The following is a 55,878-nucleotide window of genomic DNA, read 5'->3' as shown; positions in this document are numbered from 1 at the left end:
TTACAGTTTGAAACAAACGTGTGGTGGTTTGAAATGTGAAAATGTATATACAAAAGTCAAGCCAACACAAAGCATGTATAGAGTGTTGCTGAATTGAAATCACATCTTTTAATAGAATAATGTATCAAACAAGATGTGATGACGGAAAAATACTTTGATAGTTTGTTGCATCGGTCATGCTTTTTACTCATGGAGGTGGATACCATTGATCCTGTCTGGGATACCATTTAATACACTGAAAACACATTCCTGTTCCCTTCTGCAGAGTGATGAACATAGAGTGAGAGGAACACATATTTTTTATGCCTCTGTGCTCAACAGCTATAATGTGTTTCAATGTTCTAAACAGGACTACTATTGAGCCTTGCTGTTATAACAATAAAACACACACACACACACACACACACACACACACACACACACACACACACACACACACACACACACACACACACACACACACACACACACACACACACACACACAGTATGCCTGTACTCTTCTCCTCTACTAACTCTGAGGAACTACCTGCTGATTCCCATCACATCTCTGTTAGCTGATATTGCTGTTCTCTATATTTCTTTCAGTCTCCATCCAACAGTCAACATAAAGTTGTTAATATGAATGAGAATAAATAAAATTGGGGTACAACCTCTTGTTGTTTGGCTTGTGTATGTTTTGTCTGTCGTTCTATTGTGTGTCTGATTCCCTTCAATTCCCTATTGTTTATTCTCTTTCAGGCAAGACAAGTGTAAAACGTATCACATCTCAAATCTAATGCATAGGCATAATAGCACATAAAAAGTGTCAGTATTCATGTATTCATTCTCAATGTTTTTCTTTGTTGGTTTCAAAAGAAGCTGCAATTCATGTTAAGCCTCATTCTTTTTTCTATCCACAGATGAACTGTACAATGTCAGGAAAATAAAACACCAATCTTAACTGAGCAAGCAATGCAGGTTTTCAACAGGCTCTTACTATTGATCTGAGAGCTGTACTTTTGTAAAAGCACAAATTAGATGGAACTGTTTTCTTTGTTTCAGATGACGTATCATTGTACATTGCTGGGGAATGATCAGTAATATACAGTAAATATGAACATAAAATAGAGCATTATGAAGCCTGCAGGCTTATCTGATATTCTGCTGAATGGAAAAAAAGCTACCTCTCTGGTTTGATTGCACTCCATTTAGCAATCTACAATTCAGGTCGCTCTGAGATCTAGTGCTCTCTACCTTGTAGACAACCTCACACCACTGGTTCTTCTGGACTTAAGTGACTTTGAATACCTCATAGGGTGGAATTAAAACCTCACTCTCATTTGCATAGGCAGAGTAATATGTCAGGTTAGCCCCGAAACATGTTTTGATCTCAAAGCAGGAAACGTTACAGAAAGTGTATAAGGTTTTGAGTTGAGAGCTTGAGGTGAAAGAACCGAAACGGATCTCTTTGTCAACAACACTCTGATCAAAACACAGTTCTGCAGTAGGTGGTCCTACAAGTTGTTTGACTTAGTTTAAGGATGTGAATGGCATCAGTCAGATAGAAGTGCAGGAAAAGGTACTGGAATGTTTTTCCAAACAGTGATTTGCCATTTCTAACTGCTTTGTTGAAGTCAAAGTAGAAGGATTGTGATTTAGATTTGGTTTTGGGTTTGTTATTTGTGTACAAATACATAGCAATGGAATGCTCTCTGTTCAGACCACTTTTAGGTGACTTTGCTTTTTGTTTGGCTATCTTCCAGGCTTCATTGAACTTTGAGTTTGAATTTCTCTCTTCCTGGAGATACTTGGCCGCCTTAGTGTACATTTCCGTTGTGCAACCATCATATTTGTCATCAACAGAATCTGGGGCCATGTCCAGTGTGAACGGCTTGAACTGTAAAAACAACATTTCATAGTGTCAAATAAAGACATGCCAGGTCCCTACATCCCAGAGGATTATTTAATGGAAACAGTCCAGTGCTTGAAATCACATTTGCATACAGCAGTAGTGGTGAGGATGGATTGTATGATGGAGCCTTGGCTTGCCTACCCCACGATGAAGGTGCTTGTAATAGAGTTTGGTAAACACTGATCGAGGGCAATCAATGACAGTTAAATATGTATAATATAATAAATGAACAGTGAATAAATAACTCATCACTGTATAGTAAAGACAGACGATCAACGAGATGATCAACACCAAAGATACAAAAACACCAACCAGCCATCTTTTCTTATTCTCACAATCACACCCCATATCTAAAAACGAGACAGAAATCAGTCAAATATGATACAAGAGATTTCAACAAGAACCCAGGACTAACTGTTCCTGCTCCAATAACAGTAATACAGAAGCGCAATGACATCATTCAGCTCTGTCCTAATGTTCTAAATGTGACTTTCTATTTCTCCATTCGTCTTACGGTGGCAAAGGTTCACCTCACACATTTAAGATTAGAAGTAACTTAGTCAAGAAAGGTCTTATTTCAACAAGGATCCAGGTCTTACTAAGCCTGGTCCAAAGACAGTCATACAAATGCACAGCCTGTTAAATAGTGAATCACTGACCTGTACTGAAGGTTGACACGAGATGTTTGAATCTCTGCAGTGAAACTCTTTCTATTCTATATTCCAGTAAATGGTCAATCATTTGTATGTTTTAATTACCTTGACAAGGACGTTATGGACATGAAAAGGTAAGATAAGATAATATAAGATAAGAAATCTTTCTTCCACACGCTGACCTAACACTCGTCACTTGTCCTGGCTCAGTGCGGTATAACGACTCTTTATGATTGTTGTTTCAGTATGTAACTTCCAGATTTTTTCCCTCCAGATTTCACATAAATGTAACATTCTTTCATAAAGAGCACATGTTCAACTTAATAAAAAAATGTTTCCCATCTCAAGAGGTTAAATAAAATAAGTGTTTCTAGCCTGTCTTTCAATGGGTAACAGGGATGTCGTGTTATGCTCGACCCGCTCAGTTTCCCACCACAAAACAGCAGATAATGGCCAAGTAAATAGCAATGGCAGTTTTAACAAGACTTTATATATATATAAAAAACTGATTTATTGAATGTTCCATTTGGTCTTTATTGAAGGGCACTTCATTTAATATAGCAGGCTTTAAAAATTAAATATTTGTGCACAAAATCTAATTAAAAAAAAACCATATTTGGCAATGACATGCAGTACAAGTAGTGGAATGTTAGATAAACAGACTGGTACCCAGGCTACACTGATAGTGAAGCATATTTCAAACTAGATACAGTTTTGCTTCGAGGCTGAAGGTAATATTTGTTTACATGTAACGTGTAGTTGCTTTAGATGAGGTGGAATATATCCTTCTTAGAACAGAAGCAGTGGATAAAAAGGACTGTCATAATGCTTTCTTTTTCTGTTTTTACTTATTGCTTTCAATACAAGCAGCAGTGCACATGCTAACAAAATGTCTATCAATCACATTGCTTTCAATACAAGCAGCAGTGCACATGCTAACAAAATGTCCATCAATCACATTGCTTTCAAAACAAGCAGCAGTGCACATGCTAACAAAATGTCTATCAATCACATTGCTTTCAATACAAGCAGCAGTGCACATGCTAACAAAATGTCCATCAATCACACTGCTTTCAAGACAAGCAACAGTGCACATGCTAACAAAATGTCTATCAATCACATTGCTTTCAATACAAGCAGCAGTGGACATGCTAACAAAATGTCTATCAATCACATTGCTTTCAATACAAGCAGCAGTGGACATGCTAACAAAATGTCCATCAATCACATTGCTTTCAATACAAGCAGCAGTGCACATGCTAACAAAATGTCCATCAATCACACTGCTTTCAATACAAGCAGCAGTGGACATGGTAACAAAATGTCCATGAATCACATTGCTTTCAATACAATCACACTGTCAGGGGAAATATAATCAATCCATGAAAATAATGCAGGTATAACGTTTTTAACAGAATAGATGTAATGGAGCTGATAGATTCCACAAGAAAGACATGTCTGCTCTTCACAGTATATGTCTTCCAGAAGGATCCGTAACTGAAGACGACACGGAACTGTGCTCGTTGAAGAATCTGAAGTGCCCCTTTAACTCTTCTTCATGTGATTGTTGGGTTCTAACTTGAATTATAAACTGGGTGGTTCAAGCCCTAAATGCTGATTGGCTGACAGCTATGGTATTTCAGACCATATACCACGGGTATGACAAAACATGTATTTTTACTGCTATAATTACGTTGGTAACCAGTTTATAATAACAATAAATCTCCTCAGGTGGTTGTGGTATATTGGCCATATACTACACCCCCTTGTGCCTTATTGCTTAAATATACTTCTTCCTGTCACCACATTAGAACTAATTGATTATGTTAAATGAACAATAAACAAACATGTTAGGGGTCAATGAAGGGTGAAGCGGAACTTTGTGAATGGAAAGTTACTGTGAGAGAAAAGGGTAACAGAGTACATGACCCAGGTCTGTTGAGTAAGGTGAACAGGAGGTCACTGATAAACATCATGGAGAAGTGACTAGAGAAAGAGCAACTGCTACCAGACTGCTCGACCCCGAAGGCAACAGCACAACAGTTAGGCAATATTGGGCAACAGATGAGAAGTTCCAAGAAGTTGTACCCTTCTCTTGCCCTGACATATAAATGGTTTTTTGATCATGTGCAGAGTGCTTGTAGCTGAGGCACCAAGTGGGGTTAAGACACTTTTTATAGTCTTTTTACTCAGTTTGTTCAGAACCGAACTCTGTCATTTTAGAGTGAAATATGACTCACTTTGGCCTCTGCTCTGAGACTCAGCATTGTTTGCAGAGGTAGATCGATATACCTGTTTTTAAGGAATGACACTGCTCTTAGATCAAAATGTTAAAACACAGTCACCTTGGCCCACAGACAGGAACTAACAGAGAGAGTGGCTCCATTTGTTTCAACCTCCACCAATCAACTGATTGGTTTCAGATCAGTCACCCACTGGGCATAGACGTCAATTCAATGTCTAGTTTTGATTTACATTTCAACTAATGTGAATTCAATGTGAAATCAACAAAATATTTCATGATGTCATTAGATTTAGGTTAAATGTTTGGTGAAAAAAATATGAAATTCCTTACGTTGATAGCTTTTTGCAAATTCAATCAGTTTCCCACATTGGTTCAATGTCATCACATTGATTTTGTTTTTAAATGATGTGGAAACAATGTTGATTCAACATTTGGCTCTGCGGGCAGAGTCACACGGAGGAAGTGATGCTGTGGTCGGGCAGCGTCACACGGAGGAAAGTGATGCTGTGGTTGGGCAGTGTCACACGGACGAAAGTGATGCTGTGGTCGGGCAGCGTCACACGGAGGAAAGTGATGCTGTGGTCGGGCAGTGTCACACGGAGGAAAGTGATGCTGTGGTCGGGCAGTGTCACATGGAGGAAAGTGATGCTGTGGTCGGGCAGCGTCACACGGAGGAAAGTGATGCCGTGGTCGGGCAGTGTCACACGGAGGAAAGTGATGCTGTGGTCGGGCAGTGTCACACGGAGTAAAGTGATGCCGTGGTCGGGCAGCGTCACACGGAGGAAAGTGATGCTGTGGTCGGGCAGTGTCACACGGAGGAAAGTGATGCTGTGGTCGGGCAGCGTCACACGGAGGAAAGTGATGCCGTGGTCGGGCAGTGTCACACGGAGGAAAGTGATGCTGTGGTCGGGCAGCGTCACACGGAGGAAAGTGATGCTGTGGTCGGGCAGTGTCACACGGAGGAAAGTGATGCCGTGGTCGGGCAGTGTCACACGGAGGAAAGTGATGCCGTGGTCGGGCAGCGTCACACGGAGGAAAGTGATGCCGTGGTCGGGCAGTGTCACACGGAGGAAAGTGATGCTGTGGTCGGGCAGCGTCACACGGAGTAAAGTGATGCCGTGGTCGGGCAGCGTCACACGGAGGAAAGTGATGCTGTGGTCGGGCAGCGTCACACGGAGGAAAGTGATGCTGTGGTCGGGCAGTGTCACACGGAGGAAAGTGATGCTGTGGTCGGGCAGCGTCACACGGAGGAAAGTGATGCCGTGGTCGGGCAGTGTCACACGGAGGAAAGTGATGCTGTGGTCGGGCAGCGTCACACGGAGGAAAGTGATGCTGTGGTCGGGCAGTGTCACACGGAGGAAAGTGATGCCGTGGTCGGGCAGTGTCACACGGAGGAAAGTGATGCCGTGGTCGGGCAGCGTCACACGGAGGAAAGTGATGCCGTGGTCGGGCAGTGTCACACGGAGGAAAGTGATGCTGTGGTCGGGAAGCGTCACACGGAGGAAAGTGATGCTGTGGTCGGGCAGCGTCACACGGAGGAAAGTGATGCTGTGGTCGGGCAGCGTCACACTGAGGAAAGTGATGCTGTGGTTGGGCAGTGTCACACGGAGGAAAGTGATGCTGTGGTCGGGCAGCGTCACACTGAGGAAAGTGATGCTGTGGTCGGGCAGCGTCACACGGAGGAAAGTGATGCCGTGGTCGGGCAGCGTCACACTGAGGAAAGTGATGCCGTGGTCGGGCAGCGTCACACTGAGGAAAGTGATGCCGTGGTCGGGCAGCGTCACACTGAGGAAAGTGATGCCGTGGTCGGGCAGCGTCACACGGAGGAAAGTGATGCTGTGGTCGGGCAGTGTCACACGGAGGAAAGTGATGCTGTGGTCGGGCAGCGTCACACGGAGGAAAGTGATGCCGTGGTCGGGCAGCGTCACACGGAGGAAAGTGATGCTGTGGTCGGGCAGTGTCACACGGAGGAAAGTGATGCCGTGGTCGGGCAGTGTCACACGGAGGAAAGTGATGCTGTGGTCGGGCAGTGTCACACGGAGGAAAGTGATGCTGTGGTCGGGCAGTGTCACACTGAGGAAAGTGATGCCGTGGTCGGGCAGTGTCACACGGAGGAAAGTGATGCCGTGGTCGGGCAGTGTCACACGGAGGAAAGTGATGCTGTGGTCGGGCAGCGTCACACTGAGGAAAGTGATGCTGTGGTCGGGCAGCGTCACACGGAGGAAAGTGATGCTGTGGTCGGGCAGCGTCACACTGAGGAAAGTGATGCCGTGGTCGGGCAGCGTCACACTGAGGAAAGTGATGCCGTGGTCGGGCAGCGTCACACGGAGGAAAGTGATGCTGTGGTCGGGCAGTGTCACACGGAGGAAAGTGATGCTGTGGTCGGGCAGCGTCACACGGAGGAAAGTGATGCCGTGGTCGGGCAGCGTCACACGGAGGAAAGTGATGCTGTGGTCGGGCAGTGTCACACGGAGGAAAGTGATGCTGTGGTCGGGCAGTGTCACACTGAGGAAAGTGATGCCGTGGTTGGGCAGTGTCACACGGAGGAAAGTGATGCTGTGGTCGGGCAGTGTCACACGGAGGAAAGTGATGCTGTGGTCGGGCAGAGTCACACTGAGGAAAGTGATGCCGTGGTTGGGCAGTGTCACACGGAGGAAAGTGATGCTGTGGTCGGGCAGTGTCACACTGAGGAAAGTGATGCCGTGGTCGGGCAGTGTCACACGGAGGAAAGTGATGCTGTGGTTGGGCAGAGTCACACGGAGGAAAGTGATGCCGTGGTCGGGCAGTGTCACACGGAGGAAAGTGATGCCGTGGTCGGGCAGCGTCACACGGAGGAAAGTGATGCCGTGGTCGGGCAGCGTCACACGGAGGAAAGTGATGCCGTGGTCGGGCAGCGTCACACGGAGGAAAGTGATGCTGTGGTCGGGCAGCGTCACATGGAGGAAAGTGATGCCGTGGTCGGGCAGTGTCACACTGAGGAAAGTGATGCTGTGGTCGGGCAGCGTCACATGGAGGAAAGTGATGCCGTGGTCGGGCAGTGTCACACTGAGGAAAGTGATGCTGTGGTCGGGCAGCCTCACACTGAGGAAAGTGATGCCATGGTCGGGCAGTGTCACACTGAGGAAAGTGATGCTGTGGTCGGGCAGTGTCACACGGAGGAAAGTGATGCTGTGGTTGGACTCACTCGATCAACATACCAACCACATTGGACCAATCAATCAATTCAACCATTTCCCCTCCTGTCCTTCCCTCCCTTGCTCTATAAAACCATGAATAAAATAACAGAGTGGTAGAATGAAAGGAGAGGTTGAAGAATGAGAGGAGAGTTTGAAGAATGAGAGGAGAGGTTGAAGAATGAGAGGAGAGGTTGAAGAATGAGAGGAGAGGTTGAAGAATGAGAGGAGAGGTTGAAGAATGAGAGGAGAGGTTGAAGAATGAGAGGAGAGGTTGAATCAAATCAAATGTATTTATAAAGCCCTTCGTACATCAGCTGATATCTCAAAGTGCTGTACAGAAACCCAGCCTAAAACCCCAAACAGCAAGCAATGCAGGTGTAGAAGCACGGTAGCTAGGAAAAACTCCCTAGAAAGGCCAAAACCTAGGAAGAAACCTAGAGAGGAACCAGGCTATGAGGGGTGGCCAGTCCTCTTCTGGCTGTGCCGGGTGGAGATTATAACAGAACATCCCCAAGATGTTCAAATGTTCATAAATGACCAGCATGGTCAAATAATAATAACCACAGTAGTTGTCGAGATTGCAGCAAGTCAGCACCTCAGAAGTAAATGTCAATTGGCTTTTCATAGCCGATCATTGAGAGTATCTCTACCACTCCTGCTGTCTCTAGAGAGTTGAAAACAGCAGGTCTGGGACAGGTAGCACGTCCGGTGAACAGGTCAGGGTTCCATAGCCGCAGGCAGAACAGTTGAAACTGGAGCAGCAGCACGGCCAGGTGGACTGGGGACAGCAAGGAGTCATCATGCCAGGTAGTCCTGACGCATGGTCCTAGGGCTCAGGTCCTCCGAGAGAGAAAAAGAAAGAGAGAAAGAGAGAATTAGAGAGAGCATACTTAAATTCACACAGGACACCGGATAAGACAGGAAAAGTACTCCAGATATAACAAACTGACCCTAGCCCCCTGACACATAAACTACTGCAGCATAAATACTGGAGGCTGAGACAGGAGGGGTCAGGAGACACTGTGGCCCCATCCGATGATTCCCCGGACAGGGCCAAACAGGAAGGATATAACCCCACCCACTTTGCCAAAGCACAGCCCCCACACCACTAGAGGGATAACTTCAACCACCAACTTACCATCCTAAGACGGTCCAACTTACCATCCTTGAAGAATGAGAGAAGTCACAGGCTGCAGATGGAGACAGAGGCAGTGGGTTTAGATGACCCCAGTTGTGACGACAGTCCTGCCTCTGAAACTAGCCAATCGCCAGTGGCCGAAAAAGCAGCGTGTCGAATGACCAACTTCTGTTGGGAGGCCATTCATACCACATGATGATGCAATCTCAAACAAATGATGTTCTCTCTCTTTTCCTCTCTCTTTTCTTTGTCATCATGCACCAAACCTTCATGTTGGCCCATCACTTTGTAATTATAGAAGGAGACGTTCAGAGGCGTGATGTGGTCTTTGAAATGCCTATTCATACGTAAAGTGAAGGATCTGTGCATCAAATCTATAGCCCATCAGTCAACTAAAAATAATTTATTTGGAGAAAAATGCTTACAGTCCCATTACTTCAGTGGAAAAATACTATTATCTAAGATTCTAATCAACCTTTAACTGTTATAAAACGGTAAATACAGATAAACGTAGAAACTGTATGAACACGATAGTGTATTGACACTCACTGCAAAGGCGACATCTTCCTCACTGTCTAGGTTGTACTGAGGTTGTAGAATGTTATTTATAATAAAGAGGCATCAGCGCAATTGATCTAGCAGGGGAAATTATCCTTGGATATGAATATCTGATACCAGACTACAAAGGCGATGCGAGCCCTTGAACATTTACATTTAATTGAGTTTTGTATGATATTACACTCATTAACTGCCAGCCCTCATGATTGCATAATTGCACCTCATAATGTTCCTGTTTTGAATTCTGTTCTGATCCGTGGTCGAAGCTAGCGCAACGGTAGCATAACAACAGGCACATTAGCGTAAACTAGCACTAATGCTAAACGCTTGTTGATTCATTGTGTGATAGCTAAGTATTAACATGACCCTACTAGAAATGGCCTGGGGCCGGGCTAATCTCATTTAGCTTGAGTAATGTTGTCTGTCATTAGCAAAGGAATACAATCGGTCCCTCAGAAGGCCCTAAAATGATGATCTGCGCCCGGTAAAATTAGCCACCAATTAAGGCTGTTTTTCTAAAGAAAAAAAGAATAACTCAGAAACGATTAAGGGAGAACATTAAGGAGATACGGTATTAAAGGAAAATCACCTCGGAGTTCACTGAATAACACTCCCAGGTGAGAGACAGAGACAGACAGTCTCCTGCCGTACGGTGTTGAGCCTATTCACTGTTTCTCATCCTTCACAGGTTGACAGAGGTTCCGTGGTGTGATGATGTTGACCATCATTGCCAGGGACTCTAGGGACATGTGTTGTCGCTGTTGGCTGTTGCTTGGCGACACCGCAGGTGGATGGTGTTTGATTCTACACCGGCACAGATAGGAGGTTAGCTGGGGAGACGGAAATATACCATTATTACAAATATAGAAAGGTCTCCCAACTGACATGTCATCAGAGATAGAGAGAGAGAGAGGGAGGAAGAGAAAGGGAGAGAAAGAGAGTGAAAGTGAGAGAAGGAGAGGGAGAGAGCTCAAAAGAGAGAGAAATTGCTAATCTTTCTCTCAAGAAGGGTGGGAGGAGGGTTGGGTTGAGAAAGAGAGAGAGAGAAATTGCTAATCTTTCTCTCAAGAAGTGTGGGAGGAGGGTTGGGTTGAGAAAGAGAGAGGTTTCACAGAGAATGAATCCAGGTGAACAAAAGTGCTAATGAACACAAAGGTCTTGATTCAACTCCATGGGCCTTAGTTTGTCTTCCAGTGTTGCTGATTACTGTCCATCTGCTGGTTCAGTAGGCTTCTGATTGTGTTTCTGAAGAGCACGTTAGTTCTATCAGAGTGCATTCTGTTTCTGTAAGTGTGAAACATTATGATTCTCTGGGGCTTTTTAAGCACATACACACGCGCATTCGTACACGTGCACATACACACACAACATTGCACGCACACACAATTGCACACACACACACCGCAGAGTGTGCCTTTTTCCCCTTTTGTCACATCGTCGCCCTCCATTTATTGTGTTAAAACCGCGGGCTGTGATAGACTTGTCACTACAGAAAATGGGCCAGAGTCCCTGCCTAAAGTGGGGCACAGTAGTTTATAAAAAGCCCAGACATCCGTATCCTCATGTCTTACACAGTGAAATACAGTATGAAAGGTTGAATTAATGTGTCTATAATGACGATTCTACTATTTTACACATTCTCTTTGATTCTGTTTCATCCCACACACACACCCTCTGAACCCACACACACCCTCTGAACCCACACACCCTCTGAACCCACACACACCCTCTGAACCCACACACACCCTCTGAACCCACACACACCCTCTGAACCCACACACCCTCTGAACCCACACACACACCCTCTGAACCCACACACACCCTCTGAACCCACACACCCTCTGAACCCACACACACACCCTCTGAACCCACACACCCTCTGAACCCACACACACCCTCTGAACCCACACACCCTCTGAACCGACACACACCCTCTGAACTGACACACACCCTCTGAACCCACACACACCCTCTGAACCCACACACACCCTATGAACCCACACACCCTCTGAACCCACACACCCTCTGAACCCACACACTCTGAACCCACACACACCCTATGAACCCACACATCCTCTGAACCCACACACCCTCTGAACCCACACACCCGCTGAACCCACACACACCCTATGAACCCACACACCCGCTGAACCCACACACACCCTATGAACCCACACACCCTCTGAACCCACACACACCCTATGCACCCACACACCCTCTGAACCCACACACACCCTCTGAACCCCCACACACCCTCTGAACCGACATACACCCTATGAACCCACACACCCTCTGAACCCACACACTTTCTGAACCCACACACACCCTCTGAACCCACACACACTCTGAACCCACACACTCTCTGAACCCACACACACCCTATGAACCTACACACCCTCTGAACCCACACACCCTCTGAACCCACACACCCTCTGAACCCACACACACCCTCTGAACCCACACACCCTCTGAACCCACACACACCCTCTGAACTGACACACACCCTCTGAACCCACACACCCTCTGAACCCACACACACTCTGAACCCACACACACCCTATGAACCCACACATCCTCTGAACCCACACACCCTCTGAACCCACACACACCCTATGAACCCACACACCCGCTGAACCCACACACACCCTATGAACCCACACACCCTCTGAACCCACACACACCCTATGCACCCACACACCCTCTGAACCCACACACCCTCTGAACCCACACACACCCTATGAACCCACACACCCTCTGAACCCACACACACCCTCTGAACCCCCACACACCCTCTGAACCCACACACACCCTATGCACCCACACACCCTCTGAACCCACACACACCCTATGAACCCACACACACTCTGAACCCACACACTCTCTGAACCCACACACACCCTATGAACCTACACACCCTCTGAACCCACACACCCTCTGAACCCACACACCCTCTGAACCCACACACACCCTCTGAACCCACACACCCTCTGAACCCACACACACCCTCTGAACCCACACACACCCTCTGAACCCACACACCCTCTGAACCCACACGCCCTCTGAACCCACATGCCCTCTGAACCCACACACCCTCTGAACCCACACACCCTCTGAACCCACACACACCCTATGAACCCACACATCCTCTGAACCCACACACCCTCTGAACCCACACACACCCTATGAACCCACACACCCGCTGAACCCACACACACCCTATGAACCCACACACCCTCTGAACCCACACACACCCTATGCACCCACACACCCTCTGAACCCACACACCCTCTGAACCCACACACACCCTATGAACCCACACACCCTCTGAACCCACACACACCCTCTGAACCCCCACACACCCTCTGAACCCACACACACCCTATGCACCCACACACCCTCTGAACCCACACACCCTCTGAACCCACACACACCCTATGAACCCACACACACTCTGAACCCACACACCCTCTGAACCCACACACCCTCTGAACCCACACACACCCTCTGAACCCACACACCCTCTGAACCCACACACACCCTCTGAACCCACACACACCCTCTGAACCCACACACCCTCTGAACCCACACACCCTCTGAACCCACATGCCCTCTGAACCCACACACCCTCTGAACCCACACACCCTCTGAACCCACACACACCCTGAACCCACACACACCCTATGAACCCACACACCCTCTGAACCCACACACACCCTATGAACCCACACACCCTCTGAACCCACACACCCTCTGAACCCACACACCCTCTGAACCCACACACCCTCTGAACCCACACACACCCTATGAACCCACACACCCTCTGAACCCACACACACCCTCTGAACCCACACACACCCTCTGAACCCACACACCCTCTGAACACACACACCCTCTGAACCCACACACACCCTCTGAACCCACACACCCTCTGAACCCACACACACCCTCTGAACCCACACACCCTCTGAACCCACATACTCTCTGAACCCACACACCCTCTGAACCCACACACCCTCTGGACCCACACACACCCTCTGAACCCACATACTCTCTGAACCCACACACACTTTCTGAACCCACACACACCCTACGAACCCACACACACCCTCTGAACCCACACACACCCTCTGAACCCACACACACACCCTCTGAACCCACACACACACCCTCTAAACCCACACACCCTCTGAACCCACACACACCCTCTGAACCCACATACTCTCTGAACCCACACACCCTCTGAACCCACACACACCCTCTGAACCCACACACCCTCTGAACCCACACACCCTCTGAACCCACACACCCTCTGAACCCACACACCCACACACCCTCTGAACCCACACACCCTCTGAACCCACACACCCTCTGAACCCACACACCCTCTGAACCCACACACTCTCACTCTCTCAGCACCATGTTGGAGGAGAAGAAGACCAAGGTGAAGATCACGTTCTTCGTCATCCTGGTGGGCATCTCCTGCTTGCTGGCTGCCATGGTGACGGACCACTGGACTGTACTGAGACCGCCGTTCGACAAGTTCAACACCACCTGTGAGACGGCCCACTTTGGCCTCTGGAAGCTCTGCATGTCGACAATCTTCATGGTGGAGGAAGATTTCATCTCACATTCTCTCTGATTCTGTTTCATTCTTTCCAAGAAAGTCCCTTTTTTCACTATTTAGTCTGAGGATTCATTCCATTTACATTCCAGTATAGTATAAATGGTGGATTTAGTAGCATCTTCAAGCAGCTATACATATAGAATACCAGACACTTAAAACACAACAACCAAAATAATGTGAAACAGCAGAGGAACAAGTGGAGACACCTGTTGCTATATACAATTACATGCCCTTTCAAGGACTAAACCCATTCATCTGCAGAATGGATGTACTTGAATGACAAAGGATTTATATCGCTAGACAGTAGATTAAAAACAATCATTTCATGATTCCTTCACTGTCAACTATTAAGGTGTAAAGATATATTATCTTTAGTCCTCTGTAGTCCTCTGTTAGATTTAAATAGATCCTTCCTTTTCCCGAATTTGGATTGGGTGCAGCCGTCAGGTGGGGGCCCCCGTGTCTCGGGCCCCTCAGTGATTGGTGGAGAAATAGATCAGCTCGTAATAAAGGAACTCTCCCATGAGCCCCTTAAATGGAGCCAGAGAGCAACAAGACACTTTCTGATAGGTAGAAATAATACGGGAATCTATTACAAAGAACATGTTCTAAATATTCACATTTGATTTCAAGGGTATCTAGAACAACAATATCTACAGAATGTGTCCAATATTTACTTTGGCTTAGATATTAGTCTTTTCCACCTCTGAATCTTCAATGTCGTATGAAAGCTTAAACCAGATCGAGCCCTCAACCTGTCTCGTTCGATTGTACCCCATCACAGCACCTAACCCCTGACCCCAAGTAGCTCAGACTGGTTGAAGTGGGGACGGTTTTGGTAAATATTTCACATCCTTCTTCACAGCAGTGCTGTATAGACTCGGGCTAAACACTGTAAACATGTTCCTGGGAGGGAGAGTGAGAGTAGGAATCTAGGGCACTGTTATCTGGCCTCTTTTCTTCGAGCAGAAGCAGAGATCTGTGGATGGAGAGAGCTGGAGAGAGAGAGAGGAGACGTTTCGTGCTTTATTGAGGCTGCTGGAGAAGACTAATTCTTAATACTGCTTTCTAGGAGCTAGACAATCTCACAGGGACCTTTACTATAATACACAACAACACACACACACTTCATACACTCTCAGCACCATGTTGGAGGAGAAGAAGACCAAGGTGAAGATCATGTTCTTCGTCATCCTGGTGGGCATCTCCTGCATGCTGGCTGCCATGGTAACGGACCACTGGACCGTACTGAGCCCGCCGTTCGACAAGTTCAACACCACCTGTGAGACGGCCCACTTTGGCCTCTGGAAGCTCTGCATGAAGACCGTCTTCATGGTGGAGGAGGACCCAGAGGGCCAGGGCTGTGGCCCCATCAGTCTGCCCGGAGGTAAGGGCTGCTTCTACCTTCTGTCTCTGTTAGGATCAGGGAGTCTACCTTCATTTAAGGTTATGGTTAGGCATAAGGTTAGCAGTGTGGTTTAGGTTAGGGTTCAGGTTAGGGTTAGGTTTAAAATCACCCTGCAGAGCTGCCTCCAGTACATGCGTCATCCCAGTAAATGCCAACCTGCAGGTGGTGCAGTGTGATTGTTTCTAACCCTCTGTGTCAGTTAGTGTAAGGCTGTGTCCCAAATGAAAGCCTATTCCCTACACAGTGTACTACTTCTGACCAGACGCTACATAGGGAATTAGGTGCCATTTGGGACACAGGCAGAGTTTAATAACTAGCAGAGCAGTAAATGGCTCTTTGCCCTCCTGTCTCTGTTAATGTCTGCTTGCCAGGAAGGTGTTTTTTTTTCTAACTCTGTTTCTTCTGAGGCTAAAAAAACACAGTTAACCCCTTTCTCTGTCTAGTAGTGTCTCCCCAGAGGCAAGAGGCTCTTGACCATATCTGTCTCTATTAGTGAGCTACAGTAAGGGTGAGGGGTTACATGGGCTGCAGATATTAATCTCCTGGCTTTCATTCATTGTATCATGTTGTTGCTGGTGGGGGTCCTTACCAATATGCGGCCTTCCAATTAGAATTTGGTTAAAACTTGTCAGGGATTCAGGGACTCTCCCCCTGCTTTTCTGTCTGAGCGTACAGTAGACCTGCCCCTCCACTTCCAGATCGATCTCTTCAGATGTCAGAGGGCAGAGGGTAGAGGAGAGAGAGCTGAGAGTGAGTGGTGTGAGGGTACTACCCTCTCATATGCACGCACGCACACACGCACGCTCGCACGCATACACACACACACACACACACACACACACACACACACACACACACACACACACACACACACACACACACACACACACACACACACACACACACACACACACACGCACACACACACACACACACACACATACAGCCCCCCAGAGTTACTGTGTCTGCGGGTGGAGCGAGAGGGTTTTCTTTGCCATGAAAAAGGAACAGAACATTTGACATACCAATTAGGATCTGGCAAAAAATCCTTGAATCAGTTATAGAACCCATTGCCCTTTAGGGTTGTGAGGTCTGGGGTCTGCTCACCAACCAATAATTCACAAAATGGGACAAACACCATGCAGAATTCAGAATTCACAAAATGGGACTCTACATGCAGAATTCTGCAAAGATATCCTCTGTGTACAACGTAAAATACCAAATAGTGTATGCAGAGCAGAATTAGGCCGATACCCGCTAATTATCAAAATCCAGAAAAGAGCCGTTAAATTCGACAACCACCTAAAAGGAAGTGATTCCCAAACCTTCCATAACAAAGCCATCACCTACAGTGTAGTGAGGTGCGTACTGGCGGCAGAGAAGTCAGGCGCAGGAGAGCGAAAACTGATTTACAACTGTGTCGTTTAATATCCATAAACCACCGTCAACAGAACAATACAATAAATGGGTCAAACAAAACCCGGTAAATACCAGCATACCGTGCACAAGCACTACAACAAACAATTACCGACCAGGACATGGGGGGAAACAGAGGGTTAAATACACAACATGTAATTGATGGAATTGGAACCAGGTGTGATGGAAGACAAGACAAAACTAATGGAAAATGAAAAGTGGATCAGCGATGGCTAGAAGGTCGGTGACGTCGACCACTGAACGCCGCCCGAACAAGGAGAGGGACCGACTTCGGCGGAAGTCGTGACATACAGAGAAATTAACCTGGAGAAGAGCCCCCGAAGCAAGCTAGTTCTGAGGCTCTGTTCACAAACACAAACAGACCCCACAGAGCCCCAGGACAGCAACACAATTAGACCCAACCAAATCATAAGAAAACAAAAAGATAATTACTTGACACATTGGAAAGAATTAACAAAAAAACTGCCGTAGACAGACCTGGCTCTCAAGAGAAGACAGGCTATGTGCACACTGCTCACAAAATGAGGTGGAAACTGAGCTGCACTTTCAATCTTCCTGCCAAATGTATGACCATTTTAGAGACACATATTTCCCTCAGATCACATAGACCAACAAAGATTTTGAAAACAAATCCAATTTTTATAAACTCATATATCTATTGGGTGAAATACCACAGTGTGCCATCACAGCAGTAAGATTTGTGACCTGTTGCCACAAGAAAAGGGCGACCAGTGAAGAAGAAATTGTAAATACATCCTATATTTATGTTTATTTATAACTATTTGCACATCATTGCAACGCTGTATATAGACATAATATGACATTTGAAATGTCTTTATTCTTTTGTAACTTTTGTGAGTGTAATGTTCACTGTTATTTTTTATTGTTTATTTCACTTTCACTATCTATTTCACTTGCTTTGGCAATGTTAACATATGTTTCCCATGCCAATAAAGCCCTTTAAATTGAAATTGAGAGAGAGAGGTTTAACTGTGAGGGAGATACAGAGAGAGAGAGAGAGAGAACGAGAGAGAGACAGAGAGAGCGAGAGAGTGAGAGAGACAGAAAGAGAGAGGGAGAGAGAGAGAGAGACAGAGAGAGAGAGGGAGAGAGAGAGAGACAGAGAGAGAGAGAGAGTGAGAGAGACAGAAAGAGAGAGGGAGAGAGAGAGAGAGCAAGAGAGAGGCTGGTTTGTGTGTGTGAGTGTGGACAAGACAGAGCTGCTCTTCCTCCCGGGAAAGGCCTACCCGCTCCATAACCTTTCCATCACGGTTGACAACTCCAGTGTCCCCCTCACAGAGTGCAAAGAACCTTTGCGTGACCCTGGACAACATCCTGTCGTTCTCTCCAAACATCAAAGCACTGACTTGGTATTGCAGGTTCATGCTCAACAACATCCATAGAGTATGACCCTACCTCACAGAGGAAGTGGCGCAGATCCTAATCCAGGCACTTGTCATCTCCCATCTGGACTACTGCAACTCGCTGTTGACTGGGCTCCCTGCTTGTGCCATCAAACCCCTGCAATTGATCCAGAACACCGCAACCCGCCTTGTGTTCAGCCTTCCCAAGTTCTCCCATGTCACCCCGCTCCACAGCCCATCCTACTGGCTCCAGTCGAAGCTCGCATCCACTACAGACCATGGTACTTACTTATGGAGCAGAAAGAGAAACTGTCTCTCCCTACCTTCAGGCTATGCTCAAACCGTACACCCCAACCCGAGTACTCCGTTCTGCCACCTCTGGTCTCTTGGCTCTCCCGCACCAACAGGAAGTCAGCACCCTCTCAGACCAGTCAAAGCTATTCTCCCAAATGGTGGAACCAGCTTCCCCCTGAACCGAGGTGTGTGAATTGACTAGCTAGTCCAATCGAGGTGTGTGAATTGACTCGCTAGTCCTACCGAGGTATGTGAATTGACTCGCTAGTCCAACCGAGGTGTGTGAATTGACTAGCTAGTCCAACCGAGGTGTGTGATTTGACTCGCTAGTCCTATCGAGGTGTGTGAATTGACTCACTAGTCCAACCGAGGTGTGTGATTTGACTCGCTAGTCAAACCGAGGTGTGTGAATTGACTCGCTAGTCCAACCGAGGTGTGTGAATTGACTAGCTAGTCCAACCGAGGTGTGTGATTTGACTCGCTAGTCCTATCGAGGTGTGTGAATTGACTCACTAGTCCAACCGAGGTGTGTGATTTGACTCGCTAGTCAAACCGAGGTGTGTGAATTGACTCGCTAGTCCAACCGAGGTGTGTGATTTGACTCCCTAGTCCAACCGAGGTGTGTGAATTGACTCTCTAGTCCAACCGAGTTGTGTGAATTGACTCGCTAGTCCAACCGAGGTGTGTGAATTGACTCGCTAGTCCAACCGAGGTGTGTGAATTGACTCGCTAGTCCAACCGAGGTGTGTGAATTGACTCGCTAGTCCAACCGAGGTGTGTGAATTGACTCACTAGTCCAACCGAGGTGTGTGAATGGACTCGCTAGTCCAACCGAGGTGTGTGAATTGACTCGCTAGTCCAACCGAGGTGTGTGAATTGACTCGCTAGTCCTATCGAGGTGTGTGAATTGACTCGCTAGTCCTATCGAGGTGTGTGAATTGACTCGCTAGTCCAAACGAGGTGTGTGAATTGACTCGCTAGTCCAACCGAGGTGTGTGAATTGACTCGCTAGTCCTATCGAGGTGTGTGAATTGACTCGCTAGTCCTATCGAGGTGTGTGAATTGACTCGCTAGTCCTATCGAGGTGTGTGAATTGACTCGCTAGTCCAAACGAGGTGTGTGAATTGACTCGCTAGTCCAACCGAGGTGTGTGAATTGACTCGCTAGTCCAACCGAGGTGTGTGAATTGACTCGCTAGTCCAACCGAGGTGTGTGAATTGACTCGCTAGTCCAACCGAGGTGTGTGAATTGACTCGCTAGTCCAACCGAGGTGTGTGAATTGACTCGCTAGTCCAACCGAGGTGTGTGAATTGACTCGCTAGTCCTATCGAGGTGTGTGAATTGACTAGCTAGTCCAACCGAGGTGTGTGAATTGACTAGCTAGTCCAACCGAGGTGTGTGAATTGACTCGCTAGTCCTATCGAGGTGTGTGAATTGACTCGCTAGTCCAACCGAGGTGTGTGAATTGACTCGCTAGTCCAACCGAAGTGTGTGAATTGACTCGCTAGTCCTACCGAGGTGTGTGAATTGACTCGCTAGTCCTATCGAGGTGTGTGAATTGACTCGCTAGTCCAACCGAGGTGTGTGAATTGACTCGTTAGTCCTATCGAGGTGTGTGAATTGACTCGCTAGTCCTATCGAGGTGTGTGAATTGACAAACAAACTGGATGTGCCCGATGCACTACATTCAGTCGATCACACTTGGAAGACAGGCAGTGGGAACTGTCTAAATACAGCTGTGGAAGCCATGGGGATGTGGAAGACAGGCAGTGGGAACTGTCTAAATACAGCTGTGGAAGCCATGGGGATGTGGAAGACAGGCAGTGGGAACTGTCTAAATACAGCTGTGGAAGCCATGGGGATGTGGAAGACAGGCAGTGGGAACTGTCTAAATACAGCTGTGGAAGCCATGGGGATGTGGAAGACAGGCAGTGGGAACTGTCTAAATACAGCTGTGGAAGCCATGGGGATATTTAAATAATTCAAGGTTACAGATATGGACATGAGAATACGTTTATTTTTAAGTTAAGTATAAAGATCGCATTGGCTTTGAATAAATACAACATTGTCAGTGTTGGAAGTGACTATTCCGCTATGTTCAGGCCAGTATTCACTCAATACTGCCTTTGAATGGGTGTTCGATTACATGCCACATGGTCTTGTTCAAGGAGGAAATTCACTGGGACATTTGCTGTCATTCAATGCATTGCTGCATACCATTCAACCACAATCTGTGCTATTGTGGATCCAGTTGTGTTTGGTGGTTATAGACTTCACTACAGACAGATGTAGGATCATAATCTGACCTATATTGTCACAGCAAAAATAATCCTGCAGCACCCGGATTTGAACATTTAGTTCATACTGTTTTGATCAGTCAGGCTATTAGATTAGATTCATTTAATAGTCACATGTACATAGTTACAGATGTAATTACAGGGTACAGTGAAATTCAGGTAGCTGACTAGTGGTGGCTGTTCAGCAGCCTGATGCTCTGGGGTTAGAAGCTATTGGCTAGTGTGTTGTGTGTAGTTGCCGTACCAGGCTGTGATACAGCCCGAAAGTATGCTCTCGATGGTGCTCCTGTAGAACACAGCGAGCGCCCTTGGAGACAGGCCACATTTCTTCATCCTCCTGTTAGATTAGGGGCTGTTAGTGACCCAGAGGAAAGTGAGGCATAATGGGATTCATCCAGGTTTCCAGCCACACAGTCACCTGATGTTATGTGTTAGCTGCTCATTAAGACACACTGTTGGGGCTGGGGGTTGGACAGGGGTTGGGTGTGAGGCAGAATACATCAACACAGCGCAGCGCCAGCAAAGAATAGTCTGTGATTAAATTGTGTGAAAAACACAACAGGATCCTACACACCTAACTGTCTACCCGTGGTGGGAGTCAGGGTGACTCACCTTAATAACATGCTTTGCATTCCAAAACGATTGGAGCTGATCAACGTGTGGCATGCGCTCCCGTTCATTTCCGTTCACTCCTGTTCGCCGTACACTTTTGTCATTTACCGCCGTAATTACAAGGCATTTGTCTCCCGCAACAAGATGCCTTGATGAATTTTGAAAACGACCTTCCCTATAAATGACACATGACTTCTTGACTGGTTTTAAATTGAACAAACACTTTAATGAACACCACCATCACGTCAGCCAGGAAATAACATTAGGGGCACATTGTTGGAGTGATGTATGGTTTCATGTGTGTGTGTCTTTGTCTGGATCTCTCTCTCTCTCTCTCTGTGTGTGTCTTTGTCTGGATCTCTCTCTCTGTGTGTGTGTGTGTGTGTGTGTGTGTGTGTGTGTGTGTGTGTGTGTGTGTGTGTGTGTGTGTGTGTGTGTGTGTGTGTGTGTGTGTGTGTGTGTGTGTGTGTGTGTGTGTGTGTGTGTGTGTGTGTGTGTGTGTTGGGAGGAATGTAAGTGCCTCACAGACAGATAGACAGTAGATAGTAGACAGTTGAATTACCTGTTAATTTGGAAGGAAGGGACCAGATGGTTATTGGCTTAACTCTCAGGAGGGTAGTATTATTGGAGTCCCTGAGCAAGGCAATTAGTTCAGGATGAGACACAGCTGGATAAATGGAGATGGGTGCAAACTGTAGTGTTTCTCAACCCCGGTGTTCTATAACTGTAGTGTTTCTCAACCTCGGTGTTCTATAACTGTAGTGTTTCTCAACCCCGGTGTTCTATAACTGTAGTGATTCTCAACTCCGGTGTTCTATAACTGTAGTGTTTCTCAACCTCGGTGTTCTATAACTGTAGTGTTTCTCAACCCCGGTGTTCTATAACTGTAGTGTTTCTCAACCTCGGTGTTCTATAACTGTAGTGTTTCTCAACCCCGGTGTTCTATAACTGTAGTGTTTCTCAACCTCGGTGTTCTATAACTGTAGTGATTCTCAACCCCGGTGTTCTATAACTGTAGTGTTTCTCAACCCCGGTGTTCTATAACTGTAGTGTTTCTCAACCCCGGTGTTCTATAACTGTAGTGTTTCTCAACCCCGGTGTTCTATAACTGTAGTGATTCTCAACTCCGGTGTTCTATAACTGTAGTGTTTCTCAACCTCGGTGTTCTATAACTGTAGTGTTTCTCAACCCCGGTGTTCTATAACTGTAGTGTTTCTCAACCTCGGTGTTCTATAACTGTAGTGTTTCTCAACCCCGGTGTTCTATAACTGTAGTGTTTCTCAACCTCGGTGTTCTATAACTGTAGTGATTCTCAACCCCGGTGTTCTATAACTGTAGTGTTTCTCAACCCCGGTGTTCTATAACTGTAGTGTTTCTCAACCTCGGTGTTCTATAACTGTAGTGTTTCTCAACCCCGGTGTTCTATAACTGTAGTGTTTCTCAACCCCGGTGTTCTATAACTGTAGTGTTTCTCAACCCCGTTGTTCTATAACTGTAGTGTTTCTCAACCTCGGTGTTCTATAACTGTAGTGTTTCTCAACCCCGGTGTTCTATAACTGTAGTGTTTCTCAACCCCGGTGTTCTATAACTGTAGTGTTTCTCAACCTCGGTGTTCTATAACTGTAGTGTTTCTCAACCCCGGTGTTCTATAACTGTAGTGTTTCTCAACCCCGGTGTTCTATAACTGTAGTGTTTCTCAACCTCGGTGTTCTATAACTGTAGTGTTTCTCAACCCCGGTGTTCTATAACTGTAGTGTTTCTCAACCCCGGTGTTCTATAACTGTAGTGTTTCTCAACCTCGGTGTTCTATAACTGTAGTGTTTCTCAACTCCGGTGTTCTGGAACTGTAGTGTTTCTCAACCCCGGTGTTCTATAACTGTAGTGTTTCTCAACCCCGGTGTTCTATAACTGTAGTGTTTCTCAACCCCGGTGTTCTATAACTGTAGTGTTTCTCAACCCCGGTGTTCTATAACTGTAGTGTTTCTCAACTCCGGTGTTCTATAACTGTAGTGTTTCTCAACCCCGGTGTTCTATAACTGTAGTGTTTCTCAACCCCGGTGTTCTATAACTGTAGTGTTTCTCAACCTCGGTGTTCTATAACTGTAGTGTTTCTCAACCCCGGTGTTCTATAACTGTAGTGTTTCTCAACCCCGGTGTTCTATAACTGTAGTGTTTCTCAACCCCGGTGTTCTATAACTGTAGTGTTTCTCAACCCCGGTGTTCTATAACTGTAGTGTTTCTCAACCTCGTTGTTCTATAACTGTAGTGTTTCTCAACTCCGGTGTTCTGGAACTGTAGTGTTTCTCAACCCCGGTGTTCTATAACTGTAGTGTTTCTCAACCCCGGTGTTCTATAACTGTAGTGTTTCTCAACCCCGGTGTTCTATAACTGTAGTGTTTCTCAACCCCGGTGTTCTATAACTGTAGTGTTTCTCAACCTCGGTGTTCTATAACTGTAGTGATTCTCAACCCTGGTGTTCTATAACTGTAGTGTTTCTCAACCCCGGTGTTCTATAACTGTAGTGTTTCTCAACCCCGGTGTTCTGGAACTGTAGTGTTTCTCAACCCCGGTGTTCTATAACTGTAGTGTTTCTCAACCTCAGTGTTCTATAACTGTAGTGTTTCTCAACCTCGGTGTTCTATAACTGTAGTGTTTCTCAACCCCGGTGTTCTATAACTGTAGTGTTTCTCAACCCCGTTGTTCTATAACTGTATTGATTCTCAACCTCAGTGTTCTATAACTGTAGTGTTTCTCAACCCCGGTGTTCTATAACTGTAGTGTTTCTCAACCCCGGTGTTCTATAACTGTAGTGTTTCTCAACCCCGGTGTTCTATAACTGTAGTGTTTCTCAACCCCGTTGTTCTATAACTGTAGTGTTTCTCAACCCCGGTGTTCTATAACTGTAGTGTTTCTCAACCTCGGTGTTCTATAACTGTAGTGTTTCTCAACCCCGGTGTTCTATAACTGTAGTGTTTCTCAACCTCGGTGTTCTATAACTGTAGTGTTTCTCAACTCCGGTGTTCTATAACTGTAGTGTTTCTCAACCCCGGTGTTCTATAACTGTAGTGTTTCTCAACCTCAGTGTTCTATAACTGTAGTGTTTCTCAACCCCGGTGTTCTATAACTGTAGTGTTTCTCAACCCCGGTGTTCTATAACTGTAGTGTTTCTCAACCTCGGTGTTCTATAACTGTAGTGTTTCTCAACCTCGGTGTTCTATAACTGTAGTGTTTCTCAACCCCGTTGTTCTATAACTGTAGTGTTTCTCAACCCCGGTGTTCTATAACTGTAGTGTTTCTCAACCCCGGTGTTCTATAACTGTAGTGTTTCTCAACCCCGGTGTTCTATAACTGTAGTGTTTCTCAACCTCAGTGTTCTATAACTGTAGTGTTTCTCAACCCCGGTGTTCTATAACTGTAGTGTTTCTCAACCCCGGTGTTCTATAACTGTAGTTTTTCTCAACCTCGGTGTTCTATAACTGTAGTGTTTCTCAACCCCGGTGTTCTATAACTGTAGTGTTTCTCAACCCCGGTGTTCTATAACTGTAGTGTTTCTCAACCCCAGTGTTCTATAACTGTAGTGTTTCTCAACCTCGGTGTTCTATAACTGTAGTGTTTCTCAACCCCGTTGTTCTATAACTGTAGTGTTTCTCAACCCCGGTGTTCTATAACTGTAGTGTTTCTCAACCTCTGTGTTCTATAACTGTAGTGTTTCTCAACCTCAGTGTTCTATAACTGTAGTGTTTCTCAACCCCGATGTTCTATAACTGTAGTGTTTCTCAACCCCGGTGTTCTATAACTGTAGTGTTTCTCAACCCCGGTGTTCTATAACTGTAGTGTTTCTCAACCCCGGTGTTCTATAACTGTAGTGTTTCTCAACCTCAGTGTTCTATAACTGTAGTGTTTCTCAACCCCAGTGTTCTATAACTGTAGTGTTTCTCAACCACGGTGTTCTATAACTGTAGTGTTTCTCTACCTCTGTGTTCTATAACTGTAGTGTTTCTCAACCCCGGTGTTCTGGAACTGTAGTGTTTTTTAACCTCGGTGTTCTATAACTGTAGTGTTTCTCAACCCCGGTGTTCTATAACTGTAGTGTTTCTCAACCTCAGTGTTCTATAACTGTAGTGTTTCTCAACCCCGGTGTTCTATAACTGTAGTGATTCTCAACCCCCGGTGTTCTATAACTGTAGTGTTTCTCAACCTCGGTGTTCTATAACTGTAGTGTTTCTCAACCCCGGTGTTCTATAACTGTAGTGTTTCTCAACCCCGGTGTTCTATAACTGTAGTGTTTCTCAACCCCGTTGTTCTATAACTGTAGTGTTTCTCAACCCCGGTGTTCTATAACTGTAGTGTTTCTCAACCTCAGTGTTCTATAACTGTAGTGTTTCTCAACCCCGGTGTTCTTTAACTGTAGTGTTTCTCAACCCCGGTGTTCTATAACTGTAGTGTTTCTCAACCCCGGTGTTCTATAACTGTAGTGTTTCTCAACCCCGGTGTTCTATAACTGTAGTGTTTCTCAACCTCGGTGTTCTATAACTGTAGTGTTTCTCAACCCCGGTGTTCTATAACTGTAGTGTTTCTCAACCCCGGTGTTCTATAACTGTAGTGTTTCTCAACCCCGGTGTTCTATAACTGTAGTGTTTCTCAACCCCGGTGTTCTATAACTGTAGTGTTTCTCAACCCCGGTGTTCTATAACTGTAGTGTTTCTCAACCCCGGTGTTCTATAACTGTAGTGTTTCTCAACCTCAGTGTTCTATAACTGTAGTGTTTCTCAACCCCGGTGTTCTATAACTGTAGTGTTTCTCAACCCCGGTGTTCTATAACTGTAGTGTTTCTCAACCCCGGTGTTCTATAACTGTAGTGTTTCTCAACCTCGGTGTTCTATAACTGTAGTGTTTCTCAACCCCGGTGTTCTATAACTGTAGTGTTTCTCAACCCCGGTGTTCTATAACTGTAGTGTTTCTCAACCCTGGTGTTCTATAACTGTAGTGTTTCTCAACCCCGGTGTTCTATAACTGTAGTGTTTCTCAACCCCGGTGTTCTATAACTGTAGTGTTTCTCAACCCCGGTGTTCTATAACTGTAGTGTTTCTCAACCCTGGTGTTCTATAACTGTAGTGTTTCTCAACCCCGGTGTTCTATAACTGTAGTGTTTCTCAACCCCGTTGTTCTATAACTGTAGTGTTTCTCAACCTCGGTGTTCTATAACTGTAGTGTTTCTCAACTCCGGTGTTCTGGAACTGTAGTGTTTCTCATCCCCGGTGTTCTATAACTGTAGTGTTTCTCAACCCCGGTGTTCTATAACTGTAGTGTTTCTCAACCCCGGTGTTCTATAACTGTAGTGTTTCTCAACCTCAGTGTTCTATAACTGTAGTGTTTCTCAACCCCGGTGTTCTATAACTGTAGTGTTTCTCAACCCCGGTGTTCTATAACTGTAGTGTTTCTCAACCCCGGTGTTCTATAACTGTAGTGTTTCTCAACCTCGGTGTTCTATAACTGTAGTGTTTCTCAACCCCGTTGTTCTATAACTGTAGTGTTTCTCAACCTCAGTGTTCTATAACTGTAGTGTTTCTCAACCTCAGTGTTCTATAACTGTAGTGTTTCTCAACCCCGGTGTTCTATAACTGTAGTGTTTCTCAACCCCGGTGTTCTATAACTGTAGTGTTTCTCAACCCCGGTGTTCTATAACTGTAGTGTTTCTCAACCCCGGTGTTCTATAACTGTAGTGTTTCTCAACCCCGGTGTTCTATAACTGTAGTGTTTCTCAACCCCGGTGTTCTATAACTGTAGTGTTTCTCAACCCCGGTGTTCTATAACTGTAGTGTTTCTCAACCTCGGTGTTCTATAACTGTAGTGTTTCTCAACCCCGGTGTTCTATAACTGTAGTGTTTCTCAACCCCGGTGTTCTATAACTGTAGTGTTTTTCAACCCCGGTGTTCTATAACTGTAGTGTTTCTCAACCCCGGTGTTCTATAACTGTAGTGTTTCTCAACCCCGGTGTTCTATAACTGTAGTGTTTCTCAACCCCGGTGTTCTATAACTGTAGTGTTTCTCAACCCTGGTGTTCTATAACTGTAGTGTTTCTCAACCCCGGTGTTCTATAACTGTAGTGTTTCTCAACCTCAGTGTTCTATAACTGTAGTGTTTCTCAACCTCAGTCGTCTATAACTGTAGTGTTTCTCAACCTCGGTGTTCTATAACTGTAGTGTTTCTCAACCTCAGTGTTCTATAACTGTAGTGTTTCTCAACCCCGGTGTTCTATAACTGTAGTGTTTCTCAACCTCTGTGTTCTATAACTGTAGTGTTTCTCAACCTCAGTGTTCTATAACTGTAGTGTTTCTCAACCCCGGTGTTCTATAACTGTAGTGTTTCTCAACCCCGGTGTTCTATAACTGTAGTGTTTCTCAACCCCGGTGTTCTATAACTGTAGTGTTTCTCAACCCCTGTGTTCTATAACTGTAGTGTTTCTCAACCCCGGTGTTCTATAACTGTAGTGTTACTCTACCTCTGTGTTCTATAACTGTAGTGTTTCTCAACCCCGGTGTTCTATAACTGTAGTGTTTCTCAACCTCGGTGTTCTATAACTGTAGTGTTTCTCAACCCCGGTGTTCTATAACTGTAGTGTTTCTCAACCTCAGTGTTCTATAACTGTAGTGTTTCTCAACCCCGGTGTTCTATAACTGTAGTGTTTCTCAACCCCGGTGTTCTATAACTGTAGTGTTTCTCAACCCCGGTGTTCTATAACTGTAGTGTTTCTCAACCCCGTTGTTCTATAACTGTAGTGTTTCTCAACCCCGGTGTTCTATAACTGTAGTGTTTCTCAACCTCAGTGTTCTATAACTGTAGTGTTTCTCAACCCCGGTGTTCTATAACTGTAGTGTTTCTCAACCCCGGTGTTCTATAACTGTAGTGTTTCTCAACCCCGGTGTTCTATAACTGTAGTGTTTCTCAACCCCGGTGTTCTATAACTGTAGTGTTTCTCAACCTCGGTGTTCTATAACTGTAGTGTTTCTCAACCCCGGTGTTCTATAACTGTAGTGTTTCTCAACCCCGGTGTTCTATAACTGTAGTGTTTCTCAACCCCGGTGTTCTATAACTGTAGTGTTTCTCAACCCCGGTGTTCTATAACTGTAGTATTTCTCAACCTCGGTGTTCTATAACTGTAGTGTTTCTCAACCCCAGTGTTCTATAACTGTAGTGTTTCTCAACCCCGGTGTTCTATAACTGTAGTGTTTCTCAACCTCGGTGTTCTATAACTGTAGTGTTTCTCAACCCCGGTGTTCTGGAACTGTAGTGTTTCTCAACCCCGGTGTTCTATAACTGTAGTGTTTCTCAACCCCGGTGTTCTATAACTGTAGTGTTTCTCAACCCCGGTGTTCTATAACTGTAGTGTTTCTCAACCTCAGTGTTCTATAACTGTAGTGTTTCTCAACCCCAGTGTTCTATAACTGTAGTGTTTCTCAACCCCGGTGTTCTGAAACTGTAGTGTTTCTCAACCCCAGTGTTCTATAACTGTAGTGTTTCTCAACCCCAGTGTTCTATAACTGTAGTATTTCTCAACCCAAGTGTTCTGAAACTGTAGTGTAAATTTGGATGAACTAAATCCAAAAAGCCATGTTGTGGCAACTGATGTAGACAGGGTGTCATACACCCATTATTTTATATGACAGCCTGAAATGGCTTGGTAGTTAGTTATGAGTTTGGGAGATTGGGAACCTATCTAGCTGGCTAGCTAAAGCCAATTTAATTTAATCCTGTTGAGGACAGAGTGCGCTGTTTTCACTTTGGGGGAAAATCGTGCCCAATTTAAACGGCCTCGTACTTAATTCTTGCTCGTACAATATGCATATTATTATTACTATTGGATAGAAAACACTCTCTAGTTTCTAAAACCGTTTGAATTATATCTGTGAGTAAAACAGAACTCCTTTTGCAGCAAACTTCCTGACAGGAAGTGGAAAATCTGAAATCGATGCACTCTTCTAGGGGCTGCCTATTAAAGTCCTTGTTATTTATTAGTTTAGATGCACTTCATACGTCTTCCACTAGATGTCGACAAGCAGTGAGAGAAGAAATTGAGTGTGTAACTTGATCTGGACTCGAATCATAGCTCTTGGCATGACGTGTCACCAGTTTCCTGTTTTCTGGAGAGCGCGAGCAGGGACCTGGATTTGCCTTCTGATAAGCTGCCGTTATGGACGACTAATATCTCCGGCTTTGATTTTATTTGATACATGTGACAATATCATCGTAAAGTATGTTTTTTCAATATAGTTTAATCAGATTATTGAAATTTTTTCGGGAGTTTTGCCGTGTTCCGTTCTCTTCCGTTTGTTGACATGGAGAGATTTGCGCCACTTGGCAAGTGTGCTTGCTAAATCGAGAGGGAAAAAGGCCGTTCTAAATCCAAACAACGATTGTTCCCGACAAAGGACCCCTTGTACAACATTCTGATGAAAGATCAGCAAAAGTAGGACCCATTTTATGATGCTATTTCATATATCTGTCGAACATGTTGTGCTAGTCGTTTGCGCCCAGCTTTTGGGTACTCTCTCGCTATACCTAAGCTGGATGTCGTAATGAAGTTATTTTTAGAATTCTAACACGGCGATTGCATTAAGAACTAGTGTATCTATCATTTCCTATACAACATGTATTTTTTAGTTATGTTTATGAATAGTCATTTGGTCAGAATATGTGTGTCAGAAAAAGTGTCAGAAAAATATCCGGACGTTGTGGGAAAAAGATGCTACGTTAGCACAATGTATAACCACTGATTTCAGCTCTAAATATGCACATTTTCGAACAAAACATAAGTGTATGTATAACCTGATGTTATAGGACTGTCATCTGATGAAGCTTATCAAGGTTAGTCAAAAATTATATATCTTTTGCTGGTTTGTCACGATCGCTAACTTTTACTACTGGGGAATGGCTTGTGTTTCTGGCTATTGTGGTAAGCTAATATAACGCTATATTGTGTTTTCGCTGTAAAACACTTAAGAAATCGGAAATATTGGCTGGAATCACAAGATGCCTGTCTTTCATTTGCTGTACACCATGTATTTTTCAGAAATGTTTTATGATGAGTATTTAGGTATTTGACGTTGGTGTCTGTAATTATTATGGCTGCTTTCGGTGCAATTTCTGATTGTAGCTGCAATGTAAACTATGATTTATACCTGAAATATGCCCATTTTTCGAACAAAACATAGATTTATTGAATAACATGTTATAAGACTGTCATCTGATGAAGTTGTTTCTTGGTTAGTTTGGTTGGTTCTTGGTTAGTTAGGTTGGCTTTGTGCATGCTACCTGTGCTGTGAAAAATGTCTGTCCTTTTTTGTATTTGGTGGTGAGCTAACATAAATATACGTGCTGTTTTCGCTGTAAAACATTTTAAAAATCGGACATGTTGGCTGGATTCACAAGATGTGTACCTTTCATTTGCTGTATTGGACTTGTTAATGTGTGAAAGTTAAATATTTCTAAAAAATATATTTTGAATTTCGCGCTCTGCCTTTTCAGTGGAATGTGGGAGGAGTTCCGCTAGCGTAACACCAGAGTCAGACAGGTTAAATTGCTAGTTATTACAGAGAAACAATTTATTTTACTTTATTTTATTCATCAAGAAGGAGTCAATAGGCTACAAAGCTTGATCAAATTCATTTAAAAACATACCTCCTGCGAATCCTGTGAATCCTGCCCATCCCCGGCAGATCAAATCAAATCAAACTGTATTGGTCACATACAAATGATTAGCAGATGTTATTGCAGCTGTAGTGAAATGCTTGTGCTTTTAGCTCTGACAGTGCAGTAATATCTAACTAGTAATATCTAACAAATTACACAACATATACCCAATACACACAAATCTAAGTAGGAATGAATTAAGACTATATACATATGGATGAGCGATGTCAGGGCGGAAATCAAACGCTGTGTGTGTCACTCAACACTTTCTCTCCTCCACTTATGATACTGTCTAAACCACAAGAGTATCTACCGTCCTGCACCACAAGAGTATCTAACGTGCTGCACCTCTAGAATATCCACCGTCCTGCACCTCTAGAATATCCACCGTCCTGCACCACTAGAATATCTACCGTCCTGCACCACAAGAGTATCTAACGTGCTGCACCACAAGAGTATCTAACGTGCTGCACCTCTAGAATATCCACCGTCCTGCACCACTAGAATATCTACTGTCCTGCACCACAAGAGTATCTAATGTCCTGCACCACAAGAGTATCTAACGTGCTGCACCTCTAGAATATCCACCGTCCTGCACCTCTAGAATATCCACCGTCCTGCACCACTAGAATATCTACCGTCCTGCACCACAAGAGTATCTAACGTGCTGCACCACAAGAGTATCTAACGTGCTGCACCTCTAGAATATCCACCGTCCTGCACCACTAGAATATCTACCGTCCTGCACCACTAGAATATCTACCGTCCTGCACCACAAGAGTATCTAACGTGCTGCACCACAAGGGTATCTAACGTGCTGCACCTCTAGAATATCTAACGTCCTGCACCTCTAGAATATCCACCGTCCTGCACCACTAGAATATCCACCGTCCTGCACCACATGAGTATCTAACGTGCTGCACCTCTAGAATATCTAACGTCCTGCACCACTAGAATATCTACCGTCCTGCACCACAAGAGTATCTAACGTCCTGCACCACAAGAGTATCTAACGTGCTGCACCTCTAGAATATCTAACGTCCTGCACCTCTAGAATATCTACCGTCCTGCACCACAAGAGTATCTAACGTGCTGCACCTCTAGAATATCTAACGTCCTGCACCTCTAGAATATCTACCGTCCTGCACCACAAGAGTATCTAACGTCCTGCACCTCTAGAATATCCACCGTCCTGCACCTCTAGAATATCTACCGTCCTGCACCACAAGAGTATCTAACGTGCTGCACCTCTAGAATATCTAACGTCCTGCACCACTAGAATATCTACCGTCCTGCACCACAAGAGTATCTAACGTCCTGCACCACAAGAGTATCTAACGTGCTGCACCTCTAGAATATCTAACGTCCTGCACCACTAGAATATCTACCGTCCTGCACCACAAGAGTATCTAACGTCCTGCACCACAAGAGTATCTAACGTGCTGCACCACTAGAATATCTAACGTCCTGCACCACAAGAATATCTAACGTCCTGCACCTCTAGAGTATCTAACGTCCTGCACCACAAGAGTATCTAACGTGCTGCACCACAAGAGTATCTAACGTGCTGCACCTCTAGAATATCTAACGTCCTGCACCACAAGAGTATCTAACGTCCTGCACCTCTAGAGTATCTAACGTCCTGCACCACAAGAGTATCTAACGTGCTGCACCACAAGAGTATCTAACGTGCTGCACCTCTAGAATATCTAACGTCCTGCACCACAAGAGTATCTAACGTCCTGCACCTCTAGAATATCTAACGTCCTGCACCACAAGAATATCTAACGTCCTGCACCTCTAGAGTATCTAACGTCCTGCACCACTAGAATATCTAACGTCCTGCACCACTAGAATATCTACCGTCCTGCACCACTAGAATATCTAACGTCCTGCACTACTAGAATATCTACCGTCCTGCACCACTAGAATATCTAACGTCCTGCACCACTAGAATATCTAACGTCCTGCACCACTAGAGTATCTAATGTCCTGCACCACTAGAACATCTTACGTCCTGCACCTCTAGAGTATCTTACGTCCTGCACCTCTAGAGTATCTAACGTCCTGCACCATTAGGGTATCTAACTTCCTGCACCTCTAGAGTATCTAACGTGCTGCACCACTAGAGTATCTAACGTCCTGCACCACCAGAGTATCTATAGTCCTGCACCACCAGAGTATCTAATGTCCTGCACCACTAGAGTATCTAACGTCCTGCACCACCAGAATATCTAACATGCTGCACCACTAGAGTATCTAATGTCCTGCACCACTAGAAAATCTACCCTCCTGCACCACCAGAGTATCTAACGTCCTGCACCACCAGAGGATCTAACGTCCTGCACCACTAGAGTGTCTTACGTCCTGCACCACTAGAGTATCTTACGTCCTGCACCACTAGAGTATCTAATGTGCTGCACCTCTAGAGTATCTAGCGTCCTGCCTAGCATATCTTTGCTCCTGGGTCACTTTGGAAGAAACCACTTACTAGGGAGTATAAGGGCGGGGGATACTATTCTTAGAAATAATTATGTTAAAAAGTGGGCTTAAAAATTAAGTTTAGAAAATGTGTCTGAAAAATGGGGGCCATTGTGCACGTTATGGGCATGACCTCTCCGGATGTAGATATGTTGAGTTGATCCAGTAGGGTCTGGATCTCCAGACTTCATTCCTTTCCCTCCCTCCCTCCCTCCCTCCCTCCCTCCCTCCCTCCCTCCCTCCCTCCCTCCCTCCCTCCCTCCCTCCCTCCCTCCCTCCCTCCCTCCCTCCCTCCCTCCCTCCCTCCCTCCCTCCCTCCCCCTGTACCTTTCTCCCTCCCTACATCCCTACCTCCTGTACCTTTCTCCCTACCAGTCCTCTCCCTCATCCTCAGCCTCCCAGAAGGTGAGTCTTCCCCCAGACAGTCAAGCAAGACAGACCCTCCCTACCTCCAGGTCCGCTTCCCCCTCCACCTCCACCTTCACCCCACGTGCTATGAGACAGGTGCCCCAATTTCACACCAGTTTCTCAGCCTGCTCAGTCGAGAGAGAGGGAGGGCTAAAGTGGTGAGTTTCTTTAAATGCCCAGATGTAGCCTTGAGCAAACACGTTGGCACTTAAACACCTAATCCGTTTTTCCGCTTTGTGTTTGTTTGTCCTGGTTCTTGGCACGGAGACTAGACTAGCTGACAGCAGGGGGTTGTGTGTGTGCATGTGTGTGTGTGTGTGTGTGAGCAACATACTGTAGCATTCAGAAAACAACCTGGCAGGTGTGTGGATTCAGTGATGGAGACTGTGATTTTGGTGGTGGTGGTAATGGTGACGGTGTGGGTGATGGTGATGGTGACGGTGACGGTGGTGGTGATGGTAATGGTAATGGTGACGGTGACGGTGGTGGTGATGGTAATGGTGATCGTGGTGGTGATAGTGGTGATAAATTAAGATAGTAACAGGACAACTGTAGTAATAGGACTTGTTTTTATTTTGAACTAAACCATAGATTGTAACTTTGTTCTCTCAGGAGGGTTATGCCATTAAAATTACACACACACGCACACGAACATGCACAGACATACACACCCCTGTATACCATCCTAGGCCGTTGCGACCCAGTTATGAATGCTTGGTGCGGGTTAGCCTTTTTAAAAGCCCCCGATTTACATTGATCCAGAATCTGACAGTCATTCTGCACCTGGACTTAAAAAATAAACGTTTTCTCCTCACCACTCCCTCTCATTCAGCCACTGTTCTCCTGTTGACAATGCCATCACCCCTTAAGCACTGCTACCAGAATGAAGCCATTCCCAGGGGTTAAATTGAGGGCAGAAAGGTAGTGGACTTCTTTCCACTTTGATTGGAAAGAGTAGAAAACACAAGTAAACCTCCTGTTAAAAGTCAATTCACTTTGAAGACCATTACCTCATGTCTAGGACACCACATCCATTGTTGAGAGAGGCAGAGGGAAAGGAAGAGGGTTAAGGACGAGTGAAGAGGAGGAAGGGTGAGTGAAGAGGATGAAGGACCGAGTGAAGGGGATGAAGGAAGAAGGTGGATGAGGAGGAGAGGAAAGAAAGAAGGAAGGATGTGGGAAGGAGGGAGGAAGAGGGAGATGGGAGTAATGAGATGAAGAGGAATATCGGGAGGATAGAGGAGGGGGAGGAGAATAATTATTATATTTTTTAAATCTTTATTTAACTAGGCAAGTCAGTTAAGAACACATTCTTATTTACAATGACGGCCTACCCCGGCCAAACCTGGACGACGCTGGGCCAATTGTGTGCCGCCCTATGGGACTCCCAATCACGGCCAGATGTGATACAGCCTGGAGAAGGGAGTAGAGGAAACAGAGGAAGATGTATAGGGAGGATAGAGAAAGAAGAGGATGAGGAGGTCTAATGGAGGAATGAAAACCGAAACTGACAGGCGATACCACCTCCTAATTGCCTACTTCACTGGAATGAAGTTCCCTTATTAACCACAAGGTCAATGCTACGGCCCCAAATATTATCCCCAGAATCTCACATATCAGCACCATGTGAGTTTTCACAGCCTATGTACAGTATATGTGTTGAGTGCTGTTGTAATGGCACAGAGTATCTCAGTGGTCGGCAACACAAAGCAAGGGTGCCTCTAGAGCAGGGGTATTCAACACTTACCTTACAAGGGCCGGAGCCGGCTGGTTTTCTGTTCTACCTGATAATGAATTGCACACACCTGGTTTACCAGGTCTAAATCAGTCCCTGATTGGAGGGCAACAATAAAAAATACAGCGGAACTGGCTTCCAGGTCCAGAGGTGAGTTTGAGGGCTCTATAGCCTGATGAAACTGCCTTTCTTTACCTTCCCTACTTTAAACAGTTGTGTATGTTTAGTCATTCTCCTAGTTCCAGTCCCAGGAGAGGTATAAAGTTAGCCTGATCCCATACCTGTTTGTGCTCCTGTACCACAGTGGCCACAATAGTTGGCTATACAGCACCAACAGGTCTGAGACCAGGCTAACATTCAGCTGTGTGTACAGTATGATATCTAGCTGGATTAAAGAGACAACATTCAGCTGCTTGTACAATATGATATCTAGCTGGATTAAAGAGACAACATTCAGCTGCTTGTACAATATGATATCTAGCTGGATTAAAGAGACAACATTCAGCTGCTTGTACAATATGATATCTAGCTGGATTAAAGAGACAACATTCAGCTGTTTGTACAATATGATATCTAGCTGGGTTAAAGAGACAACATTCAGCTGCTTGTACAATATGATATCTAGCTGGGTTAAAGAGACAACATTCAGCTGTTTGTACAATATGATATCTAGCTGGATTAAAGAGACAACATTCAGCTGTTTGTACAATATGATATCTAGCTGGGTTAAAGTGATACATGCAATCTCCTGGATAAAAGCAGTGGTTCAGCCAAGATACAGCAAGATAAAGCAGAACCACAGTATATCCTCAGTTTAAGTGTCAGACCTAGTATATCTTACCACAAGTCTTCTCTTCAGGCCTGCATTGACACAGGCACATATACAGTACAATCACCTCTCTGATGGAAATAGGCTAGCCAAATGGAGCTGATATTCAGGCACTGCCCCCCTCCCCTTCCTGTCCCTTTCGATGGGTCTTTACTTTAAAAAAAACACACCAGCAAAAAACAGAGCAGCCTGTTGCTAAGCTACCTCTTTAGTGATTTTCCATCCTGGGGAACAAACATGGTGTCACGTTCCTGACCTGTTTTCTGTTATTTTTGTATGTGTTTAGTTGGTCAGGGCGTGAGTTGGGGTGGGCATTCTATGTTTTGTGTTTCTATGTTTAGGTCATTTGTAATTAGCCTTATATGGTTCTCAATCAGGGACAGGTGTTTGACGTTTCCTCTGATTGAGAACCATATAAAGGTAGGCTGTTCACACTGTTTGTTTTTGGGTGGTTGTCTTCTGTGTCTGTGTATGTTGCACCACACGGGACTGTTTCGGTTTGTTCATTCGTTTGTTGTAGTCTGTACCTGTTCGTGCGTTCTTCGTCATTTTGTAAGTTCTCATAGTTCAGGTCTGTCTACGTTCGTTTGTTATTTTGTAGTTTGTTTAAGTATTTTCGTGTTTTCGTCTTTACTTTAATAAACATCATTATGTCAAACTATCACGCTGCGCTTTGGTCCAATCCCTACTCCTCCTCTTCTTCCGAAGAGGAGGAGGACAGCCGTTACAGAACCACCCACCAACCATAAATCAAGCAGCGTGAGAGGAACCAGCAACAGCGGAAAAAGAACCAGGACTCGTGGACTTGGGAGGAAATATTGGACGGAAAGGGACCCTGGGCTCAACCAGGAGAATATCGCCGCCCCAAAGCTGAGCTGGAGGCAGCGAAAGCAGAGAGGCGGCGTTTCGAGGAGCTAGCTCGGAAGCAGGAGAAGGATCTGGGCTACACTACGTGGGAGGAGATCGACAGGTGGGCGATCAACCCAGGGCGATTGCCGGAGCCCGCCTGGGATTCTCTGGCGCAGTGCGAGGAGGGATACCGGCGAATGGAGGCAGCACGACGACGCGGTAGGAAGCCTGTGAGTAAACCCCAAAAATTTCTTGGGGGGGGGATAAAAGGGAGAGTGGCGAAGTCAGGTAGGAGACCTGCGCCTACTCCCTGTACTTACCGTGGAGAGCGAGAGTACGGGCAGACACCGTGTTACGCAGTAGAGCGCATGGTGTCTCCTGTACGTGTGCATAGCCCGGTGCGGTACATACCAGCTCCTCGTATCGGCCGGGCCAGATTGAGCATTGAGCCAAGTGCCATGAAGCCGGCTCTACATATCTGGCCACCAGTGCGTCTCCTCGGGCCGGCTTACATGGCACCAGCCTTACGCATGGTGTCCCCGGTTCGCCTACATAGCCCGGTGCGGGTTATTCCACCTCCCCGCACTGGTCGGGCGACGGGGAGCATACAACCAGGTAAGGTTGGGCAGGCTCAGTGCTCAAGGGAGCCAGTACGCCTGCACGGTCCGGTATTTCCGGCGCCACCTCCCCGCTCCAGACCAGTGCCTACACCACGCACCAGGCTTCCAGTGCGTCTCCAGAGCCCTGTTCCTCCTCCACGCACTCTCCCTGTGGTGCGTGTCTCCAGCCCAGTGCCTCCAGTTCCGGCAGCACGCATCAAGCCTCCTGTGCGTCTCCAGAGCCCTGTAGGCACTGTTCCTTCTCCCCGTACTCGCCCTGATGTGCGTGCCCTCAGCCCGGTACCACCAGTGCCGGTACCACGCACCAGGCCTATAGTACGCCTTGAGAGTCCAGTGTGCCCTGTTGTTGTTCCCCGCACTAGCCTGAAGGTGCGTGTCCTTAGCCCGGTACCTCCAGTTCCGGCACCACGCACCAGGCCTACAGTGCGTCTCAGTCGGCCAGAGTCTGCCGTCTGCCCAGCGGCGCCTGAACTGCCCGTCTGCCCAGCGGCGCCTGAACTGCCCGTCTGCCCAGCGGCGCCTGAACTGCCCGTCTGCCCAGCGGCGCCTGAACTGCCCGTCTGCCCAACGCCGTCTGAACTGTCCGTCTGCCAAGCGTCGCATGAACTGCCCGTCGGTACTGAGCCTTCAAAGCCGCCCGTCTGCCATGAGCCTGCAAAGCCACCCGTCTGCCATGAGCCTACAGAGCCGTCCGCCAGACAGGAGCCGCTAGAGCCTTCCGCCAGACAGGAGCCGCTAGAGCCTTCCGCCAGACAGGAGCCGCTAGAGCCTTCCGCCAGACAGGAGCAGCCAGAGCCTTCTGCCAGACAGGATCAGCCAGAGCCTTCCGCCAGCCATGACCAGCCAGAGCCGTCATCCAGCCATGACCAGCCAGAGCCGTCATCCAGCCATGACCAGCCAGAGCCGTCATCCAGCCATGACCAGCCAGAGCCGTCATCCAGCCATGACCAGCCAGAGCCGTCATCCAGCCATGACCAGCCAGAGCCGTCATCCAGCCATGACCAGCCAGAGCCGTCATCCAGCCAGGATCCGCCAGAGCCAGCCAGCCAGGATCCGCCAGAGCCAGCCAGCCAGGATCCGCCAGAGCCAGCCAGCCAGGATCCGCCATCCAATCCGGTGTTGCCCCTCAATCCGGTGTTGCCCCTCATTCCGGTGTTGCCCCTCATTCCGGTATTGCCCCTTAGTCCGGTGCTGCCCCTTAATCCGGTGGGTTTAATTTGGAGGGTGGTCATTGGGAGGAGGCTACAAAAGCGGGGTTTGACTATGGTGGAATGGGGACCACGCCCAGAGCCTGAGCCACCACCATGGACAGATGCCCACCCAGACCCTCCCCTAGACTTTTGGTGGTGCGTCCGGAGTTCGCACCTTGAGGGGGGGGTTCTGTCACGTTCCTGACCTGTTTTCTGTTATTTTTGTATGTGTTTAGTTGGTCAGGGCGTGAGTTGGGGTGGGCATTCTATGTTTTGTGTTTCTATGTTTAGGTCATTTGTAATTAGCCTTATATGGTTCTCAATCAGGGACAGGTGTTTGACGTTTCCTCTGATTGAGAACCATATAAAGGTAGGCTGTTCACACTGTTTGTTTGTGGGTGGTTGTCTTCTGTGTCTGTGTATGTTGCACCACACGGGACTGTTTCGGTTTGTTCATTCGTTTGTTGTAGTCTGTACCTGTTCGTGCGTTCTTCGTCATTTTGTAAGTTCTCATAGTTCAGGTCTGTCTACGTTCGTTTGTTATTTTGTAGTTTGTTTAAGTATTTTCGTGTTTTCGTCTTTACTTTAATAAACATCATTATGTCAAACTATCACGCTGCGCTTTGGTCCAATCCCTACTCCTCCTCTTCTTCCGAAGAGGAGGAGGACAGCCGTTACACATGGGAGGAGAGGATAGGGGGAAAAGGAGGGAGCAAGAGAAGGAGATAGGGAGAGGGGAAGAGGAGGGAAGAAGAGTAGAGGTGATAGAGGAAGAGGGGTCTCCTTGGTCTATACATGTATACCGCTCCATCACTCTGTCCAGGGAACCAGACCATACATCTCCATCACTCTGTCCAGGGAAAAAGACTATACCTCTCCATCACTCTGTCCAGGGAAACAGACCATACCTCTCCATCACTCTGTCCAGGGAAACAGACCATACCTCTCCATCACTCTGTCCAGGGAGATAGGAAACAGACAATACCTCTCCATCACTCTGTCCAGGGAAACAGACCATACCTCTCCATCACTCTGTGCAGGGAGATAGGAAACAGACAATACCTCTCCATCACTCTGTGCAGGGAGATAGGAAACAGAACATACCTCTCCATCACTCTGTGCAGGAAAACAGACTATACCACTCCATCACTCTGTGCAGTGAGATAGGAAACAGATTATACCTCTCCATCACTCTGTGCAGGGAGATAGGAAACAGACCATACCTCTCCATCACTCTGTGCAGGGAGATAGGAAACAGACCATACCTCTCCATCACTCTGTGCAGGGAGATAGGAAACAGACCATACCTCTCCATCACTCTGTCCAGAGAGATAGGAAACAGACCACACCTCTCCATCACTCTGTGCAGGGAGATAGGAAACAGACCATACCTCTCCATCACTCTGCCCAGGGAGATAGGAAACAGACCACACCTCTCCATCACTCTGTGCAGGGAAACAGACCATACCTATCCATCACTCTGTGCAGGGACATAGGAAACAGACCATACCTCTCCATCACTCTGTGCAGGGAAACAGACCATACCTCTCCATCACTCTGCCCAGGGAGATAGGAAACAGACCATACCTCTCCATCACTCTGCCCAGGGAGATAGGAAACAGACCACACCTCTCCATCACTCTGTGCAGGGAAACAGACCATACCTCTCCATCACTCTGCCCAGGGAGATAGGAAACAGACCATACCTATCCATCACTCTGTGCAGGGAGATAGGAAACAGACTATACCTCTCCATCACTCTGTGCAGGGAGATAGGAAACAGACAATACCTCTCCATCACTCTGCCCAGGGAGATAGGAAAGAGACCACACCTCTCCATCACTCTGTGCAGGGAGATAGGAAACAGACCATACCTCTCCATCACTCTGTGCAGGGAGATAGGAAACAGACCATACCCCTCCATCACTCTGCCCAGGGAGATAGGAAACAGACCATACCTCTCCATCACTCTGTGCAGGGAAACAGACCATACCTCTCCATCACTCTGTGCAGGGAGATAGGAAACAGACCATACCTCTCCATCACTCTGTGCAGGGAGATAGGAAACAGACTATACCCCTCCATCACTCTGCCCAGGGAGATAGGAAACAGACCACACCTCTCCATCACTCTGTGCAGGGAGATAGGAAACAGACCATACCTCTCCATCACTCTGTGCAGGGAGATAGGAAACAGACCATACCTCTCCATCACTCTGTGCAGGGAAAAAGACCATACCTATCCATCACTCTGTGCAGGGAGATAGGAAACAGACCATACCTCTCTATCACTCTTTGCAGGGAGATAGGAAACAGACTATACCTCTCCATCACTCTGTCCAGGGAGATAGGAAACAGACCATACCTCTCCATCACTCTGTGCAGGGAGAAAGGAAACAGACCATACCTCTCCATCACTCTGTCCAGAGAGATAGGAAACAGACTATACCTCTCCATCACTCTGCCCAGGGAGATAGGAAACAGACCATACCTCTCCGTCACTCTGTGCAGGGAGATAGGAAACAGACCATACCTCTCCATCACTCTGTGCAGGGAGATAGGAAACAGACCATACCTCTCCATCACTCTGTGCAGGGAGATAGGAAACAGACCATACCTCTCCATCACTCTGTCCAGGGAGATAGGAAACAGACCATACCTCTCCATCACTCTGTCCAGAGAGATAGGAAACAGACCATACCTCTCCATCACTCTGTCCAGAGAGATAGGAAACACACCATACCTCTCCATCACTCTGTGCAGGGAGATAGGAAACATACCATACCTCTCCATCACTGTCCAGGAAGATAGGAAACAGACCATACCTCTCCATCACTGTCCAGGGAGATAGGAAATAGACCATACCTCTCCATCACTCTGTGCAGGGAGATAGGAAACAGACCATACCTCTCCATCACTCTGCCCAGGGAGATAATAAGAAACAGACCATACCTCTCCATCACTCTGTCCAGGGAGATAGGAAACAGACCATACCTCTCCATCACTCTGTCCAGAGAGATAGGAAACAGACCATACCTCTCCATCACTCTGTGCAGGGAGATAGGAAACAGACCATACCTCTCCATCACTCTGTCCAGAGAGATAGGAAACAGACTGTACCTCTCCATCACTCTGTCCAGAGAGATAGGAAACAGACCATACCTCTCCATCACTCTGTCCAGGGAGATAGGAAACAGGCCATACCTCTCCATCACTCTGTCCAGGGAGATAGGAAACAGACTATACCTTTCCATCACTCTGTCCAGGGAGATAGGAAACAGACCATACCTCTCCATCACTCTGTCCAGGGAGATAGGTAACAGACCATACCTCTCCATCACTCTGTGCAGGAAAACAGACCATACCTTTCCATCACTCTGTCCAGGGAGGTAGGAAACAGACCATACCTCTCCATCACTCTGTCCAGAGAGATTGGAAACAGACCATACCTCTCCATCACTCTGTCCAGAGAGATAGGAAACAGACTATACCTCTCCATCACTCTGTCCAGGGAGATAGGAAACAGACCATACCTCTCCATCACTCTGTCCAGGGAGATAGGTAACAGACCATACCTCTCCATCACTCTGTGCAGGGAAAAAGACCATACCTATCCATCACTCTGTGCAGGGAGATAGGAAACAGACCATACCTCTCCGTCACTCTGTGCAGGGAGATAGGAAACAGACCATACCTCTCCATCACTCTGTGCAGGGAGATAGGAAACAGACCATACCTCTCCATCACTCTGTGCAGGGAGATAGGAAACAGACCATACCTCTCCATCACTCTGTCCAGGGAGATAGGAAACAGACCATACCTCTCCATCACTCTGTCCAGAGAGATAGGAAACAGACCATACCTCTCCATCACTCTGTCCAGAGAGATAGGAAACACACCATACCTCTCCATCACTCTGTGCAGGGAGATAGGAAACATACCATACCTCTCCATCACTGTCCAGGAAGATAGGAAACAGACCATACCTCTCCATCACTGTCCAGGGAGATAGGAAATAGACCATACCTCTCCATCACTCTGTGCAGGGAGATAGGAAACAGACCATACCTCTCCATCACTCTGCCCAGGGAGATAATAAGAAACAGACCATACCTCTCCATCACTCTGTCCAGGGAGATAGGAAACAGACCATACCTCTCCATCACTCTGTCCAGAGAGATAGGAAACAGACCATACCTCTCCATCACTCTGTGCAGGGAGATAGGAAACAGACCATACCTCTCCATCACTCTGTCCAGAGAGATAGGAAACAGACTGTACCTCTCCATCACTCTGTCCAGAGAGATAGGAAACAGACCATACCTCTCCATCACTCTGTCCAGGGAGATAGGAAACAGGCCATACCTCTCCATCACTCTGTCCAGGAAGATAGGAAACAGACTATACCTTTCCATCACTCTGTCCAGGGAGATAGGAAACAGACCATACCTCTCCATCACTCTGTCCAGGGAGATAGGTAACAGACCATACCTCTCCATCACTCTGTGCAGGAAAACAGACCATACCTTTCCATCACTCTGTCCAGGGAGGTAGGAAACAGACCATACCTCTCCATCACTCTGTCCAGAGAGATTGGAAACAGACCATACCTCTCCATCACTCTGTGCAGGGAGATAGGAAACAGACCATACCTCTCCATCACTCTGTCCAGGGAGATAGGAAACAGACCATACCTCTCCATCACTCTGTGCAGGGAGATAGGAAACAGACCATACCTCTCCATCACTCTGTCCAGAGAGATAGGAAACAGACTATACCTCTCCATCACTCTGTCCAGAGAGATAGGAAACAGACCATACCTCTCCATCACTCTGTCCAGTGAGATAGGAAACAGGCCATACCTCTCCATCACTCTGTCCAGGGAGATAGGAAACAGACTATACCTTTCCATCACTCTGTCCAGGGAGATAGGAAACAGACCATACCTCTCCATCACTCTGTCCAGGGAGATAGGTAACAGACCATACCTCTCCATCACTCTGTGCAGGAAAACAGACCATACCTTTCCATCACTCTGTCCAGGGAGGTAGGAAACAGACCATACCTCTCCATCACTCTGTCCAGAGAGATTGGAAACAGACCATACCTCTCCATCACTCTGTCCAGAGAGATAGGAAACAGACTATACCTCTCCATCACTCTGTCCAGGGAGATAGGAAACAGACCATACCTCTCCATCACTCTGTCCAGAGAGATAGGAAACAGACCATACCTCTCCATCACTCTGTCCAGAGAGATAGGAAACAGACCATACCTCTCCATCACTCTGTGCAGAGAGATAGGAAACAGACCATACCTCTCCATCACTCTGTCCAGAGAGATAGGAAACAGACCATACCTCTCCATCACTCTGTCCAGGGAGATAGGAAACAGACCATACCTCTCCATCACTCTGTGCAGGGAGATAGGAAACAGACCATACCTCTCCATCACTCTGTCCAGAGAGATAGGAAACAGACCATACCTCTCCATCACTCTGTCCAGGGAGATAGGAAACAGAGCATACCTCTCCATCACTCTGTCCAGAGAGATAGGAAACAGACCATACCTCTCCGTCACTCTGTCCAGAGAGATAGGAAACAGACCATACCTCTCCATCACTCTGTCCAGAGAGATAGGAAACAGACCATACCTCTCCATCACTCTGTGCAGGGAGATAGGAAACAGACCATACCTCTCCATCACTCTGTGCAGGTAGATACATACAGGTATGCTTCTTTTAAAGAAAATTTTCTTAGATTAAGAGAATTTAGACATATTTTGATCAGAGTGATTCAAATCTAAGATTATACATGGTTGTTTCTCTGGAGCAAAACATGAGAAGTATGACAAAATAATCAAAACATTTTGTCTATGCGAATTAGAGGTGATAAAGAAGAAGAGATCTCAAATTGGATTTTCATTTTCTATGTTTAATAAAAATAATAATTTATTTAATTTTCAGAAAATGATCTCATAGTGCATAAAAATCTAAACAGAAAACAACACATTTAAATTGAGATGGTAGAGATGGAGATTGAATGTCTATATTTGGTTTGGGATGAAAGCCTGAGTTGATGAAAGCCTGAGTTGAGGCAGTTCAGATTGGAAATGCAGTGTACCTTCAGGGGAAGGGACATCGATGGTAGAGCCAGAGAGAAACAAAGACAATCTGACAAACAGGCCTGTAGCGCTTCATCAGGGCACCACATCTGCTTTTCCCATGGTCAGTTCCTCCATAGGACCCGCTCCTCCGTAGGTACTGGTCCTCCATAGGACCCGCTCCTCCGTAGGTACTGGTCCTCCATAGGACCCGCTCCTCCATAGGTACTGGTCCTCCATAGGACCCGCTCCTCCGTAGGTACTGGTCTTCCATAGGACCCGCTCCTCCGTAGGTACTGGTCCTCCATAGGACCCGTTCCTCCGTAGGTACTGGTCTTCCATAGGACCCGCTCCTCCGTAGGTACTGGTCCTCCATAGGACCCGCTCCTCCGTAGGTACTGGTCCTCCATAGGACCCGCTCCTCCGTAGGTACTGGTCTTCCATAGGACCCGCTCCTCCGTAGGTACTGGTCCTCCATAGGACCCGCTCCTCCGTAGGTACTGGTCTTCCATAGGACCCGCTCCTCCGTAGGTACTGGTCCTCCATAGGACCCGCTCCTCCGTAGGTACTGGTCCTCCATAGGACCCGCTCCTCCGTAGGTACTGGTCTTCCATAGGACCCGCTCCTCCGTAGGTACTGGTCCTCCATAGGACCCGCTCCTCCGTAGGTACTGGTCCTCCATAGGACCCACTCCTCCGTAGGTACTGGTCTTCCATTGCCAAACATATAGCACCCACCTGGGTGATGCCATGGTTTCTGAAAAGTACACGAAAAGCCACCACATCTTGGCAGCAGTTAACCTTTTACTGCAGTGGGCTAAATCAGGGCCACACAGAGTGTTTCTTGGTAGTCTTAAATAAATCTACTTTGAAACAAAAGCATACACCTCCCACACATGGTTATGGACTTAAAAAAAGAAGAAACCTGCACCGTGTCAGATATAGTTGAAATGTATTGAATTTTTAGTTAACATCCCAATATTACACTATATATACATCACAGAAGACTGAAATCTATTTCAAAAAAACTTTGACACAGAAACACCGGATTTTAGTGAAAGTTTTTGAATTAATGTTTACTAATGATGAAATGATAAAAACTATTCTGCCATCTCTGGACACAGCATGCTGTACTTGTTGTTATTCTTCCTGACAGATGAAACAATAAAGCCAGGGCTACATTATTATATTATTACAGCCAGCTAGCTAGCTATAAGCCAAAAATATTGACTTTTCATCCCAATTCTTCAACTCTGAGAGTCAAGACCATGAGATGTAAGTGATCAAACCCCAGAGGAGTCAAACCCCCCAAAAGTATTTTAATAATGAAACAAAAAACACAAAAAATAACAAAATGATTTACACCATTTACAGAGCTCTCTGCCTTGAAGACCTCACGGTGCGACGGCCACCACGGAAGTGGTCTTAGAGAAAATAAAATGGCTGCCAGGCTCATTGGTAGTGCTGGAGCATTGGGAGGCAGATACAACCCAGAGCCACCATGCACCTGCACCCACTTCAATAAATGTTTTCATCTCTTTCCCTCCGCAGCCAAGAACTGCTCCTACTTCAAACACTTCACTAAGGAAGAAGAGGCCAAAGGGTTCGAAGCCAAAACTCAGAAAGGTGAGTTCTCTCTCTCCTTCGTTACAGGCTTCTGGTGAATGAGCCACAGTGCAACACAAGGTTTTGTAAAAAAAAAATTTTTTTAATACATTCGGTCAGTTTCACCACTGTGAAATTCTCTGTGGCAATTTTAAGCAATTTACAACTTGAGTTTGAGTTGTAAATTGAGTAATACATGAGTACAATTCCCTCAAATATGGTGCATTTCCTTAAATATCAGAACTGCAACTCCTTGTTTTCATGCAATGAGGGACCTATGCTGTAGAGGGGGAGGCATGGTGAATATGAATGAGATGTATACTATGTGTCTATGGTACTGCTCATTGGGCTCTCAGCATGACAATAAAACACATTCAGTCAAAACACAGACATGAATGGTACCCTCTGTGATTGGCAAACACTTTCTCTCTCCCTTTCCCTTTCTCTCTCTCACACACACACACACACACACACACACACACACACACACACACACACACACACACACACACACACACACACACACACACACACACACACACACACACACACACACACACACACACACACACACACACATATACACACACACACACACACACACACACACACACACACACACACACACACACACACACACACACACACACACACACACACACATACACACACACACACACACACACCAGACGTGCCTGCTATTAGTTATTACGCTTCAGGGGAAAAAACGAGTTCTTTCCGCATCTCACATTGCTCTTCTCAAAACAGATGCTATTCTAGGAGACTACTGCAGAACCCGTACAAATATACATTGTTGTGTGCAGAGTATGCTATAAGCATGATAACACTCATTAAGACAGACCGGTAGAAAGCTAGCATGGCTAGCCATCAGTAGGATTTACTGGTTGAAGGTGAAGTAACTTTTGAGTGTAATGGAGTTGACTGGTGACATTTGTACAGGAGCTAGAATCCAGTTCTAATGAAACATGTTTTAATTATGTGTGTCCTTATTGTAATGAATACGATGGGAGACAGAGAGCTGGTTTCAAGCGTAGGGCGCAGCAGGTGTTTTATTGTAAAGGACCACAGGAAGAGGCTGGTAGCTGGGTCCAGGGACAGGTAGAAGGTCATACACAGGGGGTCCAAAAAGGCAACAGTACTGTCAGGGAAAAGGCTAGTAACGTCGTCCGGGAGATCAGGCAATATGTTGATAACAGGAAATCCAATAGGCTAAAGTACAGGCAGGGAATAGGCAAAAGGTGTCGTTAGTGAGGCAGGCAAAAACTATCATACACAGGAGGAGTAAATTACGGGTAAAAAACAGAGCTCCAAATAGAAGTGTGTCACAAAACAAACAATACCTCACAATGATGGGGTGCAAAGAACTGAACTAAATAGTGTGTGATAATGACATACAGGTGTGTGAACAGGGGATCAGAATTCAGGTGATTGGGATCTGGAGAGTGAGCTGCGTTCAGGGGATCTATGTGTTTGAGAGTGTGAGCTGGAAAGTGGGCTGGAAAGTGAACTGCGTTCCGGGGATCTACGTGTTTGAGAGTGAGGATTCTGCACTGCTTTTAACGGAGGAAAGGTTGCTTCCGTCCCCTCTCATCCCTGCTTGCGTGAATTTAGTTGAAAACATCACTTTGCCATGTGGACCTATTGGCTGTGCCTATGTCCCAAATGCCTCTACGGACTCTGGTCAAAAGTAGTGCACTACTGTATATAAGGAATAGGGTGCCATTTGGGACGCAGCCATAATAATCCTTAGCAGGTCGGTATCACAGGCAGAGGCAGCCCACCCTAACGTCTGAGGTCACACGCATGTAGACACAGATTGTATGTCTCCCTCTGTGTCTCTCCACAGCCAAGCCATGACAAAAGTAGCTACTTGAGTGGAACGACAACGCTTATTTCACGCTCCATGCTCTCCTGCTGCTCAGTCAGGGCGTTACGACGGGAAAGTGAGCCCTGGTTTATCGTAATCTGTACAATGGGCCTGGAGGATTGGAGGGGGGGTTAGAGAGGAGAGTCGAATGAGTCACCTGGAGACAAGGCTTCTTTCTTCATCACTCCTCTGCTAGAAGCAGTGCTAATAGACAGTTTTAGTGTATTGTAGCATGGTTAAACCGGACTGAATGCTGAGCTCAGTGAAACAGTGGGGATCACACCATTCAGTCTGCTGGTTCAACCAGGCTAACTATATAGTCAGTGATGGTTAAGGAAGACACTGTTTAGAGGGCAATCTGCTGTATTCTCTTCATGCTGATTAAGGTTAATTGGAGGGGGATGGGTTAGTGGGAGTTCCAATGCCTTAGAATGGGAGATGGGTTACAGTAAGAACTGAATGATTTTCTGTTGGAAATCAAAATGGAAAGATAAACAGATTGAGGGCCCCTGATCCTCCAAAATGCTTGACTTGAGGATCCTTCTTTCTAGCATTACAATACAAAACATTACAATACAAAACCTCAAAGTTGACTCATTAGCACTGTCATAAACAATGTTAAACTGTTCATGGCCATGTTCATTTTTCAGTAAGGCACACCGTAGCAAAACGTTTTGCAACAGAAAAATTGAAATATGTGTTCTTATTGGACAAGTTGAGGTAGTATCTCCCCATTTTCTCTCCTCTGAAAAGAATCCAGGTTAACTCCCTTTCTCTCCCTCTCCCTCTCCCTCTCCCTCTCCCTCTCCCTCTCCCTCTCCCTCTCCCTCTCCCTCTCCCTCTCTCTTTCTTTCTTTCTCTCTCACTCTATCTTTCTCACTCTCTCTCTCTCTCAGAGTACAACCTCTCAGCTGCGGCCATCGCTGTGTTCAGCCTGGCCTTCATGACCCTGGGGTCGCTCTGTGTCGTGTGCTCCTTCGGGAAGGGGAGGGACTACCTGCTGAGGCCTGCTGGGATGTTCTTTGCCTTCGCAGGTCAGACACATCTACTTTGACTGAGATATTCATGTCATACATCAGGCATGACTACAAAGAACAGTGAACATTTTTCTGCCTGTCCATCCAGGTTCATCAGTTATTTGTTCATTTGTTCGTTAGTTCGTTAATTAGTTTGTTCTTTCCGTCTCTCCATCCGTCCGTCTGTCTGCACATCCATCCTCACCTGTACCCCTTCTCCCTCTAGGTCTCTGCATCATCATCTCTGTTGAGGTGATGCGGAACTCCACCAAGCGGATGATTGACAGCGAGGAGACCGTCTGGGAACAGTACTACTACTCCTGGTCTTTTGAATGTGCCTGCACCTCCTTCGTCCTCCTGGTCTTCAGTGGCCTCAGCCTGTTGATCATCTCCATGCCCCAGATGCCACGCAACCCCTGGGAGACCTGTATGGACGCAGAGCCAGACTCCATGGAGCCCTTAGACTAGTAGTAGTAGATCAGATTAGACCTGCCCAGATCAACCCCTGGGAGACCTGTATGGACGCAGAGCCAGACTCCATGGAGCCCTTAGACTAGTAGTAGTAGATCAGATTAGACCTGACCAGATCAACCCCTGGGAGACCTGTATGGACGCAGAGCCAGACTCCATTGAGCCCTTAGACTAGTAGTAGTAGATCAGATTAGACCTGCCCAGATCAACCCCTGGGAGACCGGTATGGACGCAGAGCCAGACTCCATGGAGCCCTTAGACTAGTAGTAGTAGATCAGATTAGACCTGACCAGATCAACCCCTGGGAGACCTGTATGGACGTAGAGCCAGAGTCCATGGAGCCCTTAGACTAGTAGTAGTAGATCAGATTAGACCTGACCAGATCAACCCCTGGGAGACCTGTATGGACGCAGAGCCAGACTCCATGGAGCCCTTAGACTAGTAGTAGTAGATCAGATTAGACCTGCCCAGATCAACCCCTGGGAGACCTGTATGGATGCAGAGCCAGACTCCATGGAGCCCTTAGACTAGTAGTAGTAGATCAGATTAGACCTGACCAGATCAACCCCTGGGAGACCTGTATGGACGTAGAGCCAGAGTCCATGGAGCCCTTAGACTAGTAGTAGTAGATCAGATTAGACCTGACCAGATCAACCCCTGGGAGACCTGTATGGACACAGAGCCAGACTCCATGGAGCCCTTAGACTAGTAGTAGTAGATCAGATTAGACCTGACCAGAGCAACCCCTGGGAGACCTGTATGGACACAGAGCCAGACTCCATGGAGCCCTTAGACTAGTAGTAGACTCCATTAGAACAGACCAGATCAGAAAAGAACTGACCAGACTAGTCTAGACCAGGGGAATCTTCAACAAAGGCTGCCAAAAACATACATGTTTTTATAGAATCCAACTGAAGATAAACTAAATTGAGGCTGGTGGTGGGGCAACAGAGTTAAGGATACAGAAGAATGAGAGTGGGGCACCCCGCCTAAGTAATGGTAGAAGGGGAAACACTGCACTACACTGCTTGGTTTTAAGTGTACAGATAAAGATGTAAGGCAGGATCTTTGAGCAGTCCTCGAGGGCCACAGATTTACCTTTCTTTGGTCCTTAACTGATACATTTCTGTCATTGATTGCAGAGAGTGTCCGCTCTCCTGGTCCATATCATCCGTTACTAAGCAACAGACACTGTGGCACTTGAGGACTGCCCTGATATAGGGTGCGTTAGTAAATTCACCATGGCAACTTACTTCGATTTCAGACCCCTCTGGTTGGAGAGTGCCAGAGCGCAGAATAATTAATGAATTTACGAACTGCCTAAACTCGGTTGTTATGACAGATGTAAGTAAATATCAGCTAAGAAACATAATTAAATTGTTGCCAGTAACACAGTTAGAGTCACTAACCCTCTTGATAACATGAAAACACTCTAGCACTTCTACCAGCTCTGCAAGGGTGAGTAACATGTTCAGAGAGGTGCTCTCTCATTTGTGTCTGGAAGTAGCTAGCAAGCAAGCTAAACAAGTTTAGCCAGTTGGCTTGGGTGCTTGACTGCCGAGTAAAGTCAGAATGCTCAGATCAACCCTACACCTCGGCCAGAGTGTCCAGCGTGAGCTCTGAACGCTCCGAGAGCCAAACGCTCTGAATTTTCAAACACTCAAACCGAGTGCACTCTGACACTCTAAAGTGAATTTACAAACGCACCTATAATGTACAGTATTAAAATGTAACTGTTGCTATAAAGTGACCACAGAGACAGAAAGAGCTAAAGAACATGGCAACATAGTGAGCTGCTACTCTGTGTAATTAATATAGTTTGAGCTGTCTTGTGCACTTCTAATATACATTTCCGCTCTAGCGTTCTACATTTTTGTAATGAAATAAGTTAATGCTTTAATGAACGTTGCATTGTAAATTTTCACCCCTCCAGGCAGCTACAAACAATGTTTATTTATTTAACATGTATCAATGGATTAAACCATATTGAAGCTCCAGTGCAATGCCTGTACACGGATCTACTGTATTAGTTAGGGAGCTATACTGCTGTTTGTGTTTACAGAGGACACGTAGAATGTACAGCGTGTTTACAGTACTTGTATGTTTTAAACATGGGCCTATGAAGATGATAGATATTATGTTGTTTTTTGTTCAATAGTAGCTTCATCAAACAATCCATTGCAATCTAGCTTGAACACAAAACATTCAAGCCCACCACAGTGATTATTGACAGATACATTGTCTCCACTGAATGGCAATATCTCGCATTGTGTACCTCTCCTCATATTGTATTCTCTCTCTCTCTCTCTCTCTCTCTCCCTCTCTTCCCATCTGTTTCACTTAAAGTTCAAAATCAAAAGATGAAGTGTGAGAATGTTTCAAGGCTTTTCTTTCTGTTGACACAGGACAGCTGTTGCATAATGAATTATCTTCAAAGTATTATAGCCAGCTGGACAAGCTAAATTGTAGTGATTTTCAGTCAACAAGCGACGGGCATGTTCTGTTTTTGGGCAACACTTTTGTGTTTTCAGTCACATTGAAACCATCAAGTTGTATTCCATATCACATCCCCATTAGAATGACAAACAGTCACATTGAAACCATCAAGTTGTATTCCATATCACATCCCCATTAGAATGACAAACAGTCACATTGAAACCATTAAGTTGTATTCCATATCACATCCCCATTAGAATGACAAACAGTCACATTGAAACCATCAAGTTGTATTCCATATCACATCCCCATTAGATTGACAAACAGTCATGCTGAAACCATCAAGCAACCTAAAACTCAAGGTCATTGGCCACAGATAAAATTATGTCAAATCACGTTATATGTACAATAGCTTTGATTGGACTGAGGTCAACATCATTCTTTCAAAATCTTAGCTAGCAGTCACCATCATGAATCAAGTCCACAATCTCCTGGCAAATCCTTTTTAATCCTTGTCATATGAAGATAAATAATGAAGAGAAATTATAGCTAAACGTACCGGTGCTCATCGGCCATTGGATAGAAACATGTAAATTGAACAATGAGTGGTTTGGAAGGAATCAGTGGCTAACTGCAAGCATGGATGTGTGGTCCCAAGTCTGGATTTAAGGGTCTCTTTTTCAAGCTTAAAATGATAAACATTCAACATTGGCCATGCTGTCAATCCAGCATGATTTCTGCCGCACTCAAAACAACTGTTAACTCAGAACTGGGAAATCTGACTTCAGGGAGTTCAAGACGACTGGGAACTCGGGGGAAAAAACGAGCTCCGACTAGGAAATAGGTTTTGAACTGTCATCCAACTGTCATCCAAGATTTGTATGTCGGGAACTCGGGCCCGTTTCTACAGCTACGACCTAAAGATAAATGACGTCATTATGATTCAACCTTGTTATTTTGAAAGTTCCCAGTTGTCTTGAAAGCACCATAAATCCAGGGAATGCCAGACTTTGATGACAAAGTTTGATGACAACATTTGCCCACGAAGGACTGCCGCGCCCTCTTCCTGTTCAAGTGAGCACAGGACAAGGAGGGGAGTCCAAAAATGTCTTGTATGCTGCTGCATAAATGATGTCATATGCCAGGGAGATATGTACAGTAACTCAAGTACGCCTAATTGATCATCTATAGATTTATCAGTTGCAGGCTGACCGTACACGGTGGTGAAAATAGGTCATCCATGTCAGTCAAAGAGAATCAAATCAAATTTATTTATAAAGCCCTTCTTACATCAGCTGATATCTCAAAGTACTGTACAGAAACCCAGCTTAAAACTCCAAACAGCAAGCAATGCAGGTGTAGAAGCACGTATCTTAGTTTTCTTTTAGAGTTTGGTTCTCCATTCTTTCTGTGTTTACTCTCCGCCATGTTTTTCTTTTGACTGCGTTGGTAGTGTTTTTCTATAAAATGTTATAGCCTTACAGTTGTTTTGAGTTATTATCCAGTTTGGATGTTGTTGTCCACTAGGGAGCAGATCATTATGAAAGTACTATTATTTGGTAAGTATTAGGGACATTTAGAGACATAAGCTTTTTCACGAGGCATTTACAAGACATTCTGGACCGCCATCTGCAGTCCGCCATGATATCTCTCCCCAACACACAGTATTGGTCAGTGGTGACTTGGGCTAAATTGGAGCGGCTGTCCAGTAATGAGGTAGTGCTCTTGTTTTGATTGGTAGAGGACTATGACTCGCAGGAAGCCTCATTTTTATCCACTCCACTGACCTCAGCTCCTCTCCTTCTGGCCCTCGGCCTACACTCTCTCTCTCTCGCTCTATCTAGCTGTTTTCCAGCCCCATCTCTATCTGTTTCGTTCCCTCTTTCTTACTATCTCTCTCAGTTCAATTCAAGGGCTTTATTGGCATGGGAAACATATGTTAACATTGCCAAAGCAAGTGAAGTAGATCATAAACGAAAGTGAAATAAACAATAAAAATGTACAGTAAACATTACACTTACAGAAGTTCCAAAAGAATAAAACATTTAAAATGTCATATTATGTCTATATACAGCGTTGTAACGATGTGCAAATTGTTAAAGTACAGAAGGGAAAATAAGTAAACATGGTGTTTGTCCTTCACTGGTTGGGTTGCCCTTTTCTTGTGGCAACAGGTCACAAATCTTGCTGCTTTGATAGCACACAGTGGTATTTCACCCAGTAGATATGGGAGTTTATTAAAATTGGATTTGTTTTTGAATTCCTTGTGTATCTGTGTAATCTGAGGGAAATATGTGTCTCTAATATGGTCATACATTTGGCAGGAGGTTAGGAAGTGCAGCTCAGTTTCCACCTAATTTTGTTGGCAGTGTGCACCTAGCCTGTCTTCTCTTGAGAGCCAGGTTTGCCTACGGTGGCCTTTCTCAATAGCAAGGCTATGCTCTCTCTCTCTCTCACTGTCTTTCTCTCATTATCTTCAGTACACCAACTCTCTCCCCCCCTTGCTGTTCCTCTCTCATTGTTCTTTCTCTGTATCTCTGTATCTCTCCATTTTCTCTGACTATCGCTTTGTTTCACTGTCATCACTCTCCCTCTCTCAATCTCTCTCCCTTGGGCCTGAGTGACACTGAACAAACACTTTGTTTCAATTTTTCTCTCTATCTCTCTCTGACTGACAGTGAACCATGGCTTTCGCTCTCTCTCCTCCTCCCTTCTGTTTTTATCTCAATATCAAATCATTTATGGGTAACAATTAAGTACGCAGTTGTTTAAAGTTATTTAGTAAAAATACTTTAAAGTACTACTTAAGTTGTTTTTTGGGGTATCTGAACTTTACTTTACTATTTATATTTTTGACAACT

The 55,878-nt window shown here is 46.0% G+C and overlaps 1 protein-coding gene across 1 annotated transcript; it reads left to right on the top strand.

Moving 5' to 3' along the window:
* The first annotated feature begins 15,433 nt into the window (after nt 1–15,433).
* cacng1b (calcium channel, voltage-dependent, gamma subunit 1b) lies at nt 15,434–50,578 on the top strand. The gene is made up of 4 exons (XM_038988723.1): nt 15,434–15,674; nt 47,153–47,227; nt 49,991–50,128; nt 50,337–50,578. Exons 1-4 carry the CDS (start codon nt 15,434–15,436, stop codon nt 50,576–50,578), a joined length of 696 nt encoding a protein of 231 aa, XP_038844651.1.
* The last annotated feature ends 5,300 nt before the right edge of the window (nt 50,579–55,878 follow it).

Source organism: Salvelinus namaycush, chromosome 3 (assembly GCF_016432855.1).
Source record: "Salvelinus namaycush isolate Seneca chromosome 3, SaNama_1.0, whole genome shotgun sequence".
In the NCBI taxonomy this organism is placed as follows: Eukaryota; Metazoa; Chordata; class Actinopteri; order Salmoniformes; family Salmonidae; genus Salvelinus; species Salvelinus namaycush.
This window is presented reverse-complemented; position numbering and strand designations above follow the sequence as displayed.

Bases quoted from the DNA above. Each gene is read 5' to 3' on its own strand.
- cacng1b (XM_038988723.1), top strand. From the start codon at position 15,434: ATGTTGGAGGAGAAGAAGACCAAGGTGAAGATCATGTTCTTCGTCATC. The intron at 15,675-47,152 runs GTAAGGGCTGCT...TTCCCTCCGCAG, and splicing joins CCCCATCAGTCTGCCCGGAG to CCAAGAACTGCTCCTACTTC. The intron at 50,129-50,336 runs GTCAGACACATC...TTCTCCCTCTAG, and splicing joins GATGTTCTTTGCCTTCGCAG to GTCTCTGCATCATCATCTCT.